At 46.4% G+C, this 71,626-nt stretch overlaps 5 protein-coding genes and 1 long non-coding RNA gene across 6 annotated transcripts; 3 read left to right on the top strand and 3 right to left on the bottom strand.

Moving 5' to 3' along the window:
* Positions 1–32,643: 32,643 nt before the first annotated feature.
* LOC123440671 lies at positions 32,644–33,719 on the top strand. The gene is made up of 2 exons (XM_045117229.1): positions 32,644–33,260; positions 33,365–33,719. The coding sequence occupies exons 1-2, from the start codon at positions 32,793–32,795 to the stop codon at positions 33,413–33,415; spliced, it is 519 nt and encodes a 172-aa protein (XP_044973164.1). The 5' UTR covers positions 32,644–32,792; the 3' UTR covers positions 33,416–33,719.
* Positions 33,720–41,096: 7,377 nt separating this feature from the next.
* On the top strand, positions 41,097–42,904 carry LOC123445178 (putative pentatricopeptide repeat-containing protein At5g37570). The gene has a single exon (XM_045122132.1). The coding sequence runs from the start codon at positions 41,097–41,099 to the stop codon at positions 42,654–42,656; it is 1,560 nt and encodes a 519-aa protein (XP_044978067.1). The 3' UTR covers positions 42,657–42,904.
* A 557-nt stretch (positions 42,905–43,461) lies between these two features.
* On the bottom strand, positions 43,462–45,038 carry LOC123445179 (thioredoxin F, chloroplastic-like). The gene is made up of 3 exons (XM_045122133.1): positions 44,211–45,038; positions 43,930–44,029; positions 43,462–43,831 (listed from the first exon to the last, which is right to left on the bottom strand). Exons 1-3 carry the CDS (start codon positions 44,945–44,947, stop codon positions 43,697–43,699), a joined length of 972 nt encoding a protein of 323 aa, XP_044978068.1. The 5' UTR covers positions 44,948–45,038; the 3' UTR covers positions 43,462–43,696.
* A 654-nt stretch (positions 45,039–45,692) lies between these two features.
* Positions 45,693–49,393, bottom strand: LOC123445180. The gene is made up of 5 exons (XM_045122134.1): positions 49,127–49,393; positions 48,832–49,040; positions 46,617–46,697; positions 46,054–46,404; positions 45,693–45,964 (listed from the first exon to the last, which is right to left on the bottom strand). Exons 1-5 carry the CDS (start codon positions 49,287–49,289, stop codon positions 45,863–45,865), a joined length of 906 nt encoding a protein of 301 aa, XP_044978069.1. The 5' UTR covers positions 49,290–49,393; the 3' UTR covers positions 45,693–45,862.
* A 13,325-nt stretch (positions 49,394–62,718) lies between these two features.
* LOC123440669 (transcription factor MYB2-like) lies at positions 62,719–63,995 on the bottom strand. The gene has a single exon (XM_045117228.1). The coding sequence runs from the start codon at positions 63,890–63,892 to the stop codon at positions 62,999–63,001; it is 894 nt and encodes a 297-aa protein (XP_044973163.1). The 5' UTR covers positions 63,893–63,995; the 3' UTR covers positions 62,719–62,998.
* A 6,796-nt stretch (positions 63,996–70,791) lies between these two features.
* LOC123440668 lies at positions 70,792–71,182 on the top strand. The gene is made up of 2 exons (XR_006630342.1): positions 70,792–70,884; positions 70,991–71,182. It is a non-coding gene; the product is annotated as an uncharacterized LOC123440668 (long non-coding RNA).
* Positions 71,183–71,626: the final 444 nt, after the last annotated feature.

Below are 71,626 nucleotides of genomic sequence, written 5' to 3'. Positions count from 1 at the left end.
CCTTATACTCCGCGTATTTTTGTTGCCTTGGTGACCATGTTCTTGAGCTTTGCATGCTGATCCTAGCTGGTCTCAAGTAGTTTTGATGCGTAATATGGCCTCTAGGCACTTGTGGGAGTAGTTTCTACGAGTTTAGTTGAGTCTTGTTCATTTTTCCTTTGGGTCACTGAAAATTTCAGAAAAGGAAGATGTTGAGGAGAAACTTTCATGGTGATTCCTCAAGCAAGAGAGGTCCCCGTCTTGCGATTCGGGAGCCTGACCCTTACCAACCTAGGGACGCGCAGGTACAACCATGTGAATGGCCTTCTGATGAATTTATGATTGAGGCAGGTTTCAAAGATGAGTTTGATGCACTTGTTCACAACGTTGGACTCGAAGAATTCATCTCCGATAAATGTGAACAGTATGTTGCTCTCACTGCCTCTTTTGTTCGTAGATTCAAATTTTCAGCTGGCCGTGAGCCATCGGTACTGTTTGATCTATATGATAAATTGTATACCATGGATTTAGAGGATTTCAATAGAATTTGCAAGATACCTACATGGGGTAGCCTCAGTGATCTCCTAAATCTTCGGTTAGAGATTTTTGCTCTAGTATTACTGTTGGAGAAGCTAGAGACATTACGCAAGCTACCATGGGCAGTATTCATTTTCCTGCCTTGCATTACTTTGCCCTCTTCCTAGGCAGATGCATTAATGGCAAGATTGAGCATTGTCACCTCTGCGCACCCGACCTTAGTATCCTTAAGAGCGCAGTGACAGGTGACAAAAGCTTCAGCATGGGAGCTATTATAGCAAGGAGGCTGAATAAGAATGCAATTGAAGGGGATTTCTTTGGTGGGATCTATGCCACTCGCATAGCAAATTTTCTTGGAGTACCCATCCGTGAAGGAGATCCCCCGCTCCATACAACTTTCCTTGACCGCGTCGCTTTCACACGCTACCAATTCCTTGAGAGGGATGATGAATCCCTCCTATACCGATTGATATTTAACCGACAGCGTGTTTTCCATATTACCCTTCCTGCTCCTGCTTTCTTTGACTTTCAGGTAAAACAGAGATATTACATAACCAGAGGAGAGGCAGAGGAGTATGAGAGGGAGGCGAAGGCTGCTCGTCTCCGTGAGGCAGCTATTCAGGAAGTGGCTGCAGCGCTCCCGTATAACCCCGATTATGATTTTGGGTTTCGTCACGACCATCCTTGGGAGTAGACCAACTTAGGCCAAAAGCCTAAGCTTGGGGGAGTACGTGTTCTCGCCGACTTTACATTCTTGCTTATGCTTTCACCTTGTTATCCGGTGTTCACACTTTGCCATTGTATCATCCATGCTAGTTTATTTTCTTTTTCTCGTTTTCTTTTCGTGTGTCTGTCTAGTTTGAGAAAAACCAAAAAGATTCTGTTTTTCTTCTTTTGCTTGTTGGGAGCTTTCCCGTGTAGATAGTTTTATTTTTCTTTGGGTCAAGGTAGAAGATATTGGTTACAATGCTTAGTGGCTCTTGCATGCATACCTGTTTAGCTTTCAAAGAGCCATATTACTTTGTCTTCTCCTTTGTGTTTGCGTGCAGATTCTAGCTTTAGTTCAATGCACGAGCACGCTTATTATTGTTCACATCGTTCGGTCGTGCAAGTGAAAGGCAATAATGACGATATATGATGAAGTGACTGAGCTTGGAAAAGCTGGTATGAACTCGATCTATTTTGTTTTTGTAAATATGACTAGCTCATCATGCCTCATTCAGCTTTGTTGTGAGAGAAACATGTTTGCATTGACAACTTAGAGATCATAGTTGCTTATGCCAAGCTTACTTAGCTAGGAGCTTATAATGGTTTATCTTGGATGCCCACATGAATGTTGAGATGACTCTGTTGTAGTATGATAGGATGGTATCCTCCTTTGAATGTTTCAAGTGGCTTGACTTGGCACATGTTCACGCATGTAGTTGAAACAAAATCAACATAGCCTCTATGATGTTCATGTTCATGGTGATTTATGTCCTACTCATGCTTGCACTCAATGTTAGTTAGTCTCTATGCATTTTGATGACCGTTGTCGCTCTCTAGTTGGTCGCTTCCCAGTCTTTTGCTAGCCTTCGCTTGTACTAAGCAAGAATACTGCTTGTGCATCCACTTCCATAAACCCAAAGTTGTTCCATATGAGTCCACCATACCTACTTATGTGCGGTATCTACCTGCCGTTCCAAGTAAATTTGCATGTGCCACTCTCTAAACCTTCAAGAAATAATTTGTTTTGCATGCCCGAACCGCTCATGTGGTGACAGGGGGCTATTGGTATCTTCCATGCTAGGCGTGTTATCCTCGATATGTGTTTATTCACTATCATTCACAAGAAAGGGGCTGGTAATTGGAATTCCCAGTTCCATGCTCAAATCGAAAAGATAATTGCAAACAAGACTCCCCTAGGATTGATCTTGGTATGGACGGTACCCGAGGATTCGGCTAGCCGTGGAGTGTGATTGATTGGTGGTGGGGAGTCAAAACTTTACTTTTCTGTTTGGGAACCGCCTATAGCATGTGTAGCGTGGAAGATGTTGAGAACTCTTAGTCATTGCGTTGACAATGAAAGCATGCCACCCAAAATTATTATCTCTGTTTTCAAAGCTTGAGCTCTGGCACCTCTGCAAATCAATGCTTCCCTCTACGAAGGGCCTGTCTATTTATGTTCCTGTTGAGTCATCCTCCTCTTACAAAAGCACCAATTAGAGAGCACCTCTGTATTTTTATGCTTTGCTTTTAACTGTGTTGAGTATGACTATGATTGGATCTTCATTGCCTTGAATTACAATGTTTAGTCAGCCCTTGGTCTTTTAAGGTGCTATGCATTTATGTTTTGCAGTCTCAGAAAGAGCTAGGGAGATACCATCTATTCGTACTACTTCATGTTGTTTTGATTGAAGTGTTGACGTTCGAGACTTATTATTATTTGTTTGCTAGTTGATTATGCCATTGATATGAGTTTACCGTGAGACCTAGATGTCATTTGCTTATGTGGTTTGCTTGTGATCTTGCTGAAATTCTAGTTATGAGTTAGACATAGTTGCAACAACATGATCAAACAGAGTTCGTCAATGCTTTTTCTTTTGTCTCTTTCAGTTTGTCAACTGAACTGCTTGAGGACAAGCAAGGCTTTAAGCTTGGGGGAGTTGATACGTCTCCGTCGTATCTACTTTTCCGAACTCTTTTGCCCTTGTTTTGGACTCTAATTTGCATGATTTGAATGGAGCTAACCCGGACTGACGCTGTTTTCAGCTGAATTTCCATGGTGTTGTTTTTGTGCACAAATAAAAGTTCTCGGAATGTCCTGAAAATTTACGGAGATTTTTTCTGGAATAAAAGAAAAATACCTGCACAAAGATCCACCGGAGAAGGTGGACCAGTGGGCCACAAGCCCACAGGCCGCGGCCACCCCCCCTGGCCGCGCCGTGATGGCTTGTGGGGCCCACGTGGCTCCACCACCCCCAAACTCAGCTCTATATCTTCCGTCTCGCCTGGAAAAAAAATCAGAGAGAAGGTTTCATCGTGTTTCGCGATACGGGGGCGCCGCCACATCCTGTTCTTCATCTGGAGGGCAGATCTGGAGTCCGTTCCGGGCTCCGGAGAGGGGAAATCATCGCCATCGTCATCATCAACCTTCCTCCATCGACAATTCCATGATGCTCTTCATCGTTCATGAGTAATCTCATTGTAGGCTTGCTGGACGGTGATGAGTTGGATGAGATCTATCATGTAATCGAGTTAGTTCTTGACGGGGATTGATCCCTAGTATCCACTATGTTCTAGATTGATGTTGCTACTACTTGGCTATGCTTAATGCTTGTCACTAGGGCCCGAGTGCCATGATTTCATATCTGAACCTATTATGTTGTCGCCAATATATGTGTGTTTTAGATCCTATCTTGCAAGTTGTAGTCACCTACTATGTGTTATGACCCGGCAACCCCGGAGTGAAAATAGCCGGAAGCACTCCCGGAGATGACCATAGTATGAGGAGTTCATGTATTCACCAAGTGTTAATGCGTTGGTCCGGTTCTTTATTAAAAGGAGAACATTAATATCCTGTAGTTTCCATTAGGACCCCACTGCCACGGGAGGGATGGACAATAGATGTCATGCAAGTTCTTTTCCCTAAGCACGTATGACTACATACGGAATACATGCCTACATTAGATTGACGAATGGGAGCTAGTTACATATCTCTTCGTGTTATAGCTATTACATGATGAATCACATCCGTCATACTCATCCATCACCGATCCACTGCCTACGAGTCTTTTACTACTGGTCCTCGCTATGTTACTTTGTCTAGGCTTGTCCCTTGCTACAAAAGGGATTGGGCCACTTTGTTGCTACTGTTGCTACTGATGTTACTCTACTGCTGTTGCTATTGTTGTTCCTTGCTACTTCGTTGTTACTTGTTGCAAGACCTTTTCTGACACCGTTGTCGGGGAAGAATATTTCCCGTCCACGGGCAACCTGCTGGCGCCATTGATACAATAGTTAGGAATAGTCTACAGTCAACAGATCGTTTTTGGCACCGTTGCTATCATACTACTTTGTTACTGATACTTTGCATGCAGACACTAATCTTTCAGGTGTGGTTGAATTTGACAAACTCAGCTACTAATACTTGAGAATATTCATTTGCTTCCCCTTGTGCGAGCCAACAAATTTGGGTTGAATACTCTACCCTTGAAAACTGTTGCGATCCCCTACACCTGTGGGTTATGAGGGTCACATCATTAGTAGAATGGTGTGATGGAAAAGACCCAACCGTAAGCATAGCATGTGATCGCATTAGTTTCTTGCTACTTCTTTATCCATGTCAATGTATCTGTTCCTATAGCCATGAGATCAGGCAACTCCCCAACACCGGAGGAATGCCTTTTGTGTATCAAACGTCACAACGTAACTGGGTGACTATAAAGATGCTCTACCGGTATCCGCAAGGGTGTCTATGGAGTTGGCATGGACCAAAACTGGGATTTGTCACTCCGTATGACGAAGAGGTATCTCGGGGCCCATTTAGTAATGCAACATCACAATAAGCTTGCAATGAATGTGGCTAAGGAGTTAGTGAGGGGATCTTGTATTACAGAAAAAGTAAAGAGACTTGCCAGTAACGAGATTGAACTAGGTACCGACGATCGAATCTCGCGTAAGTAACATACCATTGAACAAAGGGAATTGCATACATGATTGATTGAATCCTTGGCATCGTGGTTCGACCGATGAAGATCTTCGTGGAATATGTAGGAACCAATATGGGCATCCAGGTCCCGCTATTGGTTATTGACCCGAGAGGTGTCTCGGTCATATCTACATGATTCTCGAACCCGTAGGGTTCGCACGCTTAGCGTTGGGTGACGCTATAGTAGTATTGGGATATGTACGTTGGTGACTGAATGTTGTTCAGAGTCCAGAATGAGATCCTAGATGTCACGAGGAGCTCCAGAATGGTCCGGGGGTAAAGATTTATATATGGAAAGTCATATTTTGGCTACCGGAAAAGTTTTGGGTTTTATCGATATTGTACCGGAAAGCTTCTAGAAGGTTTTGGAGGGTTCCGGATAAGTCCGGAACGGTCCCTCTAGTCCCTAGGATGTGCATGGGCTGTAAGGGGGCGTCCAAGCCTTGTTGGGCCAACCCCCAAGGGCCCATGCGGCTAGGGGGTGGAAAACTTGAGAGGCAAGGCACCGAGGAGGTGCCTTGGGGAGGGAAGACTCCCCCCTCTTGGTCGTCACCCCTCCCTTGGTGGATGGGCTAGGGCTGCGCCCCTCCTACTCCTTGCCTCCTATAAATAGTGGAGGGGAGGGGAGGGTTGAATACAACAAGTCCTCTCCCTTGAGGCAGCCCTCTCCCTCCCGTCTCTGCCGTTCTTCTTCATTCGTAGTTCCGGAGGCGCTTGGCGAAGCCCTTCTCGCACTGCTCCACCATCATCTCCATCATACCATTGTGTTGGTCGAGATCTCATCTACTTCTTCTCCCTTGCTTGCTGGATCAAGGAGGCGGATACTTCATCGAGCCGCATGTGTGCTGAACGCGGAGGTGTCGTCCGTTCGACGCTAGATCGGGACGGATCGCGATTGGATCGTGAAGAGGTACGACTACATCAACCGCGTTATATACATTTTCGCTTCCAAAAATATTATTTTCTTACAACTTCAGGTGAGTGTTATTGTCTTGTACTATAAATTCTATTTTTCTTACTCGATGTTAAGTGTACGTATAGTACTTGATGAGTTTTGCATGCCCGCTTATACAACGCAGTTTCAACTGGATCCTGTTGGGGATATGGCCTGCGGTGTAACCCGCCCTAATTGGGTCGGGTCCCTAAAGGGGCGACTCATGCATGGTTAATGCAAGCCTTATCCCAGGGGCCCATGAACCGGATGGCGGTTCAGGATTGATGCAGAAGATAAGCCGCCAAGGGGGTTTCCAGTCTTGGAAAGCACGGCGACTTGGAGATATGGAAGACCATGATCTGTAGCGTGGCTAGGACTTTTGTAAACCCTAGGGCCTCAACCTGTATATAAAGGCGAGTCTCTGGGGCAGATAGGGCGAGTTATAAATAATCGAGAGCTAGGTCAGGCGAGTTACGCCCTCCTTGTAATTGAATCCATCATCAATTTGAAATATGGTACCACAAAGTAATATAACAGCCCATAAAGCGATAAATATCAACATAAAAGCATGATGCAAAATGGGCGTATCAACTCTCCCAATCTTAGACCTCGCTTGTCCTCAAGCGAAAACCAAGTTCCATAAACATGTCCACATGTTTAGGGACGAAGTCTCGATAAAACATAATACGGACATGAGGGCATCATGATCACACATAGAACAGCAATACATCATAAAGATTCTTATGGGAAAGTAACAATTCCTTCACAAAGCAAAGTATGAAGCAAAAACCTTACCGAGAAAGTTACCAACAACAGTCCAAAGTCATTGAAGCAATTGCAATTTATCATAACATCAAAAAGAGTCAAATAAGAGCTTGTAAGGCAAACCCACATACTCAATCATCTCTTTTATTTTCCACAATTGTTATAACTCACGTGGTACTCATGGTATCAAAGTTTCAGCTGGACACAGAGGAATATAGGGGCTTATAGTTTTGCCTCCCAACCATTTACCTCAAGGGTAAAGTCAACAATAATAAAGCATAAGTACTCAACTCCAAGTTGATATAAGAATATAGATCTTTCCCAAGCATGTGACGGTAGCCAAGACAAAGGCAAAAATAGGGAATTGGTGAAGATCACCATGACTCTTACAAGGGCAAAAAGTAAAGGTACAAGATAGGCCCTTCGCATAGGGAAGCAGAGGTTGTCATGCGCTTTTGAGGTTTGAATGTGTGTCCTCTTAGTGCGGAGGAACGTCACTTTATATTGCCTCCTGTGATAAAGAACTTTATTATGCGGTCTGTCGCTTTTATGTCTTCCTCATCACAGGTTCGTACAAAGCTTATTTTCCACACACTAATAAATCATACATATTAGAGAGCAATTTTTATTGCTTGCACCGATGACAACTTACTTGAAGGATCTTATTCAATCCATAGGTAGGTATGGTGGACTCTCATGACAAAACTGGGTTGAAGGTTTATGGATGCACAAGTAGTATCTCTACTTGGTGCGGGAGTTTTGGCTAAAATGAGGTGGAAGCAATCGTCACATGCTAAGGGATCCCTAATCATATAACATTGTTTGGAACGAAGCAAACAAAATTCATTATGTTGTCTTCCTTGTCCAACATCTACTTCTAAGCATGTAATAGTTTGGTGAGTGCTCACAGTTGTAAAAAGTGTCTAAGATGATATATTTATATGTGAACCTTTCTTTCCTTATTACTTCTTATTAATTGCAACAATGACTGAGGTCTATGTTGATTTATTCTCAACAAGTTTCAATCATCATACGTGTCATATGTGAAGCTATCACTTTCCATAAGATCATCTCATGATCTGTCATGCTATCATTCTTTTCATACTTTTGATCACGACACAAAGCAAAGCCCTTGACTAAGATACTCTTTATTATATAGCTCGCAAGCTCGAATACATCCGGGGAGACACAAGGCAAAAGACTCAAACTAAACACTAAAGACTTATTCCACTAAGAGAAGAAATAAAAACTGAAAAGGAAAGAACTAAAACAAAGGTAAAAGCAAAAGATATAAAGGTGATACGATACCAGGGCAACTCCCCCAAGCTTGGCAAAAGCCAAGGGGATTGCCCATACCAATGCTTAGTTGTCTTCCTTTGGTCGTGATGGTGGTGGAGTTGTTGTAGTAGTCTAATCCTCCGTATTCCAAGGCATAGGTGCTCCATCATGGCAGGATGAACGAGTTGCCGGAATCCTCAAATCTGCAGGCAACCGTATTGATTTAAATCTATACTCATACTCACAGTTTTGGTTCTGTAGGTCATAGATCTGGCCCTGAAGTTGATCAACCCTGTCATAGAGCCTGGAGAGGTGCTTCCCAATGTCAATGGCATCCATCTTGTGATTGTTGGTGAACTCCGTGATCATCATGTGGTCGGCGTTGAGTCCACGCTCCACCATCCCTTGACACTTGAAGACTTGTTGCTCCATTGCTTCGAGCCTCGTCTCCACGCTTCCGGTCTTCTTAGGCCCCTCAACATCACGGATGTGCAACATCCCCTCGCTCATCTTGATAGATTGAGGGTGTTTCAGCACTTCCGTGAGGTAGGGATTGATGACCTTCTCGAAGATCTTGTCCTTAGGAGCATTTGGGGAAGTCACGATGATCTAGATCTGCCACAGAAACAGGCTCGAAACAAAAATAGAGGAAAACTGCGTGATACAGAGATCAAAACCTTCAGGCGTAAATATAATGATTTTTTCTGGACCAGAAGGAGTGCTCCGCAAGAAAACAGAGTCCGGGAGGCACACAAGGTGCCCACAAGCCCTCTAGCCGCCACCAGGGGTGGCGGCTACCAAGCTTGTGGCTCTCCGGGCTGCTTTTTATTTTTCTAATTTTCCAAAAATTCCAAAATGGAGGAAATTTCCTATTGGAAAAACTTCGGAGTCCAATTACTTACCGAAACAGATACCTCTTCGTTTTCAAGGTCTGAAATAGGCTCATAAACATCCCTTATGTACTCCTGTAGAGTTATGATATTGATGATATTGGTCTCAACATTTATGGGAGTACGAGAGATATAATGCTTGATTCTTTTCCCATTTACCACTCTAGGAAAATTGCCTTCCGTGTTATTGATTTTGATGGCACCGGAACGATATACTTCCTCGATAACGTAAGGACCTTCCCATTTAGAGAGAAGCTTGCCTGCGAAGAATCTTAAGCGAGAATTGTATAGCAGGACATAATCACCTACATTGAACTCTCGTTTCTGTATTCGTTTATTGTGCCATCTCTTAACCTTTTCCTTGAACAACTTGGCGTTCTCATATGCCTGGGCCCTCCATTCATCTAATGAGCTGATATCAAACAACCGCTTCTCACCGGCAAGTTTGAGATCGAAGTTGAGCTCTTTGATTGCCCAATAAGCTTTGTGTTCCAGCTCAAGAGGTAAATGATAGGCCTTACCGTAAACCATTTTATACGGCGACATGCCCATGGGATTCTTATAAGCAGTCCTATAAGCCCATAGTGCATCATCAAGTTTGCTAGACCAATTCTTTCGAAATCTATTGATGGTCTTTTGCAAGATCAATTTGATCTCCCTATTACTCAACTCCACTTGACCACTAGACTCAGGATGATAAGGATATGCAACTCTATGGTTGACATCATACTTAGCGAGCATCTTGCGGAAAACGCCATGAATGAAGTGTGAACCGCCATCAGTCATCAAATATCTAGGGACTCCAAATCTTGGGAAAATGACTTCTTTAAGCATCTTAATAGAGGTGTGGTGATCAACATTTTTAGTGGGGATAGCCTCTACCCACTTGGTGACATAATCCACAGCAACTAAGATGTGAGTGTACCCATTGGAACTCGGGAAGGGTCCCATATAATCAAAGCCCCAGACATGAAATGGTTCAATGACAAGTGAATAGTTCATAGGCATTTCCCGACGCTTACTGATATTCCCTATTCTTTGGCATTCGTCACAAGACAAGAAAAACTTACGGGCATCCTTGAAGAGAGTGGGCCAATAGAAATGTGATTGCAATACCTTATGAGCAGTTCTATCTCCAGCATGGTGTCCTCCGTAGGCTTCGGAATGACACTTCTGCAAGATCTGTCCCTGTTCATGTTCAGGCACACAACGTCTAATAACACCATCTACACCTTCCTTATAAAGGCGAGGATCATCCCAGAAGTAGTGTCTCAAATCAAAGAAGAATTTCTTGTTTTGCTGATAGGTGAAACTGGGTGGTATGTATTTGACTACGATATAATTTGCGTAATCAGCATACCACGGTGCACTATGTGAAGTGCGGATGACATTTAGTTGCTCATCGGGAAGCTGTCATCAATAGGTCGTGGGTCATCAAGGACATTCTCTAACCTGGACAAGTTATCTGCTATAGGGTTATCAGCACCCTTTCGGTCAATGACGTGCAAATCAAATTCCTGTAGCAGGAGAACCCATCTGATCAGCCTAGGCTTAGCGTCATTCTTCTCCATAAGGTACTTAATAGCAGCATGATCAGAGTGAATAGTGACTTTGGAGTCAACTATATAAGATCTGAACTTTTCACATGCAAACACGACTACTAAAAACTCCTTTTCCGTAGTGGCATAGTTTCTTTGGGCACTGTCTAGAGTTTTACTAGCGTAGTGAATAACATTCAATTTCTTGTCAACTCTTTGTCCTAGAACAGCACCAACAGCATAATCACTAGCGTCGCACATGATTTCAAAGGGCAAGTTCCAGTCAGGTGGTTGAACAATAGGTGCAGTTATCAAAGCCTTCTTAAGTATTTTGAAAGCTTCCTCACAGTCCTCATCAAAAACAAAAGGAACATCCTTCTGCAAGAGGTTGGTAAGAGGCCTAGAAATCTTGGAGAAGTCTTTAATGAACCTTCTATAGAAACCAGCATGACCTAGGAAACTTCGTAGACCTCTGATATCTGTGGGGCAAGGTATTTTCTCAATTGCATCAACCTTAGCCTTATCAACTTTAATGCCTCTTTCAGAGATTTTGTGTCCTAAGACGATGCCTTCATTGACCATAAAGTGGCACTTCTCCCAATTCAAGACGAGGTTGGTATCTTTGTATCTCTGTACGACTCGGTTGCTGAGGCAATCATCAAAGGAAGACCCGTAAACGGAGAAGTCATCCATGAAAACCTCGACAATCTTTTCACAGAAGTCAGAGAATATAGCCATCATACATCTTTGAAAGGTGGCAGGTGCATTGCATAAGCCAAAAGGCATACGTCTATAAGCAAAGGTACCGAAGGGGCAGGTGAAAGTGGTTTTCTCCTGATCAGATTGTGCAACAGGTATTTGCGAGAAACATGAATAACCGTCTAGAAAGCAGAAGTGTATGTGTTTGGATAGCCTTTCTAGCATTTGGTTGATAAAACGGCAAAGGATAATGGTCTTTCCTGGTTGCCTTGTTCAGTTTCCGGAAGTCTATTACCATCCTATAGCCAGTAATAATCCTTTGTGGGATTAATTCATTCTTATCATTAGGAACGACGGTGATACCTCCCTTCTTAGGTACGCAATGTACTGGACTTACCCAATCACTATGAGCAACAGATAAATGATTCCTGCTTCCAGAAGCTTTGATATTTCTTTTCTCACGACCTCTTTCATCTTAGGATTTAATCTCCTTTGATGATCAGCAACTGGTTTAGAACCAGGATCAGTTTTAATCTTGTGCTGACATAGAGTGTGACTAATACCCTTAAGATCATCAAGAGTATATCCAATAGCAGCATGGTGCTTCCTCGGAGTTTTTAGTAACTTCTTCTCTTCGTGCTCTGAGAGGAGAGCACTAATAATAACAGAATATATCTCCTTCTCATCAAGATAGGCATACTTAAGAGTATCAGGCAACTGTTTAAGCTCGAACACGGGATCACCCTTTGGTGGGGGAGGATCCCCAAGCAGCTCAACAGGCAGATTATTCTTGAGAATAGGATATTGTTCTAAGACAATTTTATCTATCTCATCTCTTTCCTCCATATGCATATCATTTTCATGCTCAAGCAGATATTGCTCTAAAGGAACCGTAGGAGGTACGGCAATAGAGGCAAGAGCAATGATTTCATCCCTACCAGATGACTCTTTTTCATGGGGTTGTCTTCCAAACTTGGAGAAGTTAAATTCATGAGACACACCCTCGAAACTAACTGTGACAGTCTTCTTAATGCAATCAATGTGAGCACTGACAGTGTTGAGACAGGGTCTACCAAATATGATGGGACAAAAGCTATCTTGTGCGGTACCAAGGACGAGGAAATCAGTAGGATACTTCGTCTTACCACACAGGACTTCTATGCCTCTCATAATTCCCAGAGGGCATATAGTGTCTCTATTAGCTAGCGTAATAGTGACATCAATGGGTTCTATCTCAGCAGGTGCAATCTCATCTTTGATTTCATCATATAGGGAACGGGGTATTGCACTAACACTAGCTCCCATATCACATAAACTGTGGTAACAGTGATCTCCTATCTTGACAGAAACAATGGGCAGTCCAACTACAGGTCCGTATTTGTCTTTCGCGTGAGGTTTAGCAATTCTAGCGGAGTCCTCACAGAATTTGGTAACATGCCCATCTATGTCTTCGGCTAAGAGATCATTGATAATAGCAACACTAGGTTCAACTCTAATCTCCTCAGGGGGTGCAAGTGGTCTAATGTAACCCCCACGTATCACAGTTGGAGCTTTAGAATAATCCTTTTTCCTAGCAGGGTAAGGTGGTTTCTCAGTGTAGGCACAAGGAACAACGGGATCACTAAAAGCAATGACTTTCTCCTCAACTAGATTGGTTTTGACTATGTTGCTTTCTACAGGAGGATGATACTTAAACCACTTCTCTTTGGGAAGAACAACATGAGCAGCAAAAGATTCACATAGATAAGTTACTATCTCAGAGTCAAGTCCATACTTAGCGCTAAAATCTCTAGAAGTGTTTGTCTCAACAAAAGATTTAACGCAATCAAACTGGAAATTCATACCTGACTCCTTACCTTCTTCCAGCTCCCAATCTTCAGAGTTAGGTTTGATTCTTTCCAATCAATTTCACTTGTGGTCAATATCCTTCTTCATAAAAGAACCGGTACAAGAAGTGTCAAGCATGGTACGATCTTCATGAGAAAGCCGAGCATACAAGTTTTGAGTGATAATTTCTCTTGAGAACTCATGATTGGGGCATGAATATAGCATTGATTCAAGCCTCCTCCAAGCTTGAGCTATGCTTTCCCTGTCACGAGGCCAAAAGTTATAAATATAATTCCGATCACGATGTACTAAATGCATAGGGTGAACTTTTGATGAAATTCTAATTTCAACCGATTGTAGTCCCATGATCCAGTATCATCACATAGCCTATACCATGTCAACGCCTTATCCTTCAAAGATAAAGTAAAGACTTTCTTCTTTACCTCATCCTCGGGCAAACCTGCAAGCTTAAATAAACCACAAACTTCATCTACATAGATCAGATGCAAGTCTGGATGTGAAGATCCATCTCGTGTAAAAGGATTAGCCAGCAGTTTCTCAAGCATACCCGAAGGAATTTCATAAAAGACATTTTCAGTAGGTACCTCAGGTTGAGGAACAACTCCTCGTTCTTCCGTTCGTGGTGAATATACCCCGAACAAACTCCTCAAAGGAACAGTTTCCATAGTGACAAGTGACAATAAATTTCAGCACAGTATATAAATGCTTCCTTACCAAATTCCACTTACCAAAGGCACTTCACTCCCCGGCAACGGCGCCAGAAAAGAGTCTTGATGACCCACAAGTATAGGGGATCAATCGTAGTCCTTTCGGTAAGTAAGAGTGTCGAACCTAACGAGGAGTAGAAGGCTCTGATAAACGGTTTTCAGCAAGGTAATAACTGCAAGCACTGAAAGTAGCGGTAACAAGTGATGATGTAGCGAAGTGAAACGTAGCAAGCGAAAAGTAACAAGTAACAAGTAGTAGCAATGGTGCAGCAAGTGGACCAATCCCTTTTGTAGCAAGGGACAAGCCTAAACAAAGTCTTATAGGAGGAAAAACGATCCCAAGGACACACGGGAATTTCTATCATGCTAGTTTCATCATGTTCATGTGATTCGCGTTCGTTACTTTGATAGTTTGATATGTGGGTGGACCGACGCTTGGGTACTGTCCTTACTTGGACAAGCATCCCACTTATGATTAACCCCTCTCGCAAGCATCTGCAACAACGAAAGAAGAATTAAGACAACGTCTAACCATAGCATTAAACTAGTGGATCCAAATCAGCCCCTTACGAAGCAACGCATAGACTGGGGTTTAAGCTTCTGTCACTCCAGCAACCCATCATCTACTTACTACTCCCCAATGCCTTCCTATAGGCCCAAGTATGGTGAAGTGTTATATAGTCGACGTTCACATAACACCACTAGAGGAAAAGACAACATACAGCATATCAAAATACCGAACGAATACCAAATTCACATGACTATTATTAGCATGACTTATCCCATGTCCTCAGGAATAAAAGTGACTACTCACAAAGCATAATCATAATCATGATCAGAGGTGTAATGAATAGCATCAAGGATCTGAACATAAACTCTTCCACCAAGTAATCCAACTAGCATCAACTACAAGGAGTAATCAACACTACTAGCAACCTTACAAGTACCAATCGGAGTCGCGAGACGGATATTGGTTACAAGAGATGAACTATGTCTTGGAGAGGAGATGGTGCTGATGAAGATGTTGATGAAGATGCCCCCCTCCGACGAGAGGAGTGTTGGTGATGACGATGGCGACAATTTCCCCCTCCGGGAGGGAAGTTTCCCCGGCAGGATCGTCCTGCCGGAGCTCTAGATTGGATCTGCTCAAGTTCCGCCTCGTGGCGGCGGCGAAACCACGAAAAAGCTCCCTCTTAATTTTTTCTGGAACGAAACCCTTCATATAGCAAAAGAGGGGGGGGCAGTGGGCCGTCAGGGAGCCCACAAGCCCTGTAGCTGCCACCACGGGGGTGGCGGCTACCAGGCTTGTGGCGCCCTGGTAGCTCCCCTCTGGTACTTCTTTCGCCCAGTATTTTTTATATATTCCCAAAAAATTCAAGTAAATTTTCACGGCATTTGGAGTTGTGCAGAATAGAGGGCTCAGATTTGCTCCTTTTCCAGTCCAGAATTCCAGCTGCGTGAATTCTCCCTCTGCAAATAACCCTTGCAAAATAAGAGAGAAAAGGCATAAATATGGTACCACAAAGTAATATAACAGCCCATAAAGCGATAAATATCAACATGAAAGCATGATGCAAAATGCACGTATCAGACATCTGTCGTGACAAAACCACGATAGATCCTACTGATCATTACGGTTGACGAGGGAAAAGTTCAAGTACTGGACTCACTAAGAAAAGACCCTATAGAGTACATGGACCTGAAGTTCATGCTCGACGGGTAGTTTCAATCATTATCGCACTATGCCAGCCTCTTTAGTTCATTTCCTGATATCAAGTAATCAATGACTCATTTATTCTTTGTTTTGCCGGGCAGGGTTTGGACATGGTTCATCAAGAAGTTTTGCGGTGAATGGAAAACCAAAGCTGGAATGGTTAATGTCCAAGGTAATTAAGTAGTACTAGCTAAGTTCATGCATCTCTTTAGTTATAGTTTCAATACCATTATAATGCTTGATTATTATCTCATTGAATTCTATTCTCGTAAAGTGTGTATGCGGCACGAACATGGAACTAATGCATGTGCATACTATGTTTGCGACAACATTCGCTTTATGACCGAACGGATTAGCAAAGATGCAAGAACTCTTGCGGTGCGTAAACACTATTCATAATTCTTTTATCATGGTCTAATATATACACACACAACTAATATATTCATATTGGTCTCCTTTAAAGATGAACGAGATGTGGGAGAGACTCCTGCCAAAGGAACGCATACAAGCAATTCAAGAGGAATTTTTGGGATTTTTGCTTGAACAAGTCATAGATCCTAATGGAGAATACCACTACACCAATTGATGCATGCATGTAACTGATTTCCAAGTTGTAGGAGAAATTGTATATACCAAATTGTATATATGTGTGTGTATATGCCTATATATATGCATATATATATATATATATATATATATATATATATATATATATATATATATATGCATGGTCCTACGAGAAATTCTATGATATTATGATTAGTCCTACGAGAAATCCTATGATATATGCATAACGTGTATGGTATGTAGTAGTGTAAGATAAGTTTCAAGTGAAAAATAATTAAATGAAAAACAGAAAATAGAAAGTAAAAATAAACAATAAACCCCAAAACCCCAAAATCCCAAATCCCCAAATTCTTTAGTCCCGGTTGGTGTTAACAACCGGAACTAAAGGTCCTCGCTTCCGGAAGCGCGCTATCGGCCACGTGGAAGGGAATTAGTCCCGGATCATGGCAAACCAGAACTAAGGGGGAGGGGGCTTTAGTCCCAATTTATTAGTCACAGTTGGTGGACTAAAGACTCTTACCAACCGGGACTATAGCCGTATTTTCTACTAGTGCATGTATATAAACCATACGCAACCGGGGCGACTTAAGGAAAAAACAAATCGTTTTTGTCATTTACAAATGACATTGGTGGATAATTCTTGTCAACTACACGAGGTAATTTGAATGAAGAACAACCACAAATACTTCGTGCTTTATTATTAGGTAGAACTAGCATATCTGTACACGGATTTAATTGTATCTGTCTGCTAGACAATTAAAACAATAGAAAAATAAACCATAGACTAAATTATATCATCCGTTTATAACACGGTAGGTCCTAATAACAGCGGCAGAGATTTAAGCTTAAAATTAAGTAGCAACACTGCAAAAGGACGAGTTCCTCATGCCTAGATGTGTGGCACAAGCACAACAAACCAATGTAGAACTTTAATCAAACATGGCTAAACATGCAGATGATGTCATCTTTGACATCAGATCAGTTAGAGAACATAATATTACTCTCTTCATACTATAATATAAAAATGTTTTTGACACTACACTTTGTTATATTGTGGTGAGAGGGGGTACTAGACGGCTCGAAATGCCATCTTGTTAATCAGTTTTTTACATTTGTTCGGTAGCTTCATGTAACACCACGCATTTTAAGCCTATAAGGGAACGTTCAATACGGACCTTTAAATCGTCTGCACATATTCTGATCGTACGATCCAGACCCTTAAAGTCATTCAACATGGATATGTATCAGTCCTTTTATCAATCCGTACATGCTTTTCCCTGCAAACCGAAGACATAGTGGGGGGTACGGTTGCAGCCGTCCGGACTGTCGGCCTGTTCGCTTCTGACTGTCCTAACTCACCCAAAAAATCTCACCCGCCTCTCCCATGCTTTTCATCAAATGCTCACACTGCACCTTGTCGGCCGAAAGCATGTAGCGACCAACATTGATGCCCGCCATTTGACCATATGGTAAGATGATGTTGACAGACGCAACCTCTCTGGCATCGCAGTTCCAATGCGAATGTCGCGTCCCAAGAAATCAACTCCGACCATTTTGTCGCACTGAAGCAGGTTGATTGCCCCTTCGTCTAGCTTGTCTGCGGTTATATAAGGCGTGCTCCGATGATGCACATCCACACTTCCTCCTCGTTGGTCCCCACCTCCTCTCTGATCCAGTCCTCGACCTCTTCGAACCCCTCCTACTACAACGACAATGTCGAAGTCATGGTTGTCCGCCTTGGCAGCGTTGGCGGAAGGAGTTCATCCTCGAGTGCATCTTGGCACCACCGCCCGCGCTCTCTAGCCCCCTCCGCATCCACGCTTACCTTCCGGTTCCATCACCCAATGCACCTTTCTAGCAATGCGCAACACGATTTTAGCTTTGCACTCCGCTGTTGCTGCAAAAAGCCAGAGAAAAACATTGTGACACCTTGCGGTCGCCATGGTCGTCGATGAGGAAGAAAGTGTTAGAATAAATCCGAGGCACACTGTCAATCATCCGAGGACCAAGCAATCATACGAAAACGACACTGGGATTTGTTAACGAGGTTCACCGATATGGCTACATCCCCGGGGCATGACTACGGACGCTCCTTCCCGTGAGACCGTCACAATACCGCACCCTGACCGCCCTGGGCGCCGGCACACGCCGCCGGCTCCCCCTGCACGTATGTGCTATTATGTTGGCATAGGTTACATCATGTGTCTAGCCCTGCTATATATGAGAGGCCTAGGATACAAGTGTCCTGCTTGGACACGACTCCGTATCCTATTTAAACACAATACAACTACAAGTCCAACTGTAACCTATCTTGTACATAATATTCGACACAACTCTAACGGAACGTCGGTTCCAGCAAACATGGACACCGGTTCCAGCAATCACCGCGGCTGATTGCAGCATCTGGCCGCGCTAATCAACTTGGACAAGGCTTGAGTAGTCTTTTTGCCAATATTCTTGGTAATCAACTTGCAAAAACAACAGAAGGTTTAAGCTCATGTTGAGATTCGTATGAAGTATGGGGCATGTGAATGGATTCATAGCAATTTAATAGCCCCGATCCTATTATGTGAAGGGCTTGTATAGGAAAAGCTCATTAGGATTCAAATCCTTCATCATTCCTATGAAAATCCTACGTTCCAAAGAGGCCCTCAGTGTAAATGTTGTATACCAGTGAACCTAGGATTTCCCCTAAGGAGAAAGGGAATACACACACATGATGCCAGCATGCTAATAATTGATACGTTATATTCCGTCGGTAGCAGCAACCATACATAATAATGGAACATAATAATCCAAAACCGCGTCACATACATCATACACGGCCGGCACACAAACACGTCGACTCATCACTCGACCACACGTGAACCAACAGTGAAAGCCGCCCGAAAAGGTGGTAACAATCAAGCTTCTGTTGCATCTGTCTGTCATGAACGCCTTAACTTACAACCAAACTAAAACTATGCCCTATCGGTTGGTGAGACGTGACCAGCTCTGGTCCCGGCCGCGGCCAGCTCTTCCAAGCCAATGGCCGTGATTATTGGTCGATCTCGGAGCCGAGGAGAGTGGAGAGCGCCCGCATGCATGCACCAACTGCATGCGCTAGCTCGACGTACGCGCATGCAGATCAGGGGAGACGCCGTGCACGGCCCTTAATTTGGAGCTCGATCGGCCGAGGAGCGCGCGCGCGGCCCATGCCATGTCATGCAGAGAGCATGGTCACCACCGGCACCTGGGCATCATCTGTGCCGTCCGTCCGATGCCGACGCATGTCTGTGTGTGGGGTGGGGGGTGAGCCGGTGAGGGCGAGGGTGAGTGTGTGGCTCGACAGGATCATTGCCGGCGAAGACGCACTTCGGGTCACCGCCCCGGGCGTACGACCCGTCCTTGGCGGCGCGGTTTGTTGGCTCGCTTTACCAACCTAGCCGTACCGTGCGCGCGCGAGATCGAAGGAGCGATCGCTGCCCGGCCGTTCCATTCGCCGCGCACGCAAGTTGCGCGTCGATTAGGTGCCAAACGGGACTGCGACAAACTAGCTCAGCCCTACCGCTACAGATAGTTTCCTAGGCCAGATAGATCTGACCTGTTTGGTATCTCACTCAAGATCGACTCGTCCTGCATGCCGGCCGGGTGACCGAACAACATCACACTTTTTTTTAAGATAATAAATTTACGTAAAGAACATTATGATAAAATTGAAAAGATAATATAATAATAGCCTTTACACAAAGGACCAGCAGCCAAAAAGTAAAATTACTATTAAAAGCAAAGATTTCTCTGAGTTTGACAACAATGTCCGTTACCTGTCTTCGACACCATCATCGCAGCCATCAAACAAAAAATGACGGATCACCTCCCCACGCGAGCTCGATGCGGCTTCATCTTATGCAGCTTTACGGACTTTCAAGGTGGCTCACTAAAGACGAAGTCATTGTCGTTGAACGAATCAGACCGGGACAACATCCTGGACATGTCACCAAACTCTAAATCTGACACCCCGCCATGATTAAAACGCCGAAGGACGAAACTATACATGTCAGGCATCGACCACGAACCCAGCACACGTTCTGTTTTTCAGATGTCGTCGATGCAGACCACAATCTGCATCCGCTGCTCGACTACTTCCCAAGCTCCACGCCGACGTAGGAGTAAACGTCGTCGCAACGACGGAGCACGAGGACACAAGTTTACCATAAGGATGTCGTCGTCACCATGACATCCCCGTTTGAACAAACTAGTTCTCAATTTCCTTTTAAATTAGTTTTTTCATAACTAGCTTGGAAGTCTCATTGGATAAGAGAGACGGTTCATATAAAACGGATTTGCTAAAGCTTGGAAGGAGATGTGCTTTAAGTATTACACATTTAAATCATATGTCATTGATTTTACGTCAAGATTTGTGTGGATATTTTTTTTCTTTTTCTATCTTATGTTTGATTGAGTCACTTGGTTGTGTAATACTCCGTACTTAGGGCACATCTGGATGTCCCTAGACAGACCCGAAAACGGGTTGATAAAGCTTGGAAGAAGACGGCATATTTTCTAAACTGCCATAAGTACTGTCTTTATTCTCAGTTACCTGCAGCACCCCGTGCTCTCTGCAATTGCCGTTGTCAAACCGACTACAGAGACAGGTTTTTCTCCACGCGAGTGCGAGTACACAGGCACGTCCAGGGTGTGGCGCATGATGGGCTCGTAGGAGGGGCGCTTGCTCAGTTGCTCGCACAATCATAACACCTTTCTCCGAATCATCCATGGGCAGGCACAAGCTGCTGGCAGGTAAAGAAAAGGCGGCAGAACAGCAGCAACCTGGCTAGAAAAACAGCCCCCGGTCCTATGATGCCATCCACTCTGCTCTCGAGTCGTGTCCTTCCTTCGCTTTCTTTTTTATCGAATGGGGCGCGTCCTTTCTACTTTGAAGCGTACGCAGTGCACACATATATAGGCCCGGCCATCGATCCATCATGGGGGAAAAAGAAGCGGAGGAAGAAGAAGAAGAACGGAGGCAGGCAGAGACGCGGCCAGCCCAGCAGCAAAAATCACAGGGATCCCAGATGCTTTTGCCATGGCCTGGTGGCGTGTGAACCCCGTATTCTACGTGTGGCGCGTGGAGTGGTGGTGCCTCGGCTCGGATCCCGGCCGATATTATGGTGCTCCCTCCCGCGATAGCGTGTGGCCACCAGGGGGCCAGAGTGAGCCCGCGTGTACCGGCCCCAGCCATGTCAGCGTCGCCGGCGGCGTCACTGCCACGACGGCTCTGCTCCCGTGTGTGGCCCTGCCTCCTTCCGTTCCGTGCCATGTGAGATCATGCCACATTACGAACCGTCTAGTTCAATTTGTCGCAGGAAATTATCAGCGTGGGTTTGGATCAAATCATGGTGTGTGTTTTTACCGTTGGCGGAGGAGGGGATGTGGCGTCGCTTGGTACCACGAGCACGACGGGCCCCCGCGGGGCGCCGTGGCTTGATCGCGAATTGGACGACAACTTATCGTTGGGCAGGTACGTACGTACTCAAATGGCGTGTCAGGATGAATACGGGGGCGCACATGCGCTGTGGGATGGAGATGGAGATGGAGATGGAGATGGAGATGGAGCTGCCCGCCTCCTCCCAAATCAAGTTGCACAAATTGCATTCCCTCGACATGATGCATTCATGTTTTGTGCTGCGTACGGTGCCTACCATCCAGCTGCCCGATTTGGATCCGAGTAGGAGTGTTCAACTATCCCGCCATCACCTTACAAGGGTTTTTTTTTTTTATAAAAAAAACAGCATGACGGTGCTAATGTGATTGCTAAAGTTTTCACTGCGTTTTTTTCTTGAAACTTCCGATTTATTCATCATCATTCATGACACTACGACGAACATCGAAACACTAGAGTGAGCCAAAGGCGAGCTGGAGCCGAACGAAACTTGTTATAGTAGACAGTCAAAAAATCATTGTGCTAAGGGTCAATAGGACTAGCGCATCAGAACAACAACCACCGTCGACGAAGAGAAAGGTATATCAAAAGGATTCAATGTGAAAATATACTGATGTAGACAAATGAATATCGGATCCGAGCGAATCAATCAAAGACAACCATTGACAGAATCATGTGAAATACACAAACACACCTCCACACGCTCTCTGACAATGATAGAGGCATCACCGAAATATGGTCTACGCAGGAAGAACTTTATTACATATTCAGGGAGTCGTCGTCATCTCGTCTTCTCGAACAAGACACAAACAATAAAAAACTAAAATAAACATATAAAAACAGGACGCACCAGTCAGAAAGGGTAGGTATCCACTACAACCCCATGGCCCTGAGGCCATAGGAGACTAGGCAGATCGGCGCTGGCACTGTAGGAAGAAAAAACACTAGGTGCAATGCTCGCTTGGAGGAGAGGCGAAGGGGTAAGCCCCCTCACGTCGGGGCTTCTAAATGGGATGTCGCGATTCTTTCACCACAGTGTTAGAAAACATGGACATATTGTTGTGTGAAAATAACCATTTTTTATTTTATGTCGTGCAAATCTTCGTTCAAAAAAGGGCATATGTTGTGATCCAAAAAAACTACGCTCAAATCTTTCCTTTTTCGAAACGTTGGATGTGTATAGAAGATGCAAGCATGTTTCCTTTAAATAACAACTAATTTAAAAAAATATCAATGTTTTATTATTTCTATTACCCTATCGGATCTAGTTCGATGATCTAGGTGGGAAACAAAGTGGCCAGGATCTCTTGGTGGAGATAAAACTCTGCCTGCTTGATTATATTGTCGGATGGGGTGTACAAACTATATGGATGATCTAGAGGATCTCGTAGGTGTATCGAAGGGCGAAAGTATTATGATGTATCATGCCTACCAACTAGATCAGCTTCGCCTTATATAGGGTGATGAGGCCTAGGGTTACACATAATCATAGTCGGGTACGATGACTAGGAGTCCTCCATGACCTCCGGTTCAGCTTTCCTTGGACTTCAAGTTAGATCCTTCCATTCCGGGGAGGCTACCGGCAAAGCAGACGGTCCGGATCATACTCGAATATGGGGGCTTTGTTTCACATATTAAAGCTATGGAGAAATTTCATGCACCGATGCTCTTGCCCTTGCCATCTTTGTCATGGAATTAACGATCAAATACACAAAATGGATTGAGCCGGATCTCCTCATTGTCGAAGGTGTCTGACCAGTCGCTTGCATCCTCCTTCTCCTCTTTGGGGGGCAATCCGACCATGTCACGAACCGCTCGATTTTGCTTCTAGGCGAGGGCGCACATTGCCCTTATTCACCACTTCTCGAGGATGCATGCATGGATTTCTTGCTCATCCAAGGCAGTATGCGACTCTGCATACGCTGCCTCGGCCTCGAGGGATATCATGGACTCACGTGCCCTCTGCCTAACACAGCAGGCATGACGCAAAATAACATTGCATGGCCCGTCATGCATGTCGGTGTTGACTTCCGACTCAAAAACTGATACCGTGCAAACAAGGCACCACTGAAGGGGTTGCACCGCCACCCCGGGGGTGGGACGCTAAACAGTGGCATCGGCTCTGATGAGGCTGCGATCACACGCCTTGAGATACTAGCCCCGGCGGATTCGAGCGCCATTGGCATCGACGCAATAGATTCCCGCCCGATTGAGTCAGGCCCCGGTCGGGCACACTTCTCCTGCGAGAGGCAGAGAGCCATGCCGACGACCATCTCCTCCCCCTCGCATGGGATGAGATCGTGATACTTCCTTTTTAGTGATCCGATAACGAAATAGAAAGTACCCCACACCTATTTTCCCAAGAGGTGACCCTCGGTTATTGAACCCGCGAGAGGAAGGTTCCTTTGAAGCGATGGTCTCTAGCAAGCTTTTGTCAAAGAAAATTCCACCTTTTAACCGGATCAATCAAGCTTATTGTAATGAAACACTTAATAATAAAAAGAAGGTACTGGTATGAGGTCTCAATGCTTACAACCATGTATTTGTGTTGTGACAATATATGATCTTAATTTATGCGGAGTTGTGCTTTTTACAAACCGAAGTTGGGGATGTGTCCAAATAATATCTTGACGGGCATGTGTTCTGCATCATGAATTAGTTGTTCTACCGAAGGCCCTATCCATTGCACGGGGTTGCCTCGATAACTAAGATTATAATAATCAGATAAAAGTTTTGGGTGTTTAATGACTATACATCATAAATCCCCAAGGATTGGACCTGTGTTACCATACTAAATTTTTTGTCGTTGATATTCTAAATAACACTTCACGAACTCCCTGCCATTAGCCTCTCTGTGGCTCGCTCTTCATGAACCTATGTACCTACAGGGATGAAGAACGCGGACAAGAGAAGAGACATCTATCAAACAATTTATTTCACACATACGGGATGTCAATTCAAAGCATTTCCATTGATCCCCACAACAAATACAGAGGGTTGCAAGGCCTATGCCTCAACCCATACCTTACCGAACTATTCACACATAGGGATCAGATCGCTTGAAGAACATATTGAATAACACATTTTGAAGATTGATATATTGATAATATGTCTTACAATGAATGCCTTGTGAGATGGATGATTACAAGTATGAACTAGAGTAAGATGAACTATGGTGGAGATTGTGACATCCTCGGATTGGTGCTACAGTAACTGTTGTAGTCAAGCGACAGTAATCCCACGCTAGTGAAGCCACGTCATCATAAATTCTATCGTGGATCTCGTGTTAGTCGAAAAACCAGTCGAGTTCGAAATTTACGAATAAAGTCGAACGAGAAACGTTTCGTGATGTTAAGTAAAAATGTCGGGGGAGTTGTTGAAATTCCCTAATATGTTAATAAAAACGAATCGGACATTTTTAATTGTATTAAAAGTCCTATATAGTTAGAACAGAAAGATATAAATATATAAGAAAATAATAATGATAGAATGTCAGAAAGTAAAAAAAAGAAAAACAAATGATAAAAAAAGGCAAACAACCGAACCCCCCCCCACCTGGCCCAACTAGGCCTAGTGGCCCAGCCGGCTAGGCCACCCATCAGTCCCGCTGGGAACCCTAGCACTCCCCCTGGCGAGACCCTCGCTCCCCACCCCCTCGAGACCCCTCCCTCCCTCGTCAGCCCCCCTGGCCGCCGCCACCCCCCCCACTCCCACCAACCGTCTCGGTCCCCCCCCCCCACACGTCCCTCGTTCTCTCCCTCTCGTTCCCTCCCCCAGATCGCCACCTACCCCCCGCTCGCCCTGGTCTCCCTCTCTCTCACGAGACCATCTGCACCAGAGCCCCTCTCCCCCCCCCACGACCCTCCTCTCCTCTCGTCGGCCTCCCCTGCATCCCTTCCGCCGACGGCCCCGAGCCCCTCTACCTCCCCCGGCGGCCCCCCCCCCCTCTCCACCTCCTCCCCTCCCGCCGCCGGCCCCCCCGTGCCCCTCCCCACCGAGGAACACCCCCCCCCCCCCCCCCGTCGACCGGACCTCCAACACCCTCCGGCGGCCGAGGCCCTCCCGGGGTCCTCCCTGGTCGGCCGACCATGGCCAGGGGCCTCCCCCCCGTCGCGCCCCCCTTCCTCCCGCTCGGTCCAGGAGGGACCGGGCAGGGAGACAGGCCCCCTCGGCCCCTTCACCACGCCGGCGAGCCCCTCCCCCACCGGGCCTCCCCTACACCTCTTCCTCGTCGGAACCGCGCCATCATCGTCCCATTCACGACCGGAACAGCGCCGTCACCGTCACCGCCTCGTCCTCCTCCTCGCCGTCACCTCCGCTTCCCGCGAACTCCGGCTTCATAGGGCCGTCCCGTCAACGTTGGTGAGCCCCTCCTCGGGCTCCTCCCACCGTCGCGTTCCCCTCACCGTCCCGGTTCCGTTCCGGCAAATGGGACCCCGATCCGTCGACGGTAGTGACCGGTAGGAGGATTTGAAGAACGTGCTCTCATATGTTGAGTTAGCACAGAGTTCTGTGTCTCTCTGTTAACACACAGAGAGATGGGAGTGTTGTTGAGTTAAAAGAAAATAAAAACAAATGTTGTATTCCGTATGTATGTATGTATTTGATACCCGTATTTATGTATGTATTGCGTATATAGATATTGGAGGAATACGATATTTGCATGTTTATATCTATGGAAAAAATCGAGTATTTTGGCCTAAGGTCACTTACCGGTGGGGCCAACGCACCCGCTGTCTATGACAGGGAGGCCCCACGCGATAGTTAAAATAAAAATAAAAATAATGTTTTTATTAAATAAATAGATATAATAATTAATTAATGAGTTAATGAATTAGTTAAATACATATATAAGTTAATCTGTTAATTAGAATAATTAATTAACCTAATGAGAGAATGACACGTGGGTCCCCCACTAAATAAATCTGATTAATTAATATTTAATCTTAAATAAAACTTGTGCCTATGACGTTCGGGACCCGCATGTCAGTTGACCAGTCAAATGTTGATGTCAGCATGACATCGCGATGATGTCATAATAGGATTTTATTAAAATCATTTAAATCTTTTTTTAATTCCTAATATTTGAATAAAACTTTAAAAATTAATATTAAATAATCCGTAAGTCAGATCAAAATATTTTCAACATGAAAGTTGATCAGCAGAACGAGACGAACCCGGATACACGGTCCATTCGTCTGTCACGCGTCCCTAGCATAGCAAACATGGAACATTTCCATCGTTTCCAGTATTACCGGTAGTAGCCCGAGACCCAGAAAAATATCGTCAGATATTCTTCCGACCCGTCTATGACGGATGTTGCTGCGTTAGCTCATGTCTAGCCTGCATCTTTCCATGTCATGCTTTGTGTTGCATCGGTGCTATTATTTATTGTTTCTTCCCCCTCTTCTTACCGGTAGACCCCGAGACTGACGCTGTTGCCGGGTACATCTACGACCCTGTCGATCAGTCCTTTGCGCAGAGTAGCAAGGCAAGCAAACTCCCTTGATCATTCCTATATCGCCTATGTCTTTCTTCCTACTGCTTGCATTAGTATTTTGCTACTGTTGTAGTTAGCTCCTATATCTGATGCATAGCCTATTTTTGATGAACTGCTACTTTCAGTCCTGTACTTTAAATATGCTTAGTATAGGTGGAGCAGTCATCCCCTCTGACCCCGTAGTTCAGTTGCCCTGCTTGTTTTCAAGTCTCAATCTCTGACCGACGAGCCAGACCCGACACAGCACATTCACCCCCCTTCGTTGTACGACGCTATAGGGATACTATCGGGTACCGAGGGTGACACCTCGCTAAGTACTCCTGATGACATCTCTATAGTATAGCTAATCGGTCGTGGTTATCGAGGGTGATTCCTCTTTCACCATTCCCGATGACGCCTCTGTCGTGCAACCCCGCGAGTGTGGGACCCCCGAGGGTGATTCCTCTAAGCCCACCTTGACGGGTACATTGTTCGGAATCCAACGAGGGTGATACCTCGGGTTCCCCCCGATGTTACAACCACACAGTTACTCGACCATGTTACTGGGATCATTGGTGATTAGTTGTAAGACGGGTGGGTTCCCGTGAGATTGTGTTGGTGGCCTAATTAAAATGCTAATGGATTTGGGTATTTGATCTGGGTTGGTCGGAGACCTTTTCGCACTAACCGGCTACGCGGGAAGAATTATGGGTACTCGGCGTCGCGGTATCAGCCGAAGCTTTTCAGATGCCAGCAATGTAGCGGCGCGCGCCCGAGTGGTCCCGAGATGCATCGCGCTTGTGATTAAGGGATGCTAGGACTGACGTCGGCCGCCCACGCCACGTGCAGGAGCGCGAAGGGGAACTGGGCCCATGAACCCTTTGTGCTTAGGAGTTAGACCGGCGGGCTGGCCTCTCTGATTAGTCTTAGGTGGGGCTGCGACATGTCGATATTCCGAGGCCGGGCAGGACCCAGAAAAGTATATCCGGCCAGAGTGTTATCGAGCGTGACGGGACATGTGGTGCACCCCTGCAGGGATGAAAATTAACTATTCGGATAGCCGTGTCCACGGTTACAGGACGACTTGGAGTTGTGCCCCGATCTTTTACAACTACAATTGTTACTTAACTGGAGTTAGTTTGCCTCGGGATTGCTTCCTCGCAGGGAGTTGAGGGAGGATCTTTAGGTGCGACCTCACTTTAATATTGCTGCAACAATATGACCATTAATGTGTTACCCCTGTTCTACTCTCGTCTATTGCTGCAAGACCCTGAAGATGCTAGCCTTCGATAGGACTAGGCCTTCTCTCTCTATTCTCGTATTGCTGCAGTCAGTCCACATATAACCCCCCTTCTTTGATACTGATGCATAATTAGAATAGTTCTGATGTAAGACTTGCGAGTACTTTGGATGAGTACTCACCGCTGCTTTGCTCCCCCTTGTCCTCTTGATCCGTTTGCTGCGACCAGATGATGGAGCCCAGGAGATGGAGGTCCCCGCCGCCGACGACTGCTACCCCGACGGTGCCTACTACTACGTGGAGGCCGCTGATGATCAGGAGTAGTTAGGAGGTTCCTAGGCAGGAGGCCTCGCCTCGTTCGATCGTTATATCTTTTGTGCTAGCCTTCTCTAAGGCACCCCATGTTTTATGTCTGTACTCAGATATTTATTGCTTCCGCTGACTCGTGTGTTTATCGAGCTTTCGTATTCTAGCCCTCGAGGCCCCTGGCTTGTAATATGAAGCTGATGTTATTTTATTTGTGTCTAGAGTTGTGTTGTGATATCTTCCCGTGAGTCCTTGCGATTGATCATACGCATTTGCGTGTATGGTTAGCGTACGATTAAGCCGAGGGCGTCACAGAGATGATGGCTATGGAGATGGGAGTGGTGGAGGCTAGGGTTGATGAGAGGGGATGAAGAAGATTCTGCTATAGCTTCGCTTGCAAACCTCGCAGTTCACATTTTAACATGATCCTCTTTATAAAAGTTGTTCACGTGGACGAGACGCCTCGGTTTCCACACCATACAACTACTCATATGAGTGGTCGCGGTCGTATGGGACGTCGTCTTTTACTCGGTTTCTTCTAGTGCACCTCCTCTTGATTTATTCTATCTCCTCCTTCACTCATTTCCATGTTCACACGTGATTTCTCCCCTTCAAGCCCATTTCATGTGGAAACACATCAAAGAGGGGACTTATGGCATCCTTTGTATTCATTAGTCATTAGTAGCAATATCGGGGAAAATATTTTAGTATCAGTGAAATGTCTTGGTTTAAACACAGGGTGAATGAGTGTAGAAATATCACTCATCAGGTCCCCAATCGATGGGTCGAGAGAGCTCGGAGTCCGACATGCGCCCTCATGTAAGGCAGAAGATCGTTGGGAACGGAGCTTGGGGTGAACTGTACTATAATGGAGTGGCTAGGATTGGGTCCGAAATACACATATGGACGGATATATCATATATGTGGAGTCAAGATAGGCTAGCGTGGACCGGATCCAACATGACGGACGCCCCGAGCCTCCCTATGTTCGCTCCAGATGTAGACTGGATACGAGAGGTGCCAGTTAGCCTGGGGGTATAAGGTCAATATGAGGGGCGCATCTTAGTCGAGATTACACAACCAACATTGATTATGTCGTCTGTCCGGAGTGTAGAAAGGAACAGTCCGGTTCTAGAGATAGAGAAAGACTAACAAATACAAAGAAAAAGTTGTAGAGAGATGATACAATCTTCTCTAATACGAAACCCAATAAGGGCATCTCCAACACCGACCCTCAATCTGTCTGCATACGTCCTGATCACGTTGTGCGGACCACTTTTACCATCCAACGGGAATTTGTATATGTCTGTTTAGCAGTTCAGACATACAGATTCCGGTAACCAAGAGACAAACATGAAGAGCTTTGCCGGAGTCGAGACATATACTTGACCACTCACATGCATGTCCCTCCCTTCTCTCTTTTCTCCATTCGCACATGCATGGCCTCATTTTTCTCTCTCTTGCCCAACAAGACAATAATCCCACTACATGCACGACCCCACCTACCTTTTCTCCTCCAATCGAATACTTTGTAATTAGCATTCGATGTCTTCCTTTCGCATCGTGTTCATGAACCACGTCCGGACCTATAACGAAGGTTTTTACAGATCCGTGTTGCAGATGTCCTAAGGTACTATAAACTTCTTTTTGACATGTTAAGTCACAATAAACTACCTGTACAAATATATCGATGTTTTTTTGTCACTCGACGCCAAGAGTGTTGTGGAATCGAACGTGCACACGTTGCATTTCCTGTTCTTGCATGTTGATTATTTTCTTAAGCTGTGTTTGCTCAACAATTTTGTAGTAATCCATCATTTTTATTTACTCCGCATATTAGCTTTGATTGAAGTCAAACTTTATGAAGTTTAATCAAGTTTGTAACATTACATAACAAATTTATATGATGTCAAAATATATAAAATAATAAATCCAATTACAATAATTTGATGGTGTATATGTTAAATACATATATTTTTACAGACTTGTTGAAAACATTTAAGGTTTTAACTTTATACGAACCAAATAAGGGGCGTAAACAGAAACGGAGGGAGTACTAGATAGTTTATTTTTTGGCTCATTAGAGCATCTACAACCGGACGTCCCAAAACCGTCTCATACGCCTTAGTAGATCGTCCGGCCACAACCGATCATGAAATTTTAACCCAGTCGGGCGTCTTAAACGGACGTCAAACGTTCGAGCTGACCAGCACCCCTTATATACAGCCCATCCGCTCACTGGACCAAAGACTAGCCACGATACTCCACTCACCTTCATTCCCATCCGCCACCCAAACTTACCTCTGTCGATCTCCGGCCTTCTCCGACATGGCGGACAGCGGATGTGAGTCCTTCACCTCCAGACCCGTCGACCACGAGCTCATCCCACGCGGCCCTGGGGAGGAGATGGTCGTCCGGCTTGCGCTCCACCGCTCCCGAGAGGCGGTCGCCCGACGGCTGCGCTCGGACTCGCAACATCGAAATCCATTGCGTCCGCACAACTGGTGCATAGATCCAACGTCGTTGCCTCGCCGGAGGCGCTGCAGTCCGTCTGATGCCGAACGTCGTGGCGAACGCAAAACCCCTCTGTTGGCGCGTCGAGGACACACCATGGGCGTCCGCAGACGCAAAAGTGGTGTGGCGTTCCTGCCGCGCGAGGCAGCGGACATGAGAGGCGACATAGGCCCTCGCAGCGATGGACGTTGGGACGGAGTCACACTCTCCGTAACCATATTGCGATGGACGTTGGCTTCTCCCAGGAGGGATCCGTCATCGATCTCACTTCCACCGACACCGTCCGGGTTACAAACTCCGATGAGAGAGAATAGGGCATGGGAGATGGCGGGAGCTCGACTCCCGTTAGCCGATGACCAAGTCGACACCGCAAGGGCGCAGTGTGCAGTCGGATATGAGCACAACGGAGTCAAACGAACTTCGCTTAGTATTAGGTTTACGTTGCATGTAAAATAATATAAATTTAAGATTTTTATTTTAAAATATCCGTTTGTGAAATGCATTATTTGAAGTTCGCGGACGTCAAAAGGACAAGGACGGATTTATCAAGTCAGGCTATAAATGCTCTTAGTATGTAAAAATAATTTTCCTAAAAAGAGCATGTAAAAACAATTAATCGTTGTGCAAAACAAAAGATGCCGATCGAGGCCCCGATTGGCACGCAACGCAAGCATTCCACGTGATCACGAGATCACTTCCTCGTCCCTCTTGCGGAATTTCTGGAACGCACCGTGTGCCACGATGGAGTTCGCTGTATATCCTGCAACATACTGTAATGTACAGTCATGGCCAGACCGTGACCGCATCCTAACCCCGCATCACATCTACTCCCTCCCTCCGTTTCTAAATACTCCCTCCCTTTCTAAATATAAGACATTTTAAAGATTGTACTATAAACTACATATAAATGTACATAGACATATTTTAGAGTATAGATTCACCCATTTTGCTCTGTATGTAGTCTTCTAGTAAAATACCTAAAATGTCTTATATTTTGGAACGGAGAGAGTATAAGACATTTTAGATATTGCACTATGAACTACATATGGATGTACATAGACATATTTTAGAATATAGATTCACTCATTTTACTCCGTATGTAGTCTCCTAATATAATCTTTAAAAGATCTTATATTTTGAAACGGAGGGAGTAATCATCATTCACCATTTCATTGTTCACCGAACATGGGCGCCCCGCAATTCGGTCCTTAAATCGGCATCTGGTTCGCATCTACCTCCACCCAAAAGTTTGACCACGATTTTACACAACCGTGACGTGACAAGTAGAGTAACCTCGATGTTCCATGCGATGCACTGCTAACTGTACACACCGTGAACGACTAAAAAAACAACGGTTGCCCGGCCGCGAGATTGCAGAAAAAATTAAAACTGCCTCCCCCGCCGAACATTCAGCACAAATCGCGCGCCTCATCTCATACGCACTGGTTGTTATCGCGGTGCAAACAATTAAAACTGTCTCGCACCCAATTTGGCCTAAATTAAATTCGCTGGTACGTCAGGCCCACCCGGTGCGTCCACGCCCATCCAGAGAGGGTTATTTGTTGAGGCTCCCCTTACTAGCGTTCTGTTACCACAATTATTGTTAGGCTCATTTCCCCACCTATCCTCTCCTCTCCTCCCGATCCGCCCCATCTCTTTTCCTCGTCGGCGGCTCCCCATCGGTAATGGCGATGGCGTCGTCGCCGTGGGCGCTGCTGATGGCGGCGGCGGTGGTTTTGGCGGCGGGGTGCGTCGAGGCGGCGCCGACGGCGGCCGCGGAGGCGGCGCACGACGTGCTGCAGAGCCACGGCCTCCCGCGCGGGCTGCTCCCCGCGGGGATCGCGGCGTTCACGCACGACCCGGCGAGCGGGCGGTTCAAGGCCGTCCTGGAGTCCCCGTGCACCTCGCGCACCGAGGTCGGCCTCCGGTACAACGCGACCGTGGCGGGGCAGATCACCTACGGCCGGATCGCCGAGCTCTCCGGGGTGGACGCGCAGGACCTGTTCCTGTGGTTCGCCGTGCGCAGCATCCGCGTCGACGTGCCTTCCTCCGGCGTCATCTACTTCGACGTCGGCGTGGTGTACAAGCACTTCCCTCTGTCCTTCTTCGAGGCGCCGCCGCCGTGCGTGCCCACCTCGCTCATCCTCCTTCAGGTAACCACCGCCGCGCCATCTATGGATGGATGATCCTACGGACGTTCCGTGTTTGTAGTAGTTTGTTGTAACCTCTAATGAATTGGTATTCTCTGTCCCGGCAGGTTAGGGGCGACGGATCAGAGGTCGACGGCGGCGCCGCGTTGCAACAATGATGGGACGGGTTGGACGATTTTATCGCCGAGGCGGAACCAGAAGTCGCAATTTTGAGAAGTGATCGGCCGGCGGCGTGCGGGCGGGCGGACGGCCGGCAGGTGTGCAGATAGACAGACGCGGTCATTCCTTTTGTTTGCTAAGTAGCTAGTAATCACTCCTCGCCCGCTTCGTCTCTTTGTTCTCGTCGTCCTTCTTGTCCGGTGCGGGCCAAAGCCTCTATGCTGCTGCCCTGCGTGTACTCCTCCGGCGTCCGGCCGATGGCCATATTTGTCACCGTAATGGATGATGCGTGTACATTTTAAAGTTTTTGTGTGATCAGTTTTCCTGATCTCCGTTGAGTTCTCGATATTATTCATCGAATCCAGCGTGATACGGATAGTCACTGTTTTTTTATTCGCTCCCTCGCCGCTCTGTCCACTCAAACCGAACCGAACTGATGTTATGAGTCGTCCTTTGGCCATGTAGAGGGGGAGCAGGGTCGTTGTTTCGTTCACTGGCGCATGTATCGTGTGACCGTTCCCATCCAAGATAGGAGTACTATGATAGGTTGAAGGATGCTCGCCTCGTTGGGATTCGCCGATTCGGCAGCCTTGTTGACCGGGACATTAGAATTACACTCCTGCTAGGAACTCTGCAGCTAGTAGTAGTATCTTAATCATCCAATCGTTGCGTATGAAGTGAAACCAGGCCCGGAAATGGAGCCACATGGGACGTCCGTCCATATTGCCAATTGGATTCTGGTACCACTGGCGTTCGACGCATGTTGCGTGCCCGGCATAGTACTACCCCCAGACAATAATCTGCCGATGCCGGATACCCTGGCCGCCACGAGCAGACAGCGGAGGACGTGGAATTATTGGCCGGGAGACGAAACCCCGTCCATCAAACAAGCCGGACAAACGACGCCCCGATCGATCCACGGGAAACGGCAACCAATCAATCAGCGCACCTCGTTCCTTCCTCTCCCCTCGGAAATCACGGTGGTTAATTACTAGTACTAGTACTACTCGAGCCAAAAGCGCTCCGTCAAACGCGCAGCACACGATCGCAGCGGCCAGAGGGAGGTGATGATGATGGGATAAGCTGGAATATGGAGGCAGGGGCATGTGCGATGGGTGGCAATGATGGGAAATGGACAAGTGTATCAAGTGCGGCGAGGGCAGCTGCCGCGGCCGGGCTGGTGCAGTAGGTGGGATGCCAGGGGTGTATAAATCCGGCAAAGACGGGGCACCTGAGGTGTCAGTCAGCCCAGCGCCGGGCGCCCCCGTCGTTTTCTCCTGCGCCGTCAGCCGCTGCCGCCCGGCGACGTGGCCTTCGTTTCTGGGTTTGTTGGCTCCCGACGCATGCAGGAGTTGAGAGCGAGTCCTCCGGCCGGCGCGGTCAGCTTGCATGTTGCGGGTGTTCGGTCGTGGTGACGTGACGTCGATGGAGAAACAAATTCGGGCATTTGGAAGATGCAGCTCACATGTTAAATTATATTATCATGATGCGTATACATGCGCCATAGCAGTGGAAGTTATCAACTGCGGCTCATGCACGCAGGTCCATACAGGGACGTGCATGAAGATTTTTCGGTTGTTATCGACGTGGTCAGGCCGGCTCCGGTATGCAATGGCGACAACGACGCGTAGGCGGTTTGTTCTAGCGGTTGCATCGGCCATTCAGTGAACCATGGACCTCTATGTAATTTATTATCTTTATGATGATTTTATGCTTTTAATAAACTTTTATATTTCCTTCGTTACGGTTTAGAAGACATGATTACATTTACGTGCATTTTCATAATAAACAAAGTTTATGACGCATTGCAGTTACTTCTAACAGCTAATTAGTACTTTCTTTTATTATTTTTATAGGCATGCGTAGTGTGATTGTTATCTTCAGTTCATCTTATAGCCAATCAATAACAACCTAGGTTCCAGAGAATTTTCAAACACGTCATCTAAACCGTGACGGAGGAAGTAATAGGTTTCAATATTATTTATAAAAAATGCATGTATAATTATTTTTAGAGAATGTATAAATTTATTTTTCTTTTTATGCTTGAAAAATCCTGGTTCTTGAGAGAAAGTATCAAGAAAACTATATCTGATGTTGCAACCAACTACCCGGGTAACCAACATAGAAAAATGGCAAAAAGAAAATCTGAAAGCTTATGGCAAAACTAAATGGGTGAAACAGAGACATGAATGCTTGCTACATAAATAAGATTATAGGGTCCTATGATTACAATAGTCCTAGCCGGCTATGTCGGTAAAAAAGAGTTTGCTTGCTCGTATAAAAAAAGGATACCATTCCTCGGATTGTGCTTCACCACAAACCGCCGTTAAGCACCAAGGATTAGGGCCTAGTCTATCAACCGATGCATCAATGTGATACTTAGAATAACTGAAAACCTCTAGCTTTATTTCTATTTTTAAATAATATTTTTTATTAAATTTAAACAATATTATGAAGGTTTACAAAATTCATTAATAATGCGGTGTCGGCCTAGTCGAAGCCGACCGGATCCGGTCGGCCTTGGCTAGGCCGATAGGCCACTCGGCTCTGCTCACTTGGTTTCACTGGGCTTAAAAATTACCAATTAATATTAATTGGCTTAGTTATGGCTAATTAGTATTAATTGGTTTAGTAGTGATCAATTAGTATTAATTAATGTTAGTAAAGCTGATAGGTACATACATTTATATTTTTCTACGTAACTAAGATTTTTTGATGCCCAAAATGATAAGATAACCCTTTAATTTCTCGCGTGGCAGACCCCGCTACTAGATTAGGTAGAAAGAAAAAAAATCCCGTCATAATTTACTGCTCCTAACTTTTCGTCATAATTTCTCGATTCTAACTTTTCGTCATAATTTCTCGATTCTAACTTCCGTCATAAGTTCTTGCTTCTAACTTTCAGCCATCGTTTCCCGCTTCTTAGTTTCCGACGATATCTCGCGCCATAGCTTCCCGCTTGTGAGTTCCTTCCTATTCTTCTCGTCTGAATCGATAAAACCCCCTCCACACTCCGCTGGGTAAGCAGTCCACTATAGTATCGTAGTTACGTTACGATTTCTCATTATCTTTTTTATCATAGTTTTCTCTCTAGTATGTCCTAATGTCTTCTCCATTTAGCCAGCAAATTCAAGATAGTCGATAGAATTGTTTCATGGGATGAACTTATCAGTAGTGACGTCCTACTGAATGAGGTGGCTCACGCATTAGCTAGGAGTTGGTGGCCTCCTAGGACCTTTGAGGAGATATGTAAAGAACTCTGCAGGTTGCATGGAAGATGGAAAAATAAAAGCCAACACCTACACTATGGAGTAGAACATCCTTTCTTATGGATGGCCTATTGGAGAACGTTGCATGGGAAATAAAAAAAATCTACGCACACACAAGATCTATCCATGGTGACGATCATCTACGAGAGGAGAGATCAGACCCACACACCCGTGTAGATCGCTAAGCGGGGAAGCGATAAGAAACACGATTGATGTAGTCGAACGTCTTCGCGATCCAAATTGCAAGCCGTCCCGCGATCCAATCACGATCTAGCGCCGAACGGACGACACCTCCGCGTTCCGTACACGTGCAACTCGATGACGATCTCTGCCTTCTAGCTCCAGTAAGAGAGACAAAGAGGTAGATGCATCCTCCGATAGCACGACGACATGACGGTGATGATGGTGGAGCTAGTCCGGCAGGGTTTCGTCGTGCACTGCCGGAATAACCTACGGGGTGTCACGAAGTAGTGGAGGGAGAGGGGATGCGCCGTGGCTTGTGGTGCGGATAGCCTATCTCCCCTCCACTATATATAGGAGGAAGGGAGGAGTGGCGCACTAGGGAAAACCCCTAGGGTTCGGCCGGCGCACAAGGAGGAGGAGGAGTCCTCCTCCAATTCGGTTTGGTGGAGGAGGACTCTCCTTCCTAGTGGGTTTCCTTCCCCTTTTGTATTTCGGTCGAATAGGCCTATTAGGCTGGTCGCCCAGCCCACCAGGGCTGGTGCGCCACCTTTAGGCCTACTTGGTCTTTTTCCGGGTGGCTGACCCCTCCCGACGAAACCCCGGAACCCATTCGTCACTCCTAATACTTTATCGGTAATGCCCGAAATCTTTCCGGAAGATAAATACACCCTTTCTATATATCAATCTTTGTCTCTGGACCATTCTGAAACTCCTCGTGATGGTCGGGATCTCATTCAGGACTCCGAACAACATTCGGTCACCAACATACATAATTCAATTATACCGAAACGTCACCGAACCTTAAGTGTGCAAACCCTGCGGGTTCGAGAACTATGCAGACATGATCGAGACACTCTCCGATCAATAACCAATAGCGGGACCTGGATGTTCGTATTGGCTCCTACATATTCTACAAAGATCTTTATCGGTTGAACCTCTATGTCAAGGATTCAGTTAATCCCGTATAATGTTCCCTTTGTCTTTCGATATGCTACTTCCCGAGATTTGATCGTCGGTATCTCTATACCCATTATAATCTCGTTACTGACAAGTGTCTTTACTCGTTCCGTAATACAAAATCCCGTGGCTAACTCTTTAGTCACATAGCTTGCAAGGCTTGTTGTGATGTTGTATTACTGAGTGGGGTCTGAGATACCTCTCCCTCATACGGAGTAAAAAATCCCAGTCTTGATCCATGCTAACTTAACGGACACCTTCAGAGATACCTATAGAGCACCTTTATAGTCATCCAGTTACGTTGCGACGTTTGATACACATAAGGTATTCTTTCGGTGTTAGTGAGTTACATTTTCTCATGGTCATAGGAACATATACTTGACATGCAGAAAAACAGTAGCAATAAAATGAAACGATCACATGCTATGTTCATAGGTTGTGTTTTGTCCATCACATCATTCTCCTAATGATGTGGTCCCATTATCAAGTGACAACCCTTGTCTATGGCCAGGAAGCCTTGACCATCTTTGATCAACGAGCTAGTCCACTAGAGGCTTACTAGGGACTGTGTGTTGTCTATGTATCCACACATGTATCCGAGTTTCCATTCAATACAATTCTAGCATAGATAATAAATGAATATCTTGAACAAGGAAATATAATAATAACTATTTTATTATTGCCACTAGGGCATATTTCCAACATGGTCGATAGGAAGGACGAAGACGATATCTTCATGCCAGTACCAAGGCCAGGAGTACCGCATTATCGGATGGCCAGAGCTTTGCATCGACGAAGGGCAAGAGGTCTACATCGACGAAGGGCAAGAGCTCCGCATTGATGAAGGATGACGATGATGCTTTCATGTAGTTGTTAAGTTGTATTTTATAAGTTTAGTCATACCATTTAATTGAGATGTATTTTCTATTATTGTTTGTAATATTTTGTTGTGGGGGCATTATGTTCTATCTAAGCACGTTGTCGTAGTATAAGTGTTATACCCGCTAAACTAACTAATAGAACATGATTATGTCTGATACATAACTAGATAATTATTTGTCGCATACGTACAATAGACATATGTCTCATACATAATTAGATAGTCATGTCTCTATTATTAGATAGAAGCATCACTCATGACGTCTGCCTATGCACTGAGGTGGTGTGCTAGGCGTACTCCATCTCCACCTGTGGGGTGGCGTAATGTGAGAGGAGGAATCCCGAACTCATCCTGGTCATACTGTGTATCTTGGGTGGGTCCTTGTGGAGGAGTCGAAAACATGTCCATCCATCTGTTGTGCTACGATAGTGGATCTTCCTGTTCACTCCATCTCCCGGATCCGGCCGCGAATGCCTCCTCATATGCGCACGATCCCGCCGGAGGGAGGGAACATAAATACTGAATAAATATGTAGTCTCAGTTAATATTTAAAATAATAAATATGAACAAACATACCGGCTCGATGTGGGTGAAACATGAAGATCGGTGTGGGACTTTGTTGTTGTGGTGGAGGCCGAAACACGAAGCTAGACAAGGGAGCATGATGTTGCGGGTGTTGCCATGCTGAAGTGCCACACGAGTCAGGAGGGGGTGGATGGGGGCGTCGTTGATACGTCTTCAACGTATTTATGATTTTTGATTGTTCCATGTCGATATATTATCATTCTAGTATGCTTTGGACGTATTTATTTACCATTTTATATTATTTTTAAGCAGTACCTATTGACCCAGTGCCAAGTGTGAGTTGTTGTTTTATGCGTGTTTTTCACTTTGCAGGTTTCCCATACCAAACGAGCTCTAATTGTCTTGAAACTTTTTAATATTTTTTTCTGGACCAAAAGAAGACCAACGGACATTGAAAGAAGGGTGGAGACCTCACAAGGCCCCCACAAGCTAACATGGCGTGGTCGGGGGGGGGGGGGTGTTGCGTCCTGATAGCTTGTGCCTCCCTCGTGGCCCTCCCGACTCTTTTCCTTAGCTTATAAATTCTCATCTATCCTAAAAACACCAGGGAAGTCCGGAAACAGTTCTTACGTCCCGAAACATGTTTATTCTCATTTTCGAGAGGCACAACCGTGCCTGTTGCAAAGGCAAAACCGTGCCTCTCGCAAAAAAAACACAAAAACACATTTTTTCGTTTTCAAGAAGCACGGCCGTGCCTCTTCCGAAAGCAAACCGTGTCTCTCACGGAATCAAAATCTTGCCTCTTAAAAAACATGTTTTCCACTTAATTTTTCGTCAAAAATTTAAAAAGAATAGTGAAAAACAAGAAGTACTGCTACAGCGAAGTCCTCCTCGTCCGACGAGGGGGTGTAGTCCGGGATCTCCACTCCATTCTGGACATTTGCGAGGCCGAGTGACATCGGGTTCCATGCTCCTGGACGGCGTCCAGGACGACGGTGGACGGCGGCGACAGAGTGCCCGAAGAGGAGACGGCGGCTGGCGCCAGTGTCGGGCGGACCCGCGCTGTTGCTCATGCCGGCGACGTCGGAGGCGGGCGTCCCTCCTGTGCCGAAGAGGAGAGGACCCTGTTCGCCGAAAGGAGCAGGGGAGCGGCCAAACGCCCATGGGGCGCTGCTTGCCCCTGCACGGACCGGTCCAGCGCCGCCACCCGCTCCGGCAGAGGTGGCGTGGCGTCGTCGTCCAGCGGCCACGACGTGGCGGCGTCGTCCAGCGAAGTTCTGGCGGCGGTTAATGCCAAGGCCAGAAACTACTGGTGGTGCCCCCCATCGATGGCGGACGAACCGGCGGCGCTGCTCGGCAAGGAAGCGACGGCGCCCTTCTTCCCAGAGAAGACCAAGGAGAAGGGAGGCGAGGGACGACATCCTCACCGTTTCCGTATCTTCTCCAACGAGTTCTGTGCGTGGCATGTCGCTCTCGCGGGAGAGACGTGCGTGATAACGTGTTAATGAACAGTGCGATGAACAGTAATGATGAATGTTTATTGATAGCGATGATGTACAAATATATACCCCTGTAAGGGACACGTCGCACAGACGCGACTGTTACAGGAGAAGGGAATAGAGGGACGCGTCCGTTAGATTAGGGACGTGACTTGAAAGCAAACCGGCGTCGGTTCCATAAACAGAGATTTCTTTAATTAAACTAATTAATTAAATCCTAACACTATTAACCATGCTCTTAGTGTTTCGTCATACTTAAATTTGCTCGGACGAATTGCGTCATACTCAGCCCAGAGGTTCTAACAAGCCCAACTGCAAGTTGTAAACCGCACGGTTCATAAAATGCTCCCAGCCCGAATAGCTGAGTATGGCGGCCCGACCAAACCGCAATCCGCGTCTCGACAACCTCTCCCGCGTCCTCGCCTCCGACCACCCGCCCCCGCCGGCGGCCGCCGTCCACGCGCGCCTCATCCGCGCGCACGGCGACACCCCTCCACCCGTCATCCGCTCGCTCCTCAACCATGCCATCCGCCGCCTGTCCAAGCCGCGCCCTCTCGCCGCGCTGCGCTTGCTCCTCCTCATGCCGCGCCTGCCCGTCTCCCCCGACCACTTCACCGTCCCCTTCGCGCTCAACGCCGCCGCGTCCCTCGGCCTCCACCGTCTCGGCGCGTCCCTGCACTCCGTCGCGCTCCGCCTCGCGCTTGCCCCCACCTGCCTCCCCGTCGCCAACGCGCTCGTCGCGCTCTACGCCAAGTGCGACGACCTCCCCGCCGCGCACGCCGCGCTCGCTGACATCCCGGTGCCTGACGCCGTATCGTTCAACTCCCTCCTCTGCACGCACGCCCGCCTCGCCTCTGTGCCCGCCGCCGAGTCACTCTTCACCTCCATGCCCTCCAGAACACAGGTCTCCTGGAACGCCATGGTGGTCGTCTACGTCAATGCCGGTGACTTTGCCTCCGCTCACCGGGTGTTTGATGAAATGCCTACCAGGGATTCCGCCTCCTGGTCGGTGCTGATTATTGGATACTGCAAGAGCGGGTTGATGCAGAGCGCGCGGGAGCTGTTTGATAAAATGCCAGGGAAGAATCTTGTGACATGGACAGCGATGATAAATGGGTATGCTCAATGTGGGCGGCCTAAGGAGTCACTTGCGTTGTTTAGGGAACTGGAGGCTGCTGGGATTGAGCCAGATGCGGCCACCATGGTCGGAGTTATCTCCTCTGCTTCGCAGATAGGCAGCACAGCATTAGCTGGGTGGGTTGGAACCTACGTTGACAGGAAGAGGATTGAAAGGAACGAGAAGGTGCTTACAGCACTGGTAGATATGCATGCCAAGTGTGGGAATGTCGAGCAGGCTCTCAATGCTTTTAGGGAGATTGAAAAGCCGGATGCATACCCTTACACTGCACTTATTAGTGGGCTGGCGACTCATGGGCACGCAAAGCTGGCACTTCAAGTGTTTGAACGGATGCAAGCTCAGGCAGTTAAACCTGATCCAATCACTTTCGTCGGTGTGCTTACTGCGTGCAGCCATGCAGGGCTTGTTGACAGAGGGTTGGACTATTGGGAAGCAATGGTGCATGATTATGGGATGAACCGTCGGGCAGATCACTATGCCTGTATTGTCGACATGCTTGGTCGTGCAGGGAGGCTCGAAGAGGCTTTTGAGATGGTCCAAACAATGCCGATGGGGCCCCATCCAGGTGCTCTTGGCGCCCTTCTGAGTGCGTGCAAGACACACGACAATGCTGAGATTGCTGAAGTTGTTGCAAATAAGCTTTTTGAGTTGGAACCTCGAAATACTGGGAACTATATACTGCTCTCAAGTATATATGCTGGGAAAGGACAATGGGAGGAGGCAGAAAGAGTTAGGTCGCTGATGAAAACAAAATTACCTTTCAAACAGCCAGGGTCTAGTTGGTTTTAGGATCGGCAGAGGGAGCATGGCAGGATGTCTTCGAGGAGCTGAAAAGCACCAGAAACATTTCTGTTTGCTATATGTGAATTCGGTGCAGGCTACATAGGCAGAAAACATGGCTAAATGAACTATCTAGAATGCAACTAAGTTGAGATGCTGTCAAGGTACCTTCATTTTTTTCACAGCTCATGTTATACCTGGAACTCACAATGGTTAATTTATATTGATTTGCGTAGGTATTTAGAGTTACTTTTCCATAGTAAGTTTGTAATCTCCATACAAATTGATGTAGCAGAAAATAACTACTATTGCAGTTTAAGCTCTGCATCTTAGATAAGTATTTTAACAACATGTCGTTTAGATATATAACAGCATGGAAAAATACATGGAAATTGGCAAGACCCAACTTGGTTCTTACCCCTCTAGAATTCAGATTGTCCTCTGTCTCTTATTTTATTAGAGAATCAGATATCATGGGAAAAGATGTTTCTAGAACACATGAGATGATAGAGTTGGGATTCAATTAGAAGGCAACGTGGCAGAATCTTACAAATTGAAAACTTTATCCAACAGATGATAATGCTCAGATTGCCATCTCTCAACCGTTTGATAGTGCATATCCAACGGCTAATATTTGAAGTTAATGACACACTATATTATTGGTATAGATATTTAAGGCATGGTTCATGCAGTATAATAGGAATGGAATTGAGTAAAGCAATCTGAGCTCCGTTTCATGATGCCTATATCTGTGAGAGCTAGATTCATTTAATATGTTTTGCAAAATATACTTCATGGGCGTGCAAATTAGTGATGTCAGAAAGCAACCATATCCTCAGAAAGATTTAAATGATTATTTACAGCATACACTCCACATGGATGGGTGTATATTGTCCAGAACGATTGGTAAATCATCATAAGCAGAAGAACTATAATAACTGTTTTTCTCCACGGTGATCATCCACTTCCACAGAGGGTGTTTTCAACTTTCATCCCATAGTGTACACTAGTGATAGCATGCTAATTGCTGCATTTTTTCAGGGCATTGCTCAGCTTGACTTCACTTCCTCAATCGCACGCGCTAATTCATCAATCTTCGCACCAGTGACCTCCTTAGCCACCTTCCCATCCTTGAAAATCTTGAATGTTGGTACAACCCTTATGCCGAGCTCCTTTGCAAGTGGCTACAGTTAACAAGCACCAAGATGCTTACCAGGACATATTCAAACAGAACACAAGATATACATGAGACAGCAAGATGAGGTTCCAATTTCTAACATACCCTGTTGTCTTGATTGCAATCGAGCTTGAGGAACACGACGTCGTGGTCCTTCTCGGACATCTGCTGGAATTTCGGTGCCATAACTTTGCAAGGGCCGCACCTGCAGACAAGGAAGTTTCATCACTGTGCTGTGGGATGACATCTGGTCTTGATTATAACAATATCAATGCTTCTCCAAATAATCTGGCCTAGCTTGTATGCCAGGAGGATGTGAGACTGAGACAGTAATTGGTCAGCGAAGAAGAGCTGGAAGGGAGAAATGTATGGGGCTTGCACAGTACCATTGGGTGTACATATCGAGGACGACAAGCTTCGGCCCTGCTGCCTTGACAATTGGCCAGAAGGTGTCTTTGCAGACCTCGGTGACCTGCCCAGTCACCGCCACCGCCGCTGCGGGTGTTTCCACCTCGTCGGCACCCGTCGTGGCCGTCTCCAAGCTGCCTGACTTCAGCGGAGTCACCACCCTCGCGTCAGAGCCAGACACCACCATCAGGCTCCTCTTCTGAGAAGCCGCCACACAGGCCAGGAATCGGCCGCAGGCGGCGGGGCGGCATGAGGAGATGGCCGGCGAGGAGGCCGTGCTCTGCGGCGAGGAGACGGAGAGGCGTAACGCCATTGGATGCAGGAGTTTTGGAAGGTAACGCCCCCAACGGGTGGTGTGAGTTGGTGGTGTGCAGAGTGGTGTTTTCCTGCAGCAGATGAGTGGGTGGGCTTGAGGGGAAATCCCGGTTGCTTGGTGGTATATATCGGCTATCGAGCAGAGATGGTTTCTTGTGAGTATGGACGTGGCTGTCCTCGGAAGTTCCTGCGGTTTTGTGGTGATGCTGGACCCTGTACTTGTCACCGCTGAGGGTGTTTTGGGTAACCGGGAGATCGGATCGTGTGGTGCCCTGCTCAGTTCTCTTGTTCCATCTGTTCCACGGACAGCTTGTGTGACATGTGTATATGACACTTGCGCCGGCGACTTGTGGGCTACGGACCTTATGAGCCCACACACGGCCACAGGTCGTCGCCACATGTGTGTGCCATGACTACTCGATGACTCTTGAGGTATCCCGCTGAATATACTGTAAACATAGAATCAGCATCGTAGATGCTTCTCCTTCCATTTCCGATTGAACGAGTAGAATTACCTTGCCTATTTCTGTGTTCATTTATGCGGCTCTGCTTCATTTACTTACATGATGCAGCATGATTCAGGCCTTCAGGGCCATGCACTCTTCAGTGAACAAGATAATCAGCATCACCCGAGAAGAAACCACCGGCTTGTCTGGCAAAAACACAAGCCGTGATTGTACCGCGTGCGCCACGTTGTGCGAATTCTGCCTGTATCTCAGCCAGCGAACCACTACAGCTTGCAGCTTGCACGAAATCTAGCTTGGATGGCAATGTCTGTGGCTCCGCTATCTTCTTCAGAGAAGCAATGGAAAAGTTCCGGCCGGAGATATTTTACCGGGAGACGCCAGAGATCTTGCAACGTGCGGCTACGATCGCGACGCAAGGTGGAAAAAACAGCTAGTCATCGCGGACGGTAGCGACCTCACTGTCACTGATAGGTCCGGCAGCGGCAACAACTGGGCAGCTGGTGAGCTTGGGTGAGGCAGACTCTGGCTGCCAGAGGCTTGATCAACTGCTGCTCGGTATTCTACACCCCACAAGTGACGAAACCAAGGGATCAATGCCAGACTTGTACATGCGCACACACTGACCATCAAGTGACTAGTCTCAAAACTTTTCGAAAAAAAAGTGACTCGTCTCAAAACTTTTCGTAAAAAGGTGACTAGTCTCAGAACTCATGCCGGCAAGGGCATGCCTGTGATATGAGTATGTTAGACATCGATACATGGTATGTATATACACACAACCTCATTCTGGAGGTCGAGTTCATCAGGACATTACAAGTGTTTTTCAGATACCAGTCGTACAGTCATCATCAGAGAGTCGTTTTCAGGAACTGTACAATGAAGTAGAGGACGGCCAGGAAGAGCCCAATCTGAACCACGTCCTGGTTCAGATCATCCGGCCTCGTAAAGAACTGCATCATCCACAAGACTCCGTCAGCAATCGGCACAACCAAACTGATCAACAAACACACGCAATCAACAAGAGAAAACATGCATGTACCTTCGTGGGATCTCCCAGGGGGTCAGGATAAACCTCCAGATTGTCGTCCTTGTTCAGCCGGGATGCCACGCCCTTGGCGGCCTCGATCGTGTCCTTGCCGGCCTCCACCGTGGAGTAGACCCTCCTGGAAAACCAGAAGTAGGCCTGCGCGAGAGGGGACGACGAGGAGAGGTCCCATGACTCGGCGTGCTCCAGCACCTGCCCACTGATCTGGTTCAGGACGAACTGCGAGTCGACGCGGAGGACCAGCTCCCCTCCTGCGGCCGCCAAGAATGCGTTCTTGGGTTTCCCCCTCAGCGTCCACTTGATGGTCAACATGCTCGTGGATTGCATCGACATTTCCTGGACTGTCTGACGCAGTAGCAAGAGTGTTGATTAGATGACATCATGCTTGAAACGGGTACCAAAGAATGATGTGTGGTGCGGGAAATTTAATTGAGTGTGTGATTCCATGCAATTCCAGGGACTGATTTTGCGTTCATCGACATGCGTAATTAAAATGAGAGTTTTTTGTGGTGAATATATACGAGTAGAATAAGTAATGACACTCAATCAATCCTTACCACCGTGGGTTTTTCCAGGGCCTCAGTGATCCACAATGGCCTCTTGTACTTCTCACGCCCAACAAATGACCTGAGAGGATCCTGAAAGAAGAAAGCAGTATGTCACCCTAATGATATAATAGTATGCGTGTGACCTGAACTCTGCAAGTATCCCATTCGTGCACTAAGTGCATCTACGGAGGCATGGAAATCAAAACCACACCAGTTTCCTCAGTTTTACATACTTTGGCATGTTGGGAATTCAAACACGAACTTTGTCCGCAGCAAGCATTCTGAACAACACCTTAACATTCATATTCACTAGCTAGATAGAAATATTTTACAGAAATATAAGGTCATTGTTCATAGGATCATATACTTATATGTTTATTGGTCATTAGTTCATCACACAAGATCAGCATATCTGCTTATTAAACGTAAGCTTTATTTATTTTTTACTAAAGTCATGAATAACCGGATTAATCGTGTGGTTCGGCATACACAAACGACATTTATGCAAGGGAGGGACATCCAGAAGAGGCTGTCATGGCATGAGACTATGCATAACCTAAAGCAGAATAAGTTGAGTGGAGTCAATTTTACAATTGATTTCAAGAAAGCTTATGGTGAAGTCAAATTGTCCTTTTCTCTCCAAAGTGGTGTGTTTGGGTTGAGAACTTTTAGAGGGAGTGTGGCTATCGAGGTCAACCATGATGTTGACATTCTTTACCAAACTAAAAGAAGGTTTGAGTTAGAGAGGCCTAGTGTCCTGGATTCCTTTTAAGTTCTAACACAGTTGACTGCATGCTTGTCATCCTAATTGGAAGTGACGAAATTGACAGGCAGATTGATGGGATGATGCATAACCTTGTGGTTGTAACGATTTTTTTATGGAACACGACCTCGAGAAAGCCCGTAGCCTCAAGCTCTCGCTGTATGATTTTGTGGAACCTCTAGGTTTAAGAGATTATTTTACATAAGAATGTGTTATTTTTCTTTGGGGAAGTTGTGGATGCCACTGAGCAATATCCTGAGTTGATCGGTTGTGCCATGTGACAGCTCCCCATCCGTGTTACCTCGGTATTCATATCCATTTTTGGAGACTTTGGAATTCAAACCGGAAGAGGTTGGAGAAAGGCTTCAGAAGAGACTTGGTAGTTCATGGGTAAGATCCTCTTAACTGGCGGTTGTCTCGTTCTTATTAATTTTGTCTTGAGTAGCATGATCATGTATTTGATGTCTTTCTTCAAGATTCCTTATAAATTTTATAAAGGATAGACTGTTCTCTCAAGAATTTTTTTGGCAAAATGATAGCCAACAAAATAAATATCGGCTGGCCATGAAGTAGTCTTTGTTGCCCCAAAGATCAAAGGGGACTAGGAATACATGATTCAAATTTCAAAAGTATTGTCTTACTCACTACACGAGTTTTTAAGCTCTTAACAAAGGATGGCATTTGGTAGGAATTACTCCTTAGAAAATACCTAGGCTCCAAAGCCATGCCTCGAGTGGAATGGAAACCTTGCGACACTAACGGCTGGCTTGACAAAGGTTAGTAGTTTCCACCTTTATAGCTATTTTGACAAGGGTGAATCAAACAGCTGAAACATGCCCCAGGCAGCCCGGATCGCGCCCTGGGGCGGAGATAGTGCTCCAAGGCGTCCAGGTGCCTGGCCCAATCCTGACGCCGACACTGGATGGATCCAAAGTGCCTCTGTGCCTTCTGGGAGGACAAATGGCCAAGGAGAGCACCGTTAGACCATTGCGAGGTCCTTAGCGCCTCTCCTTCTAATATCTTGTTCAGGAGCAACCTAATTGGACCAAAGTTGGTTGTTTACATGAGCTACTACTTAGCGGGCTTAAAAATGTTCACCTCTCAGATGAAGATGAGCGGCGATGAAACCCTACCCATGGGCCCTAGTGTGCTCTTATTGCTGTTTGTCGTGGCGGTAATTTGTCAGCATTGTGGCTACCCAGAAATGATGTGGTATTTAACACAAAACGAGCGTTTCTTCACCCATCCTGATGCGGGTTATGTGCTCATATTATACAGTCACACGGTGGCTCCATACCGGCCGGAGTATGCTTGCCAAGATGGAGGATTAAGACATGGCTGCGGCAGCATGTCTTTGCCTAGAGCTAGTAGTGAGTGAGTTTCATTCCTTTTGCTTACGCTCTACTTTCGCACTTGTTTTGATTGTGAGCTGCAGGGGCTGGGCACGCAGACCAGACGCACCTTGTATTTGACGGCGACGGCGTAGCAGCTGAGGGCGCGGTTGTCCTGGCGGATCTCGAGGATGTCCCTGGCGATCTGCCTGGCCGTCGACTCCACGTACGGGCTGCTTATGCACTCGAAGTCGTTGCACAGCTCCCCGAAGTCCAGGCCGTCCACCAGCCTGTCCGTCTCCGACCTCGCCGTCTGCACCTCCTTGGAGTCATCCACCACTGCGCACGCCGGCAGCAGCACCAACGTGGTCAGCATGAACGTGATCATAAGAAGAGAGATGATGGCGGGTCTCAGCCGGTCTCACCGTGCAAGGGGGCGAGGCGGGGGCGGCGGCGGGCGCCGGCATGGGCAGGACGGCGGTGGAAGGCGGAGACGGTTCGCCGGAGGAGGAGCGTGGAGGAAGGGGACGGGGACGGGGAGCAGGAGGAGCAGGAGAGAGCGGCGGCGGCGGCGGTGGTGGTGGCCATTGGTGGCCCATTGCGCGGTCGGCGTGGCGGGACGTGAAGGTGTGGTGCGGCGCGGATAAGGCCGCGGCGCGCCACGGCCTCTCGTTCCCTCCACTCCAGTGGACTCCGTGGCCCGACCCCAACGGCCTAATTTCCACTCCCGTTTTTTTAAGTAGTAGTAGTATTGTTTTTCTTCGCATCCGTGTCACAAGAAAACGAGCAGTCGCAAGCAAGCAAAGACTGTTTTGATAGCTCACGTGCTCTCATTTCATTTTGAAACACATAAAAGTTGTAAAAAGTCCCTAACAATGATATAATGTACAATATAAAAGCGTTTAGATCATTATTTTAATTATCTAAACACTTTTATATTAATTTACAGAGGAAGTACTAGTAAAGTTTTCTACTAAAATATGGTTGTTTGAATCATAAACATGAAAAAAAGAAGAATCATAAACATGAAGCAAAAAGAATTGCAATCATATTACAAGTTCTTTTGTACTCTATGCGATTCATTGACCGGTTTGAAGTTGATTTTGAATTATTGTCATATATATATCTACTAAAATAATGATAACTCAAAGTCAATAAGCAATCGATTATGGTCACCGAGGACATGGAAATAATCAAGTTCTCTAAAAAGCTTTAGCTATTGAGCCAAAAATGGGAATGAGAGTTATCACTAGCCTCTTTCTTCTCTTGGAGCATCTTTAACAATCGTGTTAAATAAAGTGCACAAGAAAAATTATGATTTTAACGCGCGAGAGACCGCACCACGCGTTTCAAAGGGCGTTGAAAAACCCGACACGCAAAAAAAATTATACCGTGCGGGCAAAAGCCACAACGCGCATGATAGTTTTGGCGCGCGACACCCAGCGCGCGCTATAAAAGCCGTGCCTACCCTCACTCGCTAACCACCGGATTTCCTACCCGCACCTTCTCCCTCGCCTCTTCTAGCGCTTCCCCTTGCCGCGCCCCCGCGCCCCGCCATGCCACCACACCCCCGAAGTAGCTCGGTCTATCCCGACGTCCGCCTCAGTCCCACCGGCATGTAGTATGCGGAGAACCGCTCCGGCAATATACGCCTCGGGCTCGGAACGTTCGAGATCGTCCACGAGGCCACCCGCGTACGATGCGGTAGTGTGGCGCCTCGGGCACAGATGAACTTCTCCGACGTGTGGACGTGTCAATAGGCGTAGGAACTCACACCTCCCCGCGTCTAATCACCAACGAGGATCGCTGCGTCCAGCAAAAGTGGAGGGTAGCCTCCTCATCATCGAAGCGGACGAGGTCGCCATGGTGCAAGCGCTTCGTGTAGGATGTCGTCGCCGAGAACAAGTTCTGGGCGTAAAGGAGGACATAACGAGTTGCGCATCGGGCGGACAAGCGTGCACGGAAGGAGTTGGCGGAAGTGGAGATAGACAACCCGGAGGCGTCAATCTAGGACGAGGATGATCCTCATGTTGGGGAACGTCGCATGGGAAACAAAAAATTTCCTACGCGCACGAAGACCTATCATGGTGATGTCCATCTACGAGAGGGGATATTCGATCTACGTACACTTGTAGATCGCACAGCAGAAGCGTTAGTAAACGCGGTTGATGTAGTGGAACGTCCTCACGTCCCTCGATCCGCCCCGCGAACCGTCCCGCGATCAGTCCCACGATCTAGTGCCGAACGGACGGCACCTCCGCGTTCAACACACGTACAGCTCGACGATGATCTCGGCCTTCTTGATCTAGCAAGAGAGACGGAGAGGTAGATGAGTTCTCCGGCAGCGTGACGGCGCTCCGGAGGTTGGTGGTGATCTAATCTCAGCAGGGCTCCGCCCGAGCTCCGCAGAAACGCGATCTAGAGGTAAAACCGTGGAAATATGTGGTCGGGCTGCCGTGGCAAAGTTGTCTCAAATCAGCCCTAAAACCTCCGTATATATAGGCGGAAGAGGGGGAGCCTTGCCTTGGGGTCCAAGGACCCTCAAGGGGGTCGGCCGAGCCAAAGGGGGGGAGTCCTCCCCTTCCAAACCGAATCCAACTAGGTTTGGAAGGAGGAGTCCTTCCCCTTTTTCCCACCTCCTCTTTTTTTTTCTTTTCTCTTTGATTTTCTTCCTATGGCGCATAGGGCCTTCTTGGGCTGTCCCACCAGCCCACTAAGGGCTGGTGCGCCACCCCAAGGCCTATGGGCTTCCCCGGGGTGGGTTGCCCCCCACCCTCGGTGAACACCCAGAACCCATTCGTCATTCCCGGTACATTCCCGGTAACTCCGAAAACCTTCCGGTAATCAAATGAGGTCATCCTATATATCAAACTTCGTTTCCGGACCATTCCGGAAACCCTCGTGACGTATGTGATCTCATCCGGGACTCCGAACAACATTCGGTAACCAACCATATAACTCAAATACGCATAAAACAACGTCGAATCTTAAGTGTGCAGACCCTGCGGGTTCGAGAACTATGTAGACATGACCCGAGTGACTCCTCGGTCAATATCCATAGCGGGACCTGGATGCCCATATTGGTGTTGGGGAACGTCGCATGGGAAACAAAAATTTTCCTACGCGCACGAAGACCTATCATGGTGATGTCCATCTACGAGAGGGGATGAGTGATCTACGTACCCTTGTAGACCGTACAGCAGAAGCGTTAGTGAACGCGGTTGATGTAGTGGAACGTCCTCACGTCCCTTGATCCGGCCTGCGAACTATCCCGCGATCAGTCCCACGATCTAGTGCCGAACGGACGACACCTCCGCGTTCAGCACACGTACAGCTCGATGATGATCTCGGCCTTCTTGATCCAGCAAGAGAGACGGAGAGGTAGAAGAGTTCTCCGGCAGCGTGACGGCGCTCCGTAGGTTGGTGATGATCTCGTCTCAGCAGGGCTCCGCCCGAGCTCCGCAGAAACGCGATCTAGAGGAAAAACCGTGGAGGTATGTGGTCGGGCTGCCGTGGAAAAGTCGTCTCAAATCAGCCCTAAAACCTCCGTATATATAGGTGGGAGAGGGGGGACCTTGCCTTGGGGCTCAAGGAGCCCCAAGGGGGTCGGCCGAGCCAAAGGGGGGAAGGACTCCCCCCAAACCGAGTCCTACTTGGTTTGGTGGGTGGAGTCCTTCTTTCCTTTCCCACCTCCTCCTTTTTTTTTCTTTTCTCTTTGATTTTTCTTCCAATGCGCATAGGGCCCTTTTGGGCTGTCCCACCAGCCCACTAAGGGCTGGTGCACCACCCTCAAGGCCTATGGGCTTCCCCGGGGTGGGTTGCCCCCCCGGTGAACTCCCGGAACCCATTCGTCATTCCTGGTACATTCGCGGTAACTCCGAAAACCTTCCGGTAATCAAATGAGGTCATCCTATATATCAATCTTTGTTTCCGGACCATTCCGGAAACCCTTGTGACGTCCGTGATCTCATCCGGGACTCCGAACAACATTCAGTAACCAACCATATAACTCAAATACGCATAAAACAACGTCGAACCTTAAGTGTGCAGACCCTGCCGGTTCGAGAACTATGTAGACATGACCCGAGAGACTCCTCGGTCAATATCCAATAGCGGGACCTGGATGCCCATATTGGATCCTACATATTCTACGAAGATCTTATCGTTTGAACCTCAGTGCCAAGGATTCATATAATCCCGTATGTCATTCCCTTTGTCCTTCGATATGTTACTTCCCGAGATTCGATCGTCAGTATCCGCATACCTATTTCAATCTCGTTTACCGGCAAGTCTCTTTACTCGTTCCGTAATACAAGATCCCGCAACTTACACTAAGTTACATTGCTTGCAAGGCTTGTGTGTGATGTTGTATTAACGAGTGGGCCCCGAGATACCTCTCCGTCACACGGAGTGACAAATCCCAGTCTTGATCCATACTAACTCAACGAACACCTTCGGAGATACTTGTAGAGCATCTTTATAGTCACCCAGTTACGTTGCGACGTTTGATACACACAAAGTATTCCTCCGGTGTTAGTGAGTTATACGATCTCATGGTCATAGGAACAAATACTTGACACGCAGAAAACAGTAGCAACAAAATAACACGATCAACATGCTACGTCTATTAGTTTGGGTCTAGTCCATCACGTGATTCTCCTAATTACGTGATCCAGTTATCAAGCAACAACACCTTGTTCATAATCAGAAGACATTGACTATCTTTGATCAACTGGCTAGCCAACTAGAGGCTTGCTAGGGACACTGTTTTGTCCATGTATCCACACATGTAAATGAGTCTTCATTCAATACAATTATAGCATGGATAATAAACGATTATCTTGATACAGGAATTATAATAATAACTATATTTATTATTGCCTCTAGGGCATAATTCCAACAGTCTCCCACTTGCACTAGAGTCAATAATCTAGCCCTCACATCATCATGTGAATTACATTGTAATAAATCTAACACCCATACAGTTCTGGTGTTGATCATGCTTTGGCCGTGGAAGAGGTTTAGTCAGCGGGTCTGCTACATTCAGATCCGTGTGCACTTTGCATATATTTACGTCCTCTCCTTCGTCGTAGTCGCGGATGAGGTTGAAGCGTCGTTTGATGTGTCTGATCTTCTTGTGAAACCGTGGTTCCTTTGCTAAGGCAATGGCACCCGTGTTGTCAGAGAACAAGGTTATTGGATTCAGTGCGCTTGGCACCACTCCAAGATCCGTCATGAACTGCTTCATCCAGACACCCTCCTTAGCCGCCTCCGAGGCAGCCATGTACTCCGCTTCACATGTAGAATCTGCTACGACGCTTTGCTTGGAACTGCACCAGCTTACCGCACCCCCATTAAGAATAAATGCGTATCCGGTTTGCGACTTAGAGTCGTCCGGATCTGTGTCAAAGCTTGCATCGACGTAACCTTTTACGACGAGCTCTTCGTCACCTCCATACACGAGAAACATCTCCTTAGTCCTTTTCAGGTACTTCAGGATATTCTTGACCGCTGTCCAGTGATCCACTCCTGGATTACTCTGAAACCTACCTGCCATACTTATGGCCAGGCTAACGTCCGGTCTAGTGCACAGCATTGCATACATGATAGAACCTATGGCTGAAGCATAGGGGACGGAGCGCATATGCTCTCTATCTTCATCAGTTGCTGGGCACTGAGTCTTACTCAATCTCGTACCTTGTAAAACTGGCAAGAACCCCTTCTTGGACTGTTCCATTTTGAACCTCTTCAAAACTTTATCAAGGTATGTGCTTTGTGAAAGTCCTATCAGGCTATTTGATCTATCCCTATAGATCTTAATGCCTAGAATGTAAGCAGCTTCTCCTAGGTCCTTCATAGAGAAACTTTTATTCAAGTAATCCTTTATGCTCTCCAAAAACTCTACCTTGTTTCCAATTAGCAATATGTCATCCACATATAATATTAGAAATGCCACAGAGCTCCCACTCACTTTCTTGTAAATACAAGATTCTCCAACCACTTGTATAAACCCAAATGCTTTGATCACCTCATCAAAGCGTTTGTTCCAACTCTGAGATGCTTGCACCAGTCCATAAATGGATCGCTGGAGCTTGCACACCTTGTTAGCATTCTTAGGATCGACAAAACCTTCGGGTTGCATCATATACAATTCTTCCTTAAGGAAACCGTTAAGGAACGCCGTTTTGACATCCATCTGCCAGATTTCATAATCGAAAAATGCAGCTATTACTAACATGATTCTGACGGACTTAAGCATCGCTACGGGTGAGAGTGTCTCATCGTAGTCAACTCCTTGAACTTGTGAAAAACCCTTTGCCACAAGTCGAGCTTTATAAACGGTCACATTGCCGTCAGCGTCCGTCTTCCTCTTAAAGATCTGTTTGTTCTGAATAGCCTTGCGGCCCTCAGGCAGTACCTCCAAAGTCCACACTTTGTTCTCATACATGGATCCTATCTCGGACTTCATGGCTTCTAGCCATTTGTTGGAATCTGGGCCCACCATTGCTTCTTCATAATTTGCAGGTTCATTGTTGTCCAACAACATGATTAATAAGACGGGATTACCGTACCACTTTGGAGCAGCGCATGGTCTCGTCGACCTGCGTGGTTCGACAGAAACTTGAACCGGAGTTTCATGATCATCATCATTAACTTCCTCCTCAACCGGCGTCGCAACGACAGAGGTTTCCCCTTGCCCTGCGCCACCATCCAGAGGGATGAGAGGTTCGACAACCTCGTCAAGTTCTATCTTCCTCCCACTCAATTCTCTCGAGAGAAACTCCTTCTCGAGAAAAGCTCCGTTTTTAGCAACAAACACTTTGCCCTTGGATTTGAGATAGAAGGTGTACCCAACTGTCTCTTTTGGGTAACCTATGAAGATGCACTTTTCCGCTTTGGGTTCCAGTTTTTCAGGCTGAAGCTTTTTGACATAAGCATCACATCCCCAAACTTTAAGAAACAACAACTTTGGCCTTTTGCCATACCACAGTTCGTATGGTGTCGTCTCAACGGATTTTGATGGTGCCCTATTTAAAGTGAATGCAGCTGTTTCTAATGCATAACCCCAAAACGATAACGGCAAATCGGTAAGAGACATCATAGATCGCACCATCTCTAATAAAGTACGATTACGACGTCCGGACACACCATTACGCTGTGGTGTTCCAGGCGGTGTCAACTGTGAAACAATTCCACATTGTCTTAAGTGAGCACCAAACTCGAAACTCAGATATTCACCCCCACGATTAGACCGTAGGAACTTGATCTTCTTGTTACGATGATTTTCAACTTCACTCTGAAATTGTTTGAACTTTTCAAATGTTTCAGACTTGTGCTTCATTAAGTAGACATAACCATATCTACTCAAATCGTCAGTGAAGGTGAGAAAATAACGATATCCGCCGCGTGCCTCTACGCTCATCGGACCACACACATCGGTATGTATGATTTCCAACAAGTCACTTGCACGCTCCATTGTTCCGGAGAACGGAGTTTTAGTCATCTTGCCCATGAGGCTTGGTTCGCACGTGTCAAGTGAATCAAAGTCAAGTGACTCCAAAAGTCCATCGGCATGGAGTTTCTTCATCGCTTTACACCAATATGACCTAAGCGGCAGTGCCACAAAAATATGGCGCTATCATTGTTAACTCTAACTCTTTTGGTCTCAATGTTATGTATGTGTGTATCGCTATCAAGATTCAATATGAACAATCCTCTCACATTGGGTGCATGACCATAAAAGATGTTACTCATAGAAATAGAACAACCATTATTCTCTGACTTAAAAGAGTAACCGTCTCGCAATAAACAAGATCCAGGTATAATGTTCATGCTCAACGCAGGCACTAAATAACAATGATTCAAGTTCATAACTAATCCTGATGGTAACTGAAGTGAAACTCTGCCGACGGCGATTGCATCAACCTTGGAACCATTTCCTACGCGCATCGTCACTTCATCTTTCGCCAGCCTTCGTCTATTCCGCAGTTCCTGTTTCGAGTTGCAAATATGAGCAACAGAACCGGTATCGAATACCCAGGCACTACTACGAGAGCCGGTTAAGTACACATCAATAACATGTATATCAAATATACCTGATTTTTCTTTGGCCTCCTTCTTATCTGCCAGATACTTGGCGCAATTGCGCTTCCAGTGACCCATACCCTTGCAATAGTAACACTCTGTTTCAGGCTTAGGTCCAGCTTTGGGTTTCTTCGTCGGATTGGCAACAGGCTTGCCGCTCTTCTTTGAATTACCCTTCTTGCCTTTGTCGTTTCTCTTGAAACTAGTGGTCTTATTCACCATCAACACTTGATGCTCTTTACGGAGTTCAGACTCTGCGACTTTCAGCATCGCAAACAACTCGCCGGGTGACTTGTTCATCCCTTGCATGTTGTAGTTCAACACAAAGCCTTTATAGCTTGGCGGCAGTGATTGAAGGATTCTGTCAGTGATAGCCTCTTGCGGGAGTTCAATCCCCAGCTCAGCTAGACGGTTTGAGTACCCAGACATTTTGAGCACATGTTCACTGACAGACGAGTTCTCCTCCATCTTGCAAGCATAGAATTTATCGGAGGTCTCATACCTCTCGATCCGGGCGTTATTCTGAAAGATAAACTTCAACTCCTGGAACATCTCAAATGCTCCATGACTCTCAAAGCGACGTTGAAGGCCCGGTTCTAAGCCATACAAGACTGCACATTGAACTACTGAGTAGTTCTCCATACGTGCTAACCAAGCGTTCTTAACATCCTGATCAGCCGTAGCGGGTGGTTCATCTCCTAGCGCAGCATTAAGGACATAATCCTTCTTCCCAGCTTGTAAGATTAGCTTAAGATTACGAGCCCAGTCTACAAAGTTGCTTCCATCATCTTTCAACTTAGCTTTCTCTAGGAACGCATTAAAATTCAGGGTGACTGTCGCGTGATCCATGATGTACAACACAAATATATTCAAAGTGGACTTAGACTATGTTCAAGATAATTAGAGTTTAACTTAATCAAATTATTCGCTAAACTCCCACTCAAAAAGTACATCTCTCTAGTCATTTGAGTGGTTCATGATCCACTTACACTAGCTCAAGTCCGATCATCACGTGAGTTGAGTATAGTTTCAGTGGTAAGCATCCCTATGCTAATCATATCATCTATATGATTCATGATCGACCTTTCGGTCTCATGTGTTCCGAGGCCATGTCTGCACATGCTAGGCTCGTCAAGCTTAATCCGAGTGTTCCGCGTGCGCAACTGTTTTCCACCCGTTGTATGTGAACGTTGAGTCTATCACACCCGATCATCACGTGGTGTCTCGAAACGACGAACTGTAGCAGCGGTGCACAGTCGGGGAGAACACAATTTCGTCTTGAAATTTTAGTGAGAGATCACCTCATAATGCTACCGTCGTTCTAAGCAAAATAAGGTGCATAAAAGGATTAACATCACATGCAATTCATAAGTGACATGATATGGCCATCATCACGTGCTTCTTGATCTCCATCACCAAAGCACCGGTACGATCTTCTTGTCACCGGCGCCACACCATGATCTCCATCAACGTGTCGCCATCGGGGTTGTCGTGCTACTCATGCTATTACTACTAAAGCTACATCCTAGCAAAATAGTAAACGCATCTGCAAGCACAAACATTAGTATAAAGACAACCCTATGGCTCCTGCCGGTTGCCGTACCATCGACGTGCAAGTCGATATTTCTATTACAACATGATCATCTCATACATCCAATATATCACATCACATCGTTGGCCATATCACATCACAAGCATACCCTGCAAAAACAAGTTAGACGTCCTCTAATTTTGTTGTTGCATGTTTTACGTGGTGACCGTGGGTATCTAGTAGGATCGCATCTTACTTACGCAAACACCACAACGGAGATATATGAGTTGCTATTTAACCTCATCCAAGGACCTCCTCGGTCAAATCCGATTCAACTAAAGTTAAAGTTGGAGAAACCGACACTTGCCAGTCATCTTTGAGCAACGGGGTTTCTCGTAGCGATGAAACCAGTCTCTCGTAAGCGTACGAGTAATGTCGGTCCAAGCCGCTTCAATCCAACAATACCGCGGAATCAAGAAAAGACTAAGGAGGGCACCAAAACGCACATCACCGCCCACAAAAACTTTTGTGTTCTACTCGAGAAGACATCTACGCATGAACCTAGCTCATGATGCCACTGCTGGGGAACGTCGCATGGGAAACAAACATTTTCCTACGCGCACGAAGACCTATCATGGTGATGTCCATCTACGAGAGGGGATGAGTGATCTACGTACCCTTGTAGACCGTACAGCAGAAGCGTTAGTGAAAGCGGTTGATGTAGTGGAACGTCCTCACGTCCCTCGATCCGCCCCGCGAACTATCCCGCGATCAGTCCCACGATCTAGTGCCGAACGGACGACACCTCCGCGTTCAGCACACGTACAGCTCGACGATGATCTCGGCCTTCTTGATCCAGCAAGAGAAACGGAGAGGTAGAAGAGTTCTCCGGCAGCGTGACGGTGCTCCGGAGGTTGGTGATGATCTCGTCTCAGCAGGGCTCCGCCCGAGCTCCGCAGAAACGCGATCTAGAGGAAAAACCGTGGAGGTATGTGGTCGGGCTGCCGTGGAAAAGTCGTCTCAAATCAGCCCTAAAACCTCCGTATATATAGGTGGGAGAGGGGGGACCTTGCCTTGGGGCTCAAGGAGCCCCAAGGGGGTCGGCCGAGCCGAAGGGCGAAGGACTCCCCCCAAACCGAGTCCTACTTGGTTTAGTGGGTGGAGTCCTTCTTTCCTTTCCCACCTCCTCCTTTTTTTTCTTTTCTCTTTGATTTTTCTTCCAATGCGCATAGGGCCCTTTTGGGCTGTCCCACCAGCCCACTAAGGGCTGGTGCGCCACCCTCAAGGCCTATGGGCTTCCCCGGGGTGGGTTGCCCCCCCGGTGAACTCCCGGAACCCATTCGTCATTCCCGGTACATTCCCGGTAACTCCGAAAACCTTCCGGTAATCAAATGAGGTCATCCTATATATCAATCTTCGTTTCCGGACCATTTCGGAAACCCTCGTGACGTCCGTGATCTCATCCGGGACTCCGAACAACATTCAGTAACCAACCATATAACTCAAATACGCATAAAACAACGTCGAACCTTAAGTGTGCAGATCCTGCCGGTTCGAGAACTATGTAGACATGACCCGAGAAACTCCTCGGTCAATATCCAATAGCGGGACCTGAATGCCCATATTGGATCCTACATATTCTATGAAGATCTTATCGTTTGAACCTCAGTGCCAAGGATTCATATAATCCCGTATGTCATTCCCTTTGTCCTTCGGTATGTTACTTGCCCGAGATTCGATCGTCAGTATCCGCATACCTATTTCAATCTCGTTTACCGGCAAGTCTCTTTACTCGTTCCGTAATACAAGATCCCGCAACTTACACTAAGTTACATTGCTTGCAAGGCTTGTGTGTGATGTTGTATTACCGAGTGGGCCCCGAGATACCTCTCCGTCACACGGAGTGACAAATCTCAGTCTCGATCCATACTAACTCAACGAACACCTTCGGAGATACCTGTAGAGCATCTTTATAGTCACCCAGTTACGTTGCGACGTTTGATACACACAAAGCATTCCTCCGGTGTCAGTGAGTTATATGATCTCATGGTCATAGGAACAAATACTTGACACGCAGAAAACAGTAACAACAAAATGACACGATCAATATGCTACGTCTATTAGTTTGGGTCTAGTCCATCACGTGATTCTCCTAATGACGTGATCCAGTTATCAAGCAACAACACCTTGTTCATAATCAGAAGACCCTGACTATCTTTGATCAACTGGCTAGCCAACTAGAGGCTTGCTAGGGACAGTGTTTTGTCTATGTATCCACACATGCATGTAAGTCTTCATTCAATACAATTATAGCATGTATAATAAACGATTATCTTGATACAGGAATTATAATAATAACTATATTTATTATTGCCTCTAGGGCATAATTCCAACACCTCAATGGGTCGACGCGTTTACGTGGCCAGGCTACACCACCGAGGAGGACGATGAGTAGTCTAGATTACGCTTACATTATTTTTATTTGCATTAGTAGCATCAGATGAACTTGCTCGTGGTTCCGTTATGAATTTATATTTGAATCGAATGGAGGGAGTAACTCTTTGGCGTTCGACCACTCGAATCGAACCAGCGCGAACGCTAATTAACTCCTCAATCTCTCCATCTGTATACACAGTTGTCGTTTCTTCTACTTTCCATCAATCTCTCCATTGAATATATATGGGGTTGTTCTTCCCACCAAGTATTCTAGATCAGACGGCTGTCTGTGGGACAATAGGAGATACTGCCCCCGCCTATGCCGTCGACCTTTTCTCCTATCCCGGTCATGTTTGGCAACTCCCCGCTCTAGAGGGGACTCCGGTGGGGGTACATGGTGGCATTGGGGTCGAGCGTGTTCAGGGGCCAGATCAGGTCGTCAATGACACCGGTGGCCACGTCGTCACACATGGGACGTCCAGATCGTGTAGAAGGAGGCGAGGAAGTGCATATGTGTGCTTTCTCTCAACCCCTCTACATATCTCTTCCACGGTGGGCACCAACTACATGTTTCTCAATAATTCAGATCGACTGGATCAACGATGCCTCATCAGAAGGTAATCGCCATCGTTTGCCCACACTGAAAATGTTTCTGCCTATATCTTTGTTTGATCGATGTTCTTGGTCAGCAGTTCATCTCTCTCTCTTTTCTATGAATTGGCAGATGCCTTCAGATCTTTGCTACCCAACGGCTATGACTGCCCTCACGATCACCAAAATCGACGGCAAGGAGATGCGATGATCCCCTGCCATTCTTGTTCCAATTTTGTGTAGTGTTCTAAAATCAAGATCATATACAATTTGAGAAGGTGAAAGCAATTTGAGAAGGCGAGAGATCCCGTAATTGTTTTTTTCTGGAGAACATATGTTCAGAATTTTCGCCGTGGGATTTTTAGACATGGAAAAAAGTGCATGGTTTAAACCATGTTTATCTTGGTAGCAGGTCATCCAAAGTAGTACGGGCTTTAAACCATTTTGACATATTCCAGGTTATCCAAAAGAAATGACAGTACGATAGGGGATCCGACAAATGGCTAACATGACTATCACACTTTGCATTTGTTTGAGGGCATGTCCACCTTGATCTCTTCTGGATTCAACAAGGAAAGAAAATAAAAATAATTGGAATTCAACAGTCTAGGGCCGTCAATTTATCTGATTTAAGATTTTAACATTATTGATTCTCAAGTCACCGGCCAGGTAATCCCGGGTTATGGTGTTATTTTTTCATTAAAATTAATGGTTCAGTTGATGTGAATAAAAGTATTCACTTTGAAGATATTTGGGAGAAGTATGCAATGTTTTTCTTTATCATCATTGCGCAATCAGCATCCAAAAACTATTGCATCAAGTTTACTTTCTATATCTTACAAAAAGTTGTATAGTAGCATATACCTTTAACAAAAATCACACCGAAGCAACTAATAACTTCCGACTGAAACCTGTTACGATCTTCTCATATGTAAAAAGTATACATATTTCTCTCATCGGAATTTATGCAATTGAATAACAGTGTGTCAACTACTTTGTTAGGAATTGTCAGCAAAACATGTTATTTTGGGGCTTTCTCATGATGGCATATTTGTGGTTTCCTCATGGTGTTTGAGTGTGACTTTGCTCCATAACTTAGTTCGTATACTTTTAGTCATTTCACATTTGTTGTTATTTTGGAGAGTTGACAAGTCGAAGACCTCCTCGACTGTATTGATTTTCATATAAAATAGAAGGAACCCTTCATTGAATGATGAATTTGAAACATAGTAGGAAGTTTGTTTGTACGCTCAATAGAACAGCTAATTGTATGAACAAGTTCAGAAGCTTCTGCAATGTACCCATTGTTTTATGTTTTCTTCTCCGTGCCTCCTCAAACATTAATATATTTTCTCTTTAGGTAGTTTGGCATGCTAATTTATCACAACATTGTTCAAACTTTTTGCTATATACTGGTAATAAAAATCACAAAAAGTTTGCGTAGCAACGCGCGGGATATCACCTAGTGTTCTTATGTTAATTCGTATTACTAGCTTTGACCGTACAAGGAGGCATATATCAGACTTCAGAGTGCCTCTTCATTTTGTTAGCTGTGTTGATTAGCAATCCAGAAGATCATACTAGTACAATTAATCTGGCCGTTAACAAAATCGAGGTAGTTGACGTAGCACAGTACTGCTAATTGATCAGTAGTTCAGTACTGCTGTTGTAACAAGATGTCTTCCAAGCTCCACTTGTCGTCTATGGATTCTCCAAATTCGAAGTCCGGGAACACCACAGAGTCCGCGCCGTCGTCGCACGCACGAGCGAGGAGCTCCGACCAGCTCCCGTCGAACATGTCATCGCTCCTCGCGCTGCCGCTGCCGCTGCCGCACTGCTCGCTGCCTGAGCCTGACCAGTTCGTCGCACTGCCGGCGGTCAAGACAAGCTGGTTCGATGGGAACTGCACCTCGAGAGACACCGATGAACCGGCCGTGCTCGACGTGGTCACCGCCGTCGTGTCAGGCGAATGGTACATGGGCGACGCCGCGCGTTCCATGCTCGGCGCGGGCGCGGCGGCGGCGGCGGCGTGGATCCTCTCGACGAGGCGCGGCATCCAGAGGTGCCGCATGACGTCCCGGAACTGCCGGCTGTCGACGTCGCACCTGAGCTGCTTGGCGTGCTTCTGCACCCTGGTTCGCCAGTAGTTCTTGATCTCGTTGTCCGTCCGCCCCGGCATCTCCCGCGCGATCCTCGACCAGCGGTTGCCCCACCGGAAGTGGAGCTCCAGGATGAGCAGCTGCTCCTGCGGGGTGAAGTCGCCGCGGCGGACGTCGGGGCGGAGGTAGTTGAGCCACCGGAGCCGGCAGCTCTTCCCCGTGCGCCTCAGCCCCGCGGCGCAGGCCAGCTCGTTCCACCGGCCCTCGCCGTGCTTGGCGATGTGGCCGGCAAGGAGCGCGTCCTCGTCCATCGTCCACGGCCCCCTCCGGAGGTTTTGGTCCACCGCCTCTTCCCCGCCCGTCGTCGCCGCGGCCGCCGGCCAGCCGCAAGACGTCCCCGTCCAGACGGCGTCCATGCCCGTGGACCCGAAGTAATCCAGGTGATCCATGGTCGCTGGAGTGAGCTGGATTCGAAGTGGTCTAGAGCTCTGGAGTGAGCTAGAGCATGCAGTACGGCTTGGGTATGCTGGTGTTGTCGTTTGTTGGCGCAGGTGAGACTTCGGATGTGACGAGGAGAAGGGGGAGACGGTGGTTTATATAGTGGAGGAAGACGTGTGGGCTGGTCAAAGGAGAATACGGGACGTGTGCTGCCGCAGTAGTGCCAGCCCAGCCGCAAAATGGAAAGTGGTGCTAGTGCTGATTTTTTTAAAGAGGGAAAGGATGCGCTCGCGCGTGTTGTTGGGCAGGATCGGTCGCATGGCCCCACTTGGGCGACTGCTTGACTGCTGAGGTTTGAACGTTGACCTGATGACTGAGGATGTACTGATGCGTGCAGCGTGCGTGACTAGTGGCGGCGGATCTGGGCAGAGAATGTTTGAGGGGCAAGAGGTAAATTACAGCAATTTCCCAGGGGCCAAAGACTATGGGTGTATCTAGAACTCAACTAGCTGACAGCATCTCCAACCGTTTGACCCCAACGCATCGTGGCAAAAGTCTTTTTAACGTTGCGCCGGTGCTTTTTTTTTTTATCTTGGGGGGCGAGAGAGTTTTCAACCGCGCCTCAGGTTTCGACCCCCAGACACCAACGTTTTTAAATTTGTCTTCCCCGCTGCCAAAAAGAAGCCACAAGTTCGGCGATCATCATGCCACAAGTCGGCGATCAGCATGCCATAGTTCGGCGATCAACACACCCAGTAATTCGGCGATCACCATGCCACAAGTCGACGATCAGCATGCCATAGTTCGGCGATCAACACACCCAGTAGTTCGGCGATCAAAAGGAAAGGATAGAACGAATCAAACGACCGACTCCTCTGCCGGGACTGGCCGGGGTTGTCGGGCTCATTGTCGGCGTGATTTCTATTGGGGTCGTCGGCGTGGTTCCTGTCGGGGTCATCGGCGTGGTTTCTGATGGGGTCGTCGGCGTGGTTCCTGTCGGGGTCATCGGCGTGGTTTCTGATGGGGTCGTCGGCGTGGTTCCTGTCGGGGTCGTCGGCGTGGTTTCTGTCGCGTTCGCCGCTGCAGTCGTCACTAGCACCGACATCTGGTTTAAGACTGTTCGCGCTCCGCGAAGTACCACACCTTCACCTGCTCGTCCATCGTCGACGTGTCTGCCCCCAATAAGAACGCCAGGTCGGTGTTCCTCTTCTTCACGGCGACGTTGGTCCTGAGAAGGTCGAGCTTGACATGCCGGTTCACTATCAACGCCGACCACCGCGCGTCGGATTTCTTCTCCCTCTTGGAGGCACTACTCTTGGCGTTGGCGACGCATTGCTCGATCGAAGCTTGCAGACGTTCGGCAACGGGCGCTGTGTCCCTCGCCGCCCTGGCTTTTTTGGTGCCATCTGGGCACCCTTGTGCCACAGGAGGGGCAAGCGTGTCCGGGTTGTAGCTAGGTGTCCTTGGCCTTGTCCAGAGCGATCCGAACTTTCCTCCACTTCTCGCACGACTCGATCCCAGAGAACACGTGAAGTAACCTGAACTTTTGATCCTCGTCGTCGGCGCGATAAAAAATCTGAATCCTGTGCACAAAAACGCGAACAAAACATGTCGGCAAAATACACGGTGATGCGACGAACTAGGGCCGGCGAACTTTGCCAATACCTGCCCCTCGACATTGGCGCCGCTTTCCGGCGAGCAACGACCTCCTAGACGATCCCATGCCACTTTTTGCAGGCCGTCTGGATCGTCGACCAGCGGTTCGCCGTGGCCTTCTCGCCGCGGTCCATGTGGATGTTGGAGAAGTCGGGGGTCGACCAGCTTGCGTTCGTCGAACGCCGTTTTGATTCTTCCCCGATACATGTCGGTGTTCTGATTCGCGCCGGTGATCTGGTCGATACTGACGGTCTTCTATGCTTCGACAAGGCACTCGTCTTCCTTTCACGTCCACTTTACATGTGGTTCGGCTGGCTTGGCATTCGCGGCCCAATTTCTCTTTCTTCCCTTTTCCTTCGTCACTGGTTCTGGTTCCACCTACACCGCCTCTTCCTCTCCCTCCTCCTCCTCGGTGTCGTCGAGCTCGTCGTCAATGTCGCCGGCGGTGTCCAATGTTTCATCCTGCACGCCGAACTCCAGGTGCGACACGGCGGCGACGGAGCCGCTTGTGATGATGGTGTACTTCTTCGGCGGCATGGCGGCCGGATGGCGGGAGCGGGAGAAGAATGACGGGAGAAGGCGGGGAAATGGAGGGAAAGGGAGGAGGAAGGGGAAGGAAACGGCGGGAATGGCCCGACTGTCGTCGACAAAGCGGGTCCGCTTGGCTTTTTGCTTCGACGGACGCTTCGAGGCGGCCGGGGGGGGGGGTTGGATTCGACTCGGGTTCGCCTGCTGTTATTTTGGCCCAAACCGACGCTAAACGAGGAGTTGGGGGCATGACTGGGTCGATTTTGCACCGTCGGCGCTAAAAAAAGCGCCCTCGGGAGGTTGTTAGGGGGGGGGGGGGCGAGTGGAGATGCTGTGAGACATAAAAGCATCTCTAGCGGACTCTTTATATCGCAAACTGTTAAATTGCGTTTAAAGTTCGAGGCATGTATCATATAAGGGCCGAAAACACACGCGACACAACATAAACTTTAAACACTTTTGTTTCGGTACACCCCCTCGCCACAAAATATAGAACGGCAAATGTATATCCACCTCGTATCTCTACTAATAAAGGGGCAGTTGGTAGCCGGATCTCACTGGTTAATTTTCGTCACCGGTTAATTTTCATCACCGGTACCTGGTTAATTTTTCGTCCACCTCTGGTTATTTTTTGTCTCCCAACGCTCGCAAACATCAGAAACAGCGCATCGCTACCCTATCGTCAAAAAACCCTATCGCATCGCTACCCCTATCACGCCGCCGCCGTCCTCAACCGCCTCCCATCGCCTCTGATCGCCTTCGTCGTCAACTAAGTGAACCAACGCCGTCCTCAACCGCCTCCTTCGTGAATCGCCTCCGTCGATAACTACCGCTGCCGTCGTGAAACAGCGCCGCCGTCAACCGCCGCCGTCGTCAACTAAGTTTTTCATCGTCAACCGCCGCCAACCGTCAACCGCCGTTGTCGTCTACCACCACCGTCATCAACCGGTGCCGCCGTCACCGACGGCATACTTGATCGCCGTCGTAGCAGCAGCCGTACTTGAACTAGGTATATCTCAGATTTTCTCTAACTAATCTAGGTATTTGTACAACCCTATGTACGTCCTTTGTCCGAATACATCTGAGCCAGATCTACATATGGTGTCGGATCTACAAAATTTCATACACAAATATATGCCTCAAATTTGCCTTGCACTACATATAGACGTTTTACGAGCGCGGGTGCATCTGGAAATTTCTTCGTCTCTTCAAACTATACTCTGCATAGAACAAATGACGACTTCCTTTATGAATAGCAGATCTGTTTTCAAAATAGTTTTCATCGAAAAAACAACTACAAGGAGAAAGCTTCCTAAATCTGTAGCTTTTTAGCAGGCAACACTGATCTGGTTGAGTTTACCGCTCTTAAGCATGCATTCATTGTAGGTATGGGGAATTCAAAAAGCAAGGCTATTGAAGGTGACAAAGTTTCAGATGTAGCTACAGGTATATGCTACGCTATGAAGTTATAAGCTGTTCAAAAAAAAATTGTACCTAGAGGTGTATTCATTTGAATCAACTTTTCACATTTTATATCGCCTAATGAATGGGGCTTTGTGGTCTCATCCGAACTAATTTTGTAGTTATTTAATCATTGCCTACAAGTTAAATATGTACCTTTTACCACTGTTCGGAACCTCATGGATCTTATTCAGTTTACAGATCATAGTCATGCAAAAAGATTTACCCTTATGGATCTGATTGAGCTGCCCATTCATTGTAGGTATGGTGAATTCAAAAAGCAAGGCTACTGAAGATGAAAAAGTTTCATATGTAGCTACAGGTATATGCTACGCTATGAAGTTTACCTACAAGTGTATGCATTGGAATCAACTTTCATAATTTATGCCGCTAAGATCGTGAACTTGATTCACACATCAATACCATAAACTAAACGGAGACAAAAATGCAGGTAAGGGAAACACATGCAACTTATTAAATAGGTAACATCAATCTTTACTGATGTCTGGGAATGACTAGTATCGGGTGTGATTACCGATTAACTTGACGAGGATTGGGCCTATGGCCTTATGCGAACCACTCGAAAAATAATATGAGAGGAATCCCAGAATGTAGATGTGGTGGACAATCTCCCTGCAGCCTGCTCAACATATAATCTGGAGCCTTTGTGGTCTCATCCGAGCTAATTTTGTAGTTATTTATTCGTTGCCTACAACTATCACATAATATTCATTAGAAATATCATGAAGATTAATAGTAAACAACATAAAACTATAAATAACAAAAAAATAATGGTAGGAATTCTCTAACAACTTGCTACATATATGTTAGTATCTCTACTCCTAAAGTGGCAGTTGCAAGCTTCTTATACTGCCAAATGGAACAGATGATTTTATAGATCAAGTCATGCATGCTGATGATGACGATGCTGATCAAATTAATATAGATGTGGCAAATGTTGATGAATACAACGCAAATGGCATAGCCGTAGGTGACAATGATGACAATGAATGCTCTACTGGACCATGTATTTGTTTCGCTATAAAGTTCAGATGTTCATTTGAATCAACTTTCACATTTTATACCGCCTAATGTATGGGCCTTTGTGGTCTCGTCCGAGCTAATTTTGTAGTTATTTAATCGTTGCCTACAAGTTAAATATGTAGCTTTTACCATTGTTCTGAACCTCATGTATCTGATTCATTTTACAGTTCATAGTCATGCAAAAATGATGGATCTGATAGGGCTGCCCATTCATTGTAGGTGTGGGGAATTCAAAAAGCAAAGCTACTGAAGATGACAAAGTTTCAGATGTAGCTACACGTATATGCTACGCTATGAAGTTAAGCTCTTCAAAAATATTATGCTACAGGTCTCATCCGAAGCTAGAAAATTTAAAGATGCCAAATATAATGATTTACTAAAAAACAATATACATCTATATTGTTAGCATAGTTCTTGCATAATATGTTTTTGAGGATGATGGAGTATCTCTTGCTGAAATAGCCACCCCAACTAACATGACAGGAGGAGCTGTCTTGGATAATAGCAAAGAAACAAGACAAATACCTCCAATTGGTCACAAAAATACATTGACTGACGAACAAAGGGATCGTATAAACGCAAAGAGGCGGGCTTCTTATCGGAAGAAGAAAGATATGCTTAACCCAGACGAGAAGAAAACTCACCAAACGATGACAGGTAAGATTGTGATATGTTTCATCATTCTTTTTAGTATGAAAATGTGTTGCCTTGTTCTGGAATGCTAACTCTCATGTCGCAGGCCTCTTTAATGATATCACGAATGTTCATCAACCTTGCCATGTGATACGAGGTACACTTTTTGAAAACAAGCTATGGGTTTTCTTATGTAGGTTGTTGATGGACGTCAAAAAATTATGTTTCATCTTTATGATAGCACTACATGCGTTATTTTTCGTGTGACACCAGGAGCTGACATGGAAAGTATTAAACAAACAAGGCAGACACCGGCAATTGGACGCAATGAAATGTTGAGTGATGAAAAAAATAAGCTTATAACCTCAAACATGCAAGCTTGTTATGATGCATCGTTGTCGTTATCATGTACCCTTAATCAAGATGAAAATGTGGATCCCCTTACGATATCAGGTAGCCTTCTCATCTATTTTAAGTTTCAACCTAATGATAAAGCATTGTACATGGGTACTGTCTTTTTAGTAAAATGGATTGTTTCCTTTGTTCAAATAGCTAACCCAACTAATATGACACACCAACTAACATCACAGGAGGAGCTGTCTTGAATAATAGCAAAGAAACAAGACAAATACCTCCAATTGTCCGCAAAAACACCTTGACTGAAGAACAAAGGGAACATATAAACGCAAAGAGGCGGGCTTCTTATCGGAAGAAAAAAGATATGCTTAACCCAGACAAGAAGACAACTCACCAAACGACGACAAGTAAGATTGTGATATGTTTCGTCATTCTTTTTAGTATGAAAACGTGCTGCCTTATTCTAGAATGCTGACTCTCATGTCACAGGGCTCTTTAATGATATCACGAATGTTCATCAACCTTGCCATGTGATACGAGGTACACTTTTTGAAAACAAGCTATGGGTTTTCTTATGTAGGTTGTTGATGGACGATAAAAATTTATGTTTCATCTTTATGATAGTACCACATGCGTTAATTTTCGTATGACACGAGGAGCTGACATGGAAAATATTAAACAAGCAAGGCAGACACCGCCAATTAGACGCAATGAAATGTTGAGTGACAAAAAAAAAGCTTATAACCTCAAACATGCAAGCTTGTTATGATCCATCGTTGTCATTATCATGTACCCTTAATCAAGATGAAAATGTGGATCCTCTTACGATATCAGGTATCCTTCTTATCTATTTTAAGTTTCAACCTAATGAGTTAGCATTGTACATGGGTACTGTCTTTTTAGTAAGATGGATTGTTTCCTTTGTTCAAATAGCTAACCCAACTAATATTACACAAGAAGCTGTCTTGAATAACACCAAGGAAACAAGGCAGATACCTCCAGTTGGGCTCAAAAAAAAATTGACGGACGAACAAAGAGAGCAGATAAACGCAAAGAGGCGGGCTTCTTATCGAAAGAAAAGAGATATGCTTATAGCAGATGAAAATATTGCTCCACATACAATGACAAGTAAGCTTGTGATATGTTTGTGAGTATCGTAATGATTTATGCAATGTCATTATTTTTGGCATATGTTTTCATCATATTGTATAACCATCCAACCCAGCTAGTTGCGGTGTTACATCATCCTCACATGACGATGCAGCGTTGTCATTATCAACTACACTCAATCATTATGAAAATGTGCCTCCCCTTACTATATCAGGTAGCGTTGTTAACTATTTTATGTTTCATCCTAATGATGTAGCATTGCACTTGAATAATATATTTTCCAAGTATGATGACATATTCTTGTTGAAACATGACAACAGGGGTTGTCTTGGATAACACCAAAGAAATTAGGCTAATACGTCCAGGTGGATGCAATAAAAACTTGACTGTCGAAAAAAGGGAGCAGATAAATGCAAAAAGACGGGCTTCTTATCAGAAGAAAAGAGAGATGCTTATCGAAGATGAAAAACTTACTCTCCATACGATATCAAGTAAGATTGTACTAACATCTATTTACTTCCGAAGTCCCAAATGTTTAACAACGCCCGCTCTATATCTTGTAAATAATGAATTGATGAACATGTCATCTCACTTGATGATGCAGCATCGCGTTCTTCAGCTACACTAAAGAATGATGAAAATCTGACGCCCCTTATGGTATCAGGTAATGTTATACCATGTTATATGTTTCCTGACAATGATTTACCGTACTTTGACTATATGTCACTTTCTTCATTATATTTGAAAAATAAATTGAGATGAATGATGACATATTATTGTTGAACCAGACAACCCAATTAGCTCCAGCTATACATCCTTGTCAATTGATGATGCAATGTTTCGTGCTTCAAACACACTCACATGTGATGACATTCATGAGAAATATCTAGCTCGCCATATACTACATTCTTCCATTACACCGGAAGTTGTGTTCAATAACACCAGTGATTTTGAAT

This window comes from Hordeum vulgare, chromosome 3H (genome assembly GCF_904849725.1).
Source record: "Hordeum vulgare subsp. vulgare chromosome 3H, MorexV3_pseudomolecules_assembly, whole genome shotgun sequence".
Lineage (NCBI taxonomy): Eukaryota > Viridiplantae > Streptophyta > Magnoliopsida > Poales > Poaceae > Hordeum > Hordeum vulgare.
The sequence above is the reverse complement of the archived record's forward strand: the minus strand, read 5'-3'. Positions and strand labels throughout refer to the sequence as shown.

Coding starts and splice junctions, on each gene's coding strand:
- LOC123440671 (XM_045117229.1), top strand. CDS start 32,793: ATGGCGATGGCGTCGTCGCCGTGGGCGCTGCTGATGGCGGCGGCGGTG. Junction 33,261..33,364: donor CCTCGCTCATCCTCCTTCAG/GTAACCACCGCC, acceptor CTGTCCCGGCAG/GTTAGGGGCGACGGATCAGA.
- LOC123445178 (XM_045122132.1), top strand. CDS start 41,097: ATGGCGGCCCGACCAAACCGCAATCCGCGTCTCGACAACCTCTCCCGC.
- LOC123445179 (XM_045122133.1), bottom strand. CDS start 44,947: ATGTGGCGACGACCTGTGGCCGTGTGTGGGCTCATAAGGTCCGTAGCC. Junction 44,030..44,210: donor CTCGATATGTACACCCAATG/GTACTGTGCAAG, acceptor CCTTGTCTGCAG/GTGCGGCCCTTGCAAAGTTA. Junction 43,832..43,929: donor ATTGCAATCAAGACAACAGG/GTATGTTAGAAA, acceptor TGTTAACTGTAG/CCACTTGCAAAGGAGCTCGG.
- LOC123445180 (XM_045122134.1), bottom strand. CDS start 49,289: ATGGCCACCACCACCGCCGCCGCCGCCGCTCTCTCCTGCTCCTCCTGC. Junction 49,041..49,126: donor CCGCCTCGCCCCCTTGCACG/GTGAGACCGGCT, acceptor CGGCGTGCGCAG/TGGTGGATGACTCCAAGGAG. Junction 46,405..46,616: donor CCCTGGAAAAACCCACGGTG/GTAAGGATTGAT, acceptor CTACTGCGTCAG/ACAGTCCAGGAAATGTCGAT.
- LOC123440669 (XM_045117228.1), bottom strand. CDS start 63,892: ATGGATCACCTGGATTACTTCGGGTCCACGGGCATGGACGCCGTCTGG.